Genomic DNA, 51,621 nt, shown 5'->3' with positions numbered 1-51,621 from the left:
GCTCAAACTTCTTCTCTGTTGCTTCTTTGTTGGTGGAAAAGGGCGTACGAGCCATCTGAGTGGGATTTGGCAGCGGCGTGAGCGGCCCGGAGTGTCGTGTGTGTGTGTGTGTGTGTGTGTGTGTGTGTGTGTGCTCAGGGAAGTGAAATAAAACACAGTGTCATCGGCTAATCGGCTGTAACGTAAGCCTGAGCTCTGAGGAACGAGGGAAATGCCTTTTAAATTGGATGGAGAGAGACAGAAGAAGAAGAGACCAGAAAAAAGAGAAGAAAGCTGGAAGTGGCTTGGGTGTGTGTGTGTGTGTGTGTGTGTGTGTGTGTGTGTGTGTGTGTGTGTGTGTGTGTGTGTGTGTGTGCTGCTGAAGGGATTATTGCCGTTGCCGGGAAAGATAATTAAAAAGCTGAATGATGGAGGTTATTAGTTTTAATAAAAGTTTGTCAGGAGTCAAAACGTCTCGGCTCGGAGCGACTTCACTTTTTCCTTTTTCTGTCTTTTTTTCTTTTTGTCTTCTTGTTTTCAGTTTCCTGACTCTTCTGTTCCTCTCTGTCCTTTCTGGATTTCATCATCAAGGCCGAGTGAAACAGAATAAAGGAGACGGCTCTTCAACATTATTTGGAGTTGATGTGAGGTTGTAGTTCTTGGGTGGATTTTTAAACACAATAATAATATTAATAATAATAAAAACCACCAGCTCACATGCGGAGATGCTGCTTCCAAAATGCAAAAACTGATGCAAAGAAAATCAAAAGCCAATCAGCTTCAAGTGAAATACAGATGCCACAGCTGTGAAAATCATATTTACTGTATCCGCAGGTTCAGAGTCACGTGAACGCACCCTCGGTTATGACATTTCATGACAATAACAAGCAGAAAGTCTTTGTTTGTTTGCTTGTTCTGCACATCACCAGTTTCTTGGTTCCAGATCAGGAACCAGGAACGTTTTGGGGGTAAAGTCGTCCCTGAGGTGATTTATCGCCCGTCGTCTTTTTGAGGAATAAAGTCGCCAGCTCGGTGCGTCGGAGCATGTCCAGGTGGTTCCCGTCGCCATGGCAACAGCCGTAAAGGTCCAGCTGACGTCACGGCGTCGGCAGAGGAGTGAGTTCATCACAGGAGAGCTGATGTCACGTCACGACGCCGTCCTGCTTTCACGAGAAAATGAATGAAACTGTGGAAATCTGCTCGTGGCGTTTTAATATTTCAAATAAAACCTGGTGGGTTTTGGGAGTCGAGCCTCAGCCGGGCTGCTGGTGGCTTTGGCAGAACATTATCTAAGAACTTTATTAACAACAACACAGTTAATTAGGATTAACTTAGCCCACATCCAATCAGCTGTGATATTAACGTTAGCTATGAATGAGCCTCCAGTCGTTTTGAAATAACTTCATGAGCCGCTGATGATTTCAACTTTAACTTCCTCCTTCGTTGTTGCTGAGGTCCACCCAGTTTCAATAAAGTTATTATTCAAACAAACTCTTCTGCCGACGCCGTGACATCAGCGAATGCTATAGTTGTTGTCATGGTAACAGGAACCAATCCAGAAATACTTTGTTTTGCTGTGAACCGAAGGCCCACGACGCTTCGAGCTGCTCAGCTCCTGCGTGTGAAAAGCAGCTCACTCATCATGAAGCTGCACAGCAGGTGCTCGTGTGTGTGTGTGTGTGTGTGTGTGTGTGTGTGTGCGTGCGTGTGTGTGTGTGTAAACTGACACTAACCTCAGTCTCTCTCCCCTGCAGTCGTGGCAGCTGAGCCGCTGAGCCGAGGCCTGAAGAAACTCCCAGACGACATCGACTGGTCCTACTCAGGTCAGGACGCTCTTCCTCTTCCTCTTCCTCTTCCTCTTCCTCTTCCTCTCTTCCTCTCTTCCTCTTCCTCTTCCTCTTCCTCTCTTCCTCTCTTCCTCTTCCTCTTCCTCTTCCTCTCTTCCTCTTCCTCTCTTCCTCTCTTCCTCTGTCCCTCTCTTTCTTCTTCTGTTAGTCTGTTTCTGTCTCAGAGGCTGTTTGACTCTCGTTTGAGTCTCTATTTCAACATGAAGCCCCATCGAGGTCAGAGCTTCACACACTGACCTGTGAAGCTCAGGAAGGTTCACTTGTTTACTTTGGTCATTGTTTTTGACGTTTTTTGGTTGTTGTTTTTTTTAAGTTTCTTGCTCCAGGTGATATCTGGCTAATCTGCTGTTTCAGAGTTTCAGAGACTTGGAGAATCTAAACCAAGGAGCTTTGAAGCTGCTCAACACCTGAACAACACATCTGGTTATTATCATTATTATTCCTTTTTTTTTTTTGTCACCCATCTGGATATAAAATAAAATAAATCCAGTGAGGTGAGCTTTCACACACAGGATTTCCCATTTCTCCCTGATCTCAGACCACAGTGACTGAGTCCTGACTGCAAAACACTAAAATCCTCCCAACATTCACCACTAAATTGTCTCGGTTTTTCACTACACAAGCCCACAGTTTGAACCAAACACACACACATTATGCACCAAAATGTTCAGCGTTTTCTGCCGAATCGGACGATGCCAGGCTCGAGGCAGTCTGACCTCTCTGTTTGACGCTGCGACCTTTGGAAGCTGGAGACGTCATTCATGTTCAGCACTGGTTTGGCCAGCAGATCCTCACAGAAACGCCTTGAGCTTCCAGATCTTCATGTGTCTTTGTTTCCACGTCATTAAATACAGACATGTTAAAGATCACAAATGTCCAAACAGCTGCAAAAACAGCTGGCAGAGAATGTAATGTGTCACGGTCAGCCTGCATTTTTCACACGGACACGGTTTTTTTATTTTATTTTGAAAGGTATCTGACAGTCAGTACATATGTTATATAACACCAGTGCCATCCTTGTGTTTTGGTGGTGGTGGTGGTGGTGGTGTGTGTGTGTGTGTGTGTGTGTGTGTGTGTGTGTGTGTCTCTGCAGCACATGGTCTCATTAGCTGAGGCAGCTCTGAGCCTCAGTCCCACACAAACAGCCCTGACGGTCCTGCAGAGGCAGATCAGCTGTTTGGGTCCAGCAGGGCGTCAACAAGCTGAACCATCTTCAGGTTTTACACTTTAGTGACGCCTGACGCCGCGACACTGCAGCCAAACACGCCGCCGGTGACGGGACCACCTGACACCAAGAGGCTAAACACACTCACACAGCGCTCAATGGGACTTCACCAGAAACTCACCTCTGTCAATCATAATCATGTCATTATTCTCCTCCTGTGTGTCGGTGGAAACAAGCAGCTCTGAGGCGGAGCTAAGGCTGGTGGGCGGGGTTTTCCTGGCTGTGTGCGGGGCTTACCTGGTCATGGGCGGGTCTTACCTGGCTGTGGGCGGGGCGACGGTGCAGCTGATCAGTCCAGATGTCAGCGCAGCAGCTGCTTTGTAGCAGAAACATAACAGAGAGAAGAAAAACGGAGGACAAGCAGCCGTCCTGGTCAGACGAGGACGTCAGGGCTCTGCTCACCGTCTGGACAGAGGACAACGTCCAACGCCAAATCCACGCTGTCTGACCAAATGAGGACGTTATGACATATATAATGAGAGAGCTGGCAGCGATTGGGATCCAACTCACAACAGGACACGGCTGCCAGAAACTGAAAAAAAAAATGGAAAAACGGTTTTGGAAAATGCCACTCAGCTCTCTTTACCTTTGACTTGGACCTTTATAACCTGAAAACTCTGTCCAGTTTTCAAATCTAATGTCGGTTTCATGTCGGTTCATTAAAACTAACAATCCACCAGACAATCTCAGTCTTAAGTACTTTCCATCTCTAGATTTTTCCACCACACTAAAGCACACAGAGTGGCGATGAAAGGAAATAAAGTCCTGTTCTACGTAGTTCTGCAGGAGTCGGTCTGCAGACTTTAACCCCTCGCCTCCTGCTGCAGTGGAACGACGGCGATTTCAGAACCTGCAGACTCGCCTGGCAGAGATCGGCGCTCCACTCGCTGGAGCTTTCTGGCTGCAGTTTTTCTCCTCAAAATAAACTTTGAACACAGTTTTTAAAATAGCAGCTCATTCATGAGTCATGTTCTTAATGGAGTTTGTATTTATGAAAGAAGTGGAGCCACATTGAAGCGCTCGCGGGCCGTCACCGTGCAGCGGGCGGCCCGTCACCGTGCAGCGGGCGGCCCGTCACCGTGCAGCGGGCGGCCGCGACACGCCCCTCACTCCTCTGCTTTCTCCTCCTGTTTGTCTCTCAATGGATGATTTGTTTTCTTCTTGCAGATTTTTTTTTTTAGCCCTTTCTTCCAAATCTGTTAAATCTATTCCAGCACACACACACACACACACACACACACACACACAGTTCCTGAGACTGTGAGAGTTTTATTTTTTCATACACAGCTTCATGATGATGAATGATGAAAAGCGCGTCTTCAAAGGAAATGAAACAGTGACTCGCTTTCTCTCTCTCCGACGCTCCCTCCCTCGTTCTTGTTTGGTCTCAGCTCTTTTTCTTCTTCTGTCTTTTATCGCATTTCCTCTCTGTGCCTTCAGAGCCGCGGGGCCACCAGGGGCCACAGCACCAACAGGACCCCAGCCTCCTCATGTCGGGCCCTCCATGCCTCCTCAATGCGTCTCTGGCGAAATTAAAAGTCTTATTGTACAATTACACACACACACACACACACACACACACACACACACACACGCACACACATATATATATCTGATGATCATCAGTCAACACTGATCTATTCATAGTAAAACACTGGGGCCCCAAATTATTTTTTTGCACAGGGCCCCCGAATGTCTAGGAACGGCACTGCTGGCCTTTCTTTCTTTCTTTCTTTCTGTCATTCTGTCATTCTTTCTTTCTTTCTTTCTTTCTTTCTTTCTTTCTTTCTTTCTTTCTTTCTTTCTTTTGTCTGTCCAGTAGCTATGAGAGTGAGGCTTCTCATTTTCCTCTCTGTTGGTTTTGGAAGTTCAGCGTCTTGAAGGCGACTCAGTGGCAGTTCACTTATATTGAGTGTAACTGTAGCCATCCCTACTGTGTGTGTGTGTGTGTGTGTGTGTGTGTGTGTGCGTGCGTGCTTGTTTTTCTGAGTGTGTGTGTGCCGCTCGGAGCACTGGGCCGTGAGTAAAAGCATTAACATGTGAAAGGAACACACTTCATTGTGAGGCACGGTGCACAGCTTTTTAGTTTTGGACACAAGTAGAGAAGAAAATGAGGGGAAATGAAAGAAAAGAGAGGAGGGGCAGAGAAATGAGAGAGAGTTGGGAAAAAGAAAGAGTAGAGCTCAATTGAAATGACAGCAGAGGGGGGCTGAGAGAAGTCATTTAAAACGAGGCTCCGTCACAGTCACAACACGGCATGTGAAGCCACTTTTATCAAAAGTGCTGCAGCTGTTCGGCTCATGAACGTGAAGGAAAAACATGAAAAACGACTGTGGCTTGGCAGCTTCCCCGCTCGCCATCACAGAGTGAAGGCACACAGGCGAGCCATGTTCAGCTGAACGCCAGTCAACGTTATGAATGAGTGTAAAGAGAAAAAAATCCACCGCAAACACTTTAACTCAAACACGGCTGCTAGAGATGCATCCACTGCATTTTTTAAGACAGTTTATTGGACCTTTCCATTCCCCAGGGACTATTTCCCCATTAACCCCCCCCCACCCCCCCACCCCCCCCACCCCCACCCCCACCACCACCACCACCAAAAAAAAAAAAAAAAAAAAAAAAAAAAAACTCACTGCATCTCCCACAATAACATGAAGGCAGAGTGTTGTCCTGCAGACTCTGGTGTACCACAAGGCTCTGTTCTGGAGCCTCTCATGTTTCCTACAGAGCTGCTGAAACACAGTGAAATCATCTGTAACGTCACCACTGATCTATAATACACTCTGCATGGATAACATGATAACAGCCTGGACATTAAAGGAGCATTCCACTGATTCATTTTTCCACTTCTATGTCAACAAACCGTTTATCAAATCCAGCAGGGAGCTACAGATTTCACAGCACAGAGTCAAACTGTGAGTTTGTGGTTGAAGCAGCCGCCTTATAATGTTCTGCTTGTGCGGTGAACAAAGTCCTCAACATTCAGAAACCACACAGCTGATGATTGGCTGTGGAAGGCAAAACGTTTCCTCACTTAGGGACTATTTTCCCTGGCGGAGGAGGAGGAGGAGGAGGAGGAGGGAGCGTTTCAGTGTGAAAAAGTCCTGAAAAGCCAACAGTGCTGCTGCTTTTAGGAAAACTCATGTGGAGGACTTTATTGGGCTGATGGAAAACTGGAGTGAAGAAAGTGTGAAGGCTCTGAAAGTTCATTTTTCATTTTGTGAAAAACTAAACTGACTTGCTGGGCCTGCATCGCTACCCAGCATGCCACACGGGAAGACTCGCCCCTACTCTGCCTCTGATTGGCTGATTGGCTCACCCTAACCCTTTACATAACCAACCTAGTCAACGGAGGCAGTGACTACTGGCCAATCACAGGCAGATGAGGGCAGGTATGCAAGTGAGCATGAGGGTAGGAGGGGCTTAGAGGACGGACTGACTCTCAGGTGGGAGGGGCTTAGAAGACGGGCTGACTCAGGTGGGAGGGGCTTAGAGGACAGACAGAATCACAGGTGGGAGGGGCTTAGAGTACAGACTGACTCAGGTGGGAGGGGCTTAGAGTACAAACTGACTATTAGGTGGGAGGGCTTAGAGGACAGACTGACTCAGGTGGGAGGGGCTTGGAGGTGGGAGGTGCTGAGAGGAAGGACAGTATCCCAGGTGGCGGGAGTTTAGAGAGGGGTTGAATCTCAGGTGGGAGGAGCTTAGAGGACAGACTGACTCTCAGGTGGGAGGGGCTTAGAGGACAGACAGAATCACAGGTGGGAGGGGCTTAGTGGAAGGACAGTGTCCCAGGTGGAGGGAGTTTAGAGAGAGGTTAAATCTCAGGTGGGAGGGGCTTTGGGGGCGGGGGGCATGTAGGAGGAGGTGAATCTCAGGTGGGAGGGGCTTGAACGAGGCATGGCTCGGAGTGGGAGGGGCATGTAGGAGGAGGTGAATCTCAGGTGGGAGGGGCTTAGAGGAAGGGCCACTTTTTAAACCCCACATCCGTTCTTTATATTAGCTTTAAAACGTTCCTGGGTCCTGTGTGCTGAAGCTGGCAGGTTTATTCTGCAGAGTTTTGGGTTCAGAAAAGACGATTAGCGCAGGTCACAGTTTGCTGCACAGCGAGCCGGCCTGTGTGAGCGGTGCTGTTTAATGAGAGCACTGAAAATTAGAGATCACTGAGGCACAGACGAGGTTTTCATCACAAAAAAAATGAACTGGATAATGAAGGAGGAACCAAGAGAAGTTCAATCAATATTTGTGAACGGGAGTCAGAGCTGCTGCAGAAACTAGAAGAAGAAAAAAAAACACACAAGACTTTAATGTTTGACTTGTCATTAAACATGTGCAGCTGCTCGGCTAACGAGGAAACACACACACACACACACACACACACATATCTGCTCATTATGGGCTTTTCTTTTCAGGACGGTCAGCACACGTCTGTTTTGGTTTTGGTTTTGGTTTCTTGCCTTCGTTCAAATCCATAGTGCTTTCTTTCTTTCTTTCTTTCTTTCTTTCTTTCTTTCCTTCTTCCTACAAAGTCTTTTGTAATTCATTTTCAAAACACATTACATCCTTTTAGAAAAAAAAATCCTTACCTTGGTAACTATTAATTCTGAAGGATATGACGGCGTATTAGGGCCATTGTAGAGAAAATAAAAAATATGGAGGCGGTGGAAGAATGGGTTGATATTATGAGAAAAATTCCAAGATAAAGGTCATAAATTACGAAAAAAAAAAAAAAATTGAGAAAAAAAAAAACAAACAAAATCACAAACTTATGAGGAAAAAAATTAATACTTAAAAACATTTTTTTTCCTCTCCTTTTTGGCCGAGGAACCACATGGCTTGACTTTGCAAAGTTTGATTCTAGTTTTGTTTTTGTTTTGTGTTTTTCTCATGAATTCACCACTTTAATCTCAGAGATTATCTGAGTTTTTTTCTCCTAAATTTATTGAATTTAATCTTGGTAATTCAGAGGGTTTTTTTCTGGGAATATCGCCCCCTCTTCCCTGGCTCTGTTTTGTTTTTCTCCCCTGATGTGCCGCCGTAGCAGGATCCAGTTTACACCTTCAGCCACTTTGTAGGAGCGACTGTGACATACTCCAGCTGGGAATATTCTCTGTGTGTGTGTGTGTGTGTGTGTGTGTAGACTGGATGATGTGATGCATGCGGTGGCGGCTGCTGGACCAAAACACATTGAAAGGCGTTTTGCATTTGTGCAAAGAGAAAAAAAAACAAAAAAAAACAGGAGAATCGACGCTTTCCAACAAAAAAAAATTATCTTTTTGGTCAAAATATTTTTGAAAATATATCAGTGGATTTTTTTTTCTTTGCACCATATCTAGGTTTAGGGTTTAAAGTCCGTCAGTGGCCTTGTGGGTTTCAGAGGATTTAAACAAACAGAAAACACACATGAGGCTCTTTCCATGTGTGTTTTCTTTCTATTATTATCATTATTTATGGGAAAAACTGCACCAGCTAAATGCTCTGAGCTGATTAACGCTCCGGAAGATCTTAAACAGTCTTAAACAGATTTGGGTTCTGATGCCTGCAGGTACGCTGTGCAGTCACACACACACACACACACACACACTCTTACACACACACTTACCTTCATCCCTCAGGGCTCACTTGAATCCTTCAGCCTGGAAAACACCCCCAGGACCCCATCTGTTACGTGTGTGTGTGTGTGTGTGTGTGTGTTGTGTAATCGCTGTGCTCTGATAACCCTGAATCTCCTCCTCCAGTCAGATGTTATCTGGGAGCACTGGGACACTTTTTTTTTTTTATGAAGGATCCAACAAATATCACAGCAAAATGAACATATATGTGTGTGTGTGTGTGTGTGTGTGTGTGTGTGTGTGTGTGTGTGTGTGTGCAGAACCATCCATGTAAGGCTTAATCACACACATGCATTAGAACCATACAAACACATTTTACATGTTTACACCTCATATCATGTTAAAGTGCTTTTTTTTTTCCTTTTTCATCCAGATACAGATTCACATTTTCAAGTCGAGTCAGAAGCAACACGACCAGGATGATTCTGGTTTATTTTGTTTTTGTTTTTGTTTTTGTTTTTTTCGTGGCATTGTTGTTCTTCACTTTCCTGTGTGGATGTCTGTTAGGACGCAGAGTAGAGCTGCAGAGCGACGGCGAATCGGTGCAGAGAAACTCCCGACGTTTAAATTTTTAAAGGACGGGAGCAGATCTGAGATCATCGAGACCGCCGCTAACCCTCCCTCTCTCTCCCTCTCTCTCTCTCTCTCTATCTCTCTCTCTCTCTCTCTCACTCGTTCTTCATGTCGGCCCGTCCCGACGGCGCCGGCTGACATCGGCTGACGAGCACGAGAAGATTCTGACTGAATAATCTGACAGGCCTTAATGTCAGACACGGTGTGTGTGTGTGTGTGTGTGCGTGTGCGTGTGTGTGTGTACGTGTGTGACAGTCCATCATTAACATACGCTCGAACCTGCTGGATGAGTGGCAGGTGTGTGTGTGTGTCTGTGTGTGTGTGTGTGTCTATGCCATACATAATAGATTCATTTTGTATCTTAGATCTTGTCAGCTCCCAGGTTCACTCCTTTGTGTGTGTGTGTGTGTGTGTGTGTGTGCATTCAGACGTTCATTCAGTTGAATAAAAACGCTCTAACAAAAGAATAATATCTGTTCTTTCTTTTCCTTTTTTTTTTTTTTTCCTATGACAGCCATAGAAATCCGTCTCAGTTTGTTTCTGGCTCTTTGTTCTAAAAATGAAAAACTGATTTTTAAAAACGACACCAAGTCTGAGGAAAATGTTTGCTGGCATTAAAATAAAATAAAATTCACCATTTAAAACATCCAGTTTTAGTGGATGTTTAATGGATAAAAAATGTGGAGCAGTGCATGATTTAAAAAAAAAAAAAAAAAAATCAGTGTAACTACTCTAAATAAAACATGACGTGAAGTCACTTTTATCTTTGCAGTTCATTTAAAAACAACAGGAGTCGACCCAAAGCACCAATATAAATACACAAGACTAAAACCTAAAAGCCAAGACACTTTGGAGAAATAAAAGTAAAATCAAATATTAAAGTAAGAAATGAACAAGAGGAAATGTTTAAAAGCAGTAAAGTCTGAATAAAACCACCAACAACCTAACAAGAGGGCGTTAAAGATAAATGAAGAAAGGACCTGACAAAATAAAAGCTCCAGGTGTGTTGGAAAAGTAAAACTGTTTGCAGACGATGCAGTGATTTCTCTTCAGATGTGATGATCAAACTCACGTGGCAGTTTTCACCTCCAGCGTTTTAATTGCGTTTTGAAAATAAAACTCTAATCATTTCCAAAGTCAAACGTCATGACAAACTGATTTTAATGGGAAAAAACTTCTAATGAATGTGGAACTGAACCACAGAGAGAGATGATCCGGGGCTCCAGACACACAAGGAATTTATTGATCACGTTATTGGACAAATCACTGTCACTCTGCTGGCACCGAGCCAAGGTGATGGCTGCTGTTCTCATGAGAAATGACACATGAAACACATCAGGCAGCAGATTTAACGCACAAACACACAAACACACACCTGACACCTTCAGGAAACCCTGGAACTTTAATTTACACTTTTATTGAATTTACTATCATTCATTATTTACTGTAATATCAATATTTTAGGAATTATGCATGACTGATATTTTGTAAATTAACACCCTGCAGTACTCCAGCGTACCCCTAGGGGGACACGTACCCACATTTGAGAACCGCTGATCTAAAGCAGAACGTGAGATCCCACCTGCCGGCAAACTGTGGAGAACACAGAAGAACGTATAGAAGCAGGGAATAATCCGTCTAATCTGCTGGAAATATTAATCTAATCCAGGCTAAGCCGTCCAGCGGTGGCGCCCCCTTCAGGCTGTCCATCAGACTGTACAAAATAAAAGCTGGCTGCTGGTTTGGGCTTTTATTCTTGTAACAGGAAGACGTCTCCAGCTTCAGACGTCTCCAGCAGCTTTTTGATTTGCCGGATTACGGCTTGGATTACGGCCATGTTTCTGTCCCTCCTGGAGACTCGTCCCGTCGCCTGATGTTCCCCCCAAACACGAGCAGAAAGAACAGATTTAATCCAACCATTGAGAGACCAGCAGATTAACAGATTACATGTTGATTAGCTGCTGATATTTTCCTATTGATCAGATTATCAGACGTTCACAGCAGCGATCATTCAGTCTCTTCTGATCGACGTCGCTATGTGAGGCGTTTTTAATTCTGATTCGGCTTTGATTCTGATTGGATTATGGATTATGAGCGTCCATGTAATGCAGCTACTGCTTTGTTTGTCTGCTTTGTTTACAGAGATTAGATTAGATTAGATTAGCGCCTCTGCTTTGGCGTAAAAACGCTTTGTCGATGTTGAAATGTGAAACCGGCTGCACGCTCCGAGCTAAACCAGCAGCCGGGCTTTTGTGGTTAATATTTGATACACACTCAGCTATTTTAGTCATGCAGGAGGCAAACAGCAGCACACACACACACACACACACACACACACACACACACACACACACACAAAGAAAAAGAAAGAAAAAAAGTCAATTTACTGCAATAATCCTGCGTGTTTTTCTGAATGGTTAGCAGCAGAGCCTCTTCATCAGCTCTGTGTGTGTGTGTGTGTGTGTGTGTGTGTGTGTGTGTGTGTGTGTGTGTGTGTGTGAATTGAAAGACAGCAGCAGTGTGTGTGAAACGGCAGTGTGTATTGGGGAAGTGAGCAAATATCTTCAGACTCGAGGTTGCAGTGTTTGTGCAGCTGCCACTGATTTGTAGTTTTTTTTTTATGACACTACACGTCTGATTTCTTATAATTTTTTTCCCTTTAAGTTATTTTTTTAAGTTATCCATATATATCTATATATGTATCTGTATCTGTATCTGTATCTGTAACTCCAACAGCATTTCCACTGTTTAATGTCTCTTTTTGTTGATTTTATTTCTCACTTTGTTTGTTTCTCATGTCAGTAAAACTCCTTTAAACTGAATTCAGTTACCAGACAGAGAGAGAGACAGATTACTCAGCTGACTTCATGGAGGCAGTGTGACTGATTGTGTTTGATTAATTATTGATGATTGATTTTCCTGTAAATGTTTTAACTGGACGGTGAAGCTGGAAAGTTTAAAGCCTCACAGCCGAACCCGGTCCGGACCGGCAGACCTTCGATGAAGGTTCTTCAGGAGAACCTGGATGAAGATCAGATCACTAAGACTGGGACCGGGACCGGGACCGGGACCAAGACCGGGACCGGGATCAGGACTGGGACCGGGACTGAGACCGAGACCAAGACCGGGAACGGGACCAAGACCGGGACCGGGACCGGGACCGAGACCGGGATCGGGACCGGGACCGGGACCAGGACCGGGACCGGGATCGGGATCGGGACCGGGACCGGGACTGAGACCAAGACCGGGAACGGGACCGAGACCGGGACCGACACCGGGACCGGGACCGGGACCGGGATCGGAACCGGGACCGGGACCGGGACCGGGACTGGGACCGGGGCCAAGACCAAGACCAAGACCGGGACCGGGACCGGGACCGGGACTGGGACCGGGGCCAAGACCAACACCAAGACCAAGACCGGGTCCGGGACCAGGACCAGGACCAGGACCAGGGCTCACCTCACTGCCAAAAACAGGAAAACACGGCATCAAACAAGGAAACGTCAGAAAAGCAGAAACACAAACTGGATCAGCAGGATGACGTTTCAATACCAACGAGCTTCATGCTGATTTTACCTCCAACAACGAATTCATCTGATTTTCCATTTTAATCACAGAGAGACAGAGAGAGAGAGAGAGGGAGAGAGAGAGAGAGAGAGAGAGAGAGAGAAAGAGGGAGAGATCACAGAGCTCTGGCAGCATCAGCAGACAGGCCTGACTGTAACTCAGAGATATGAAACACAATTTACATATTTAATGATCTCAATTATGGCTCACTCTGTGTGTGTGTGTGTGTGTGTGTGTGTGTGTGTGTGTGTGTGTGTGTGTAAAAGAAGACAGGAGATTCTTGCTTCTAGCGATTTTTTTTTTTTTTTTGACTCCCTTTCTCCAAACTGTCAGCTGCTTGTTGCCATGGCAGCGTCTTGTCAGGAGAGTAACTCTGTGTGTGTGTGTGTGTGTGTGTGCGTGTGTGTGTGTGTGTGTGTGTGTGTCAGTTATGATGCTGGCAGAGGAGGCCTCAGGGGTCACATGTGGTGACCATTACACTCTTACACACACACACACACACACACACACACACACACACACACACACACACATTATTTGATTCATTTGAAAACTCTGTTCTGCCACAAAGGAGCTGTGTGTGTGTGTGTGTGTGTGTGTGTGTGGACCAAACAGACGATGCAGTCCTCCTCTGGTCCAATCAGCAGCCAGGATTAGACCACCTTGTTTTGACCTGACGCTGTAGCGCCCCCCTGTGGTCCGGTCAGGTCCTGTTCACCTCTTTGTTCTCAAACTGCAGCTCAGCTGCCAGAAAGACAAACAACAAAAAAAAAAACTTGTATGTTTCGTGGTGACGTGTAAAGTGCGTACTAACCACCAGGTGGCGTCATGGGTCGCACATTCGAGCAGCACCTCCTCCTAACCTGAACCAAGCAGCTTTGGTTGCTGATGATGAAAATGAAAGCAAAACTAGCTGCCTTATTTTGGAATATAGAGGTAAACAGCTGTTGTTTTTGTTTGTTTGTTTGTTTGTTTGTTTTTTGTTTTGTTTTTTGTTTTTGTTTTTTTTTATGTTTTTTTTTTTATTTTTGTTGGGTTTTTGTTGTTGTTGTTGTTGTTGTTGTTGTTGTTTTTTGGCTGCATTTCCATTTTATTTAACCAGAGGCCTGTATCATGAAGCTCGATTAAGGGGTTAGCGAGATAACTTCAGGCTCAACTCCGGATTTTCTGTATCACAAAGCTGGTTCACCTCTGATCGGGATAGAAAACCTGTCCTAATCCTATCCTGAAAGTTAGCCTGCCCCGGAGCAGGCTAACTTTCAGGATAGGATTGAATCCTACATAAAGCACCGCCCCCTGGCCAATCAGCTGTTTGCCAAACCGTGGTCTGTCCAATCATTGAGGATCCCGGAGAGCATCACGGCGTGAAAGGATTTTCCTTGACCGATCAAACCCGTTAGATTTTGCCAACGACTCTCTGTATGAGAGAGAGGATGTAATGTAATGTATGTAATGTGAAGCAGCTTCAGCCTGGCTAACAGCTGCTGCTGTACACAGCTGACACTCTGGAGGAGAGGAACACACACGAGAGATCATTAAAGGAAATTTGATAATCAAAAGTATTTTTAGAGGCGTTTCACAACATTTTAGGGACATTTGAAATGACACAATTAATTAGCTCTAAATATTTTTGGGGGGCAAATTATTCCTGTGCTGAGGGGTTACACGTGGGGGATTTCAATTATACCTGTCATACATGCAGCACATCTGTGCAGTGCAGTGCATGGGTTTCAGCGTCAGATGTGGACTTGATTTGACTTGACTTGTGGACTGATGTGTAATTTGCGCATTTATGCAGTCGGCAATTCGTTGCCAATCATTCTGCCTTCTCTTCGCGGCAGCCACGGTGCTCGATTTACTATGTAAATTTTGTTTTTCCACCTCATACTTTTCCAGTATAATACGCTGCACCTCCCCCGTGACATAAGCTGTGCGTTTTTCCTTGTGGCTCATGTTTGTGATTGGTCTGCTGCCTCAGACTCCGCCCCTTATACGTGCGCGTTCACGGCTCCTGATGAGGCAAACCTGGATCGAGTGAGCGAGTTGATAACCAGCGTCGTGATACCGGTTATCCCTGATCACCATGATCTCGATTAGTGTATCCTGATAGGTCTGGCTAATCCAGCGAAATCTAAGCTTGCTTCGTGATACAGGCCTCTGCTTGACTCTAAATGTTGATGTTTTTGGTTTTGAAACACTTTGAAACATTTGTATATATTTGCTGGTTTGCAGAAATCTAAAATTCCAACATTTTATTCTTTCGACTGGGTCGCAGAGTCGCCAAAATAAAATCATAAAATAAAATTTTAAAAAATGATAAAATCAGAATAAAAATGCATAGTGGCCAGAATGCTCATCAGCTCTAACCCATTATTATATTTTATTATTTATTTATTTATTTACTTACTTACTTACTTACTTATTTATTGTCCAGCTTTGTTTTCTGCACAGTTCTGGCCTTAATATGAACATTTTTTTCTTTTTGTTTATTTATCTAGTTTTTTTTTTTTTTTTTTTTTTTTTAACATATATCATTTATTATGGCATGTTATCTTTTTAAATATCCAGATATTTTTTGCATTCATGACTCAGTGGTGTCATCAAACTGCCTCGTTCCCTCCTCGGCTTCTTCTCTCCGTTCACATAGAGAAGTGTTTTAGGCTTCTCAGTGTCAAGTTATTATTAATTAAGGTGCTAATATTTTTGTTCTGGTCACAATATATCCAGTTGGTCAAGTACAGTATGCATGTTATCATTTATTGTGATGAAGCAGGAGCTTTTATTTGTCTTTTATTGTGAAGGCGCAGGCCCTCATGTAGAACTTTAAAAGGCTTTTTGTTGTCGAGGAAGTTCACGCTCAAGTCGATGGATATTGTCAAAAACATCACCAACTTTTAAATCAGATTATACAGGTGCTTTAAAACAATTCATAAATCTTTTTAATAACCTTTAATAACTTTAGAGAATCAACATCAGCTGAGAATAAATTCATGATGATTTTACAGCGTTAAGACTGACGGAAAAACTCAGAGGGTAAAATGTGATGTTTTCTGTTGCTTCCCCACAGAGTCAATGAAACATGGGTAAAACAAGGTCACACACACACACACACACACATACACACATACACACACCCCACCAGGAATGTGAGGACTACCTGTTTAGTCATGTGTGACCAGCTACAGTTAAACCATCTGCTCCCATCGCCCCTCATTAGCCCCTTTATCTCCACCGTACATTTTCAATCACACACAAACACACACGCGCACACACACACACACACACAGACACACACACACACACACAGATAAGCAGCGTCAGATGAAGTGCTCACCGTGATTCACCGATGCGGTTTGAGTCTTAACTCTCCTCTTTGCTTCTTGTGGGAAAAAAACAAAAAAACAAAAACCTGCTGTGAGGCGTTTGAGTCCCAGTTAAAACGTCCGTCTTTTCATCGCTGGACACAGTAAGTCTCTGGTGAAGCTTTGCTGTGTTTGATTTTGCAGCCCTGGCTTACGAAGCAGCAACACTTTCATTTATTGATGAGGAATCAGTTAGAAATTCTTTAATAATCTAATAGAATGATTTGCTTTGACTTGTGAAAAGGCCTGAGCTGGTAGAAAAGCAGGCAGAACGTACAGATTCCTTTACACAAGCTGATCATGAAGCCCTGTGAGATCCTTGCTGAGAGACTCGGAGCGTGCAGAGCGAGTTTTAAAGCCGGAAGCTGCGTCGCTCTGCCAAGGCGACTCCATCAGACAGAAAACAGGAAAGTAACGGCAACAATAAAACACACGTGTGTCATATCAGGATGTACCGGGATGCAAATTCACTCCCAGCTTTGTAGCGATTCAGGCGGCTTGACTCTCAAACCCACATCTTCATCCTACTGTCCCTACCTTACATACTTTATATATACTACATACACACAGTACAATACCTACTGTATATACACTAAAAACACATGATATATACAGTGTAAGGTGCCAAGAGGCTGTAAATAATCAGTAGTTTGATGATTCAGGTGAAAGGTAGGTGAAAAAAAGGTGAAAGGTAGTTTGGAAAATGCCATATAATATCATTTTTACAGTTGTAATAGTTCAGTGAAAACAAAGCCATGCTACTTTATTTCACTGTCAGTGCTTCGACTTTCCTCCAATGTCTGAGCTGCGTTTCAAACCAAAATCAAACCGAATCAAACTTTATAATTATTAATTATAACACGCTTCTCAGTTGCAGGACAAGCTGCTCATCAGTACAACGATGAGGAAATAATAATCCTGTAAGACATAACAAACGTGGCAGAAGAGAGAGACCAGTGGAGCGCGCCCGAAGAGGGGAGATTAAAAACAAAATCAACAATAAAATCAGTCAAATGAAGACGCAGACGCTCGTCCTGAGATCAGATCAGACGCCGCGCTGACCGCCCGTCAAACAAACACACACACTCAGGACTAATGAGGGCAGATGGGAAAAGGTTGACTGGCTGGCCTCTAATTATATTATCCTGAACTTCTGTGCTTGTGTGTGTGTGTGTGTGTGTGTGTGTGTGTGTGTGTGTGTGTGTGTGTGTGTGTGTGTGATGTTTTTTATTCATGAGTCTCATATTCTGTGTGTGAGCGTCCGTGTTTGGGAATTGCTTACACACGACTGCCTGGCATGTATTCTGCATTTGCATTTATTTATGAGTTGTGTGTGTGTGTGTGTGTGTGTGTGTGTGGGCTTGAATTTCTATTTAAAGGACCATTCCAGTGATTTTCAATGTTTGGCCCATTTATTGCCTCATTTTCTGTGTCAACAAGCCATTGAGCAAATCATGCTGATCGTGTTTCATCACACAGAGTCAAAATGTGAGTTTGTGGTTGAAGCAGCCGCCTTATAATGTTCTGCTTCTGCGGAGAACAAAGTCCTCAACATTCAGAAACCACACAGCTGATGATTGGCTGTGGAAAGCAAAACCTATTGTCCTCTCTTTTCCCCATGAAAAAAAAAAAAACACACACACACACACACACACCCTGCATCTTCCACAACAACATGAAGGCAGAGTGTTGTCCTGCAGACTCTGGTGTACCACAAGGCTCTGTTCTGGAGCCTCTCATGTTTCCTACAGAGCTGCTGAAACGCAGTGAAATCATCTGTAATGTCACCACTGATCTATAATACACTCTGCATGGATAACATGATAAGAGACTGGACATTAAAGGAGCATTCCACTGATTCATTTTTCCACTTTTATTTCAACAAACCGTTTCTCAAATCTTCCAGGACAATAAAGATTTCACCACACAGAGTCAAAATGTGAGTTCGTGGTTGAAGCAGCCGCCTTATAATGTTCTGCTTCTGCGGCGAACAAAGTCCTCAACATTCAGAAACCACACAGCTGATGATTGGCTGTGGAAAGCAAAACGTTTCCCCACTTAGGGACTATTTTCCCTGGCGGAGGAGGAGGAGGAGGAGGAGGAGGAGGAGGAGGAGGAGGGAGCGTTTCAGTGTGAAAAAGTCCTGAAAAGCCAACAGTGCTGCTGCTTTTAGGAAAACTCATGTGGAGGACTTTATTGGGCTGATGGAAAACTGGAGTGAAGAAAGTGTGAAGGCTCTGAAAGTTCATGTTCATATCGTAGTGGAATGAATGGAGGAAAGGGAGGAGGAGTGATGTGGCAGCTCTGAAACCCCACTGCTCGCTCTGGGAGGAGAGCAGAGGAACGCGATGCAGGAACGAAAAAACACAATAAAATAACTCAAGAAGGAAGAACCAAAGTGACAATTTGGTTTTCAGGAGCTGGAAACACAAATGTGTTCAGCATCAGACTGAACAAAGCTCCGCCTCTACATTCTGTCTGTGTGTGTGTGTGTGTGTGTGTGTGTGTGTGTGTGAGCTGTTTATTCATGACAGCATGTCACACCATTTGCAATTTTCGTTCACATATTTACTGACATGCACTGTGTGTGTGTGTGTGTGTGTGTGTGTGTGTGTGTGTGCGTATAGTTTATTCATGAATGCTCGTCACACACTCTGCATGCTCCTGACGTGCCGTGTGTGTGATTTTATTTATAAATATACAGCATGCTACACATTTATATTGGCATCCCCTCCATGTGTGTGTGTGTGTGTGTATGTGTGTGTGTATGTGTGTGTGTGTGTGTGTGTGTGTGTGTGTGTGTAAATTGTTCATTCATGAGTGTAAGTCACATGTTCACATATTGGAGTGCTGCGTGTGTGTGCAAGCACGAGGACATCGATTGTCACGCGTGAGGTTACTCTCTCTCTCTCTGTGTGTGTGTGTGTGTGTGTGTGTGTGTGTGTGTGTTAATTCACCATGTATCCACTCACCTGCTCCTACGTTAAACCAGTTCATCATCATCGTCCTCCAGCAGGATCAGGAAGTCTAAACTCAGCTCAACTTTTACAGGCTGATGCAAATCTTCCTCAAGCAAAATGTGATATAAATAACAACAACAACAACAACAACAATAATAATAATAATAATAGAGGTTTAACCCTGTTAACCCTGTTAGTCCATTTCAGTGGAGTCAGAGCATTCTTCTGACACATTCACACACACACACACACACACACACACACACACACACACACACACACTGGCGGTGTCCGTTTGGCGCTCCTCATTTCTCCTTCTTCTGTTTGGCGCTGTAGGAATATTCATATTTTTCTTTTTTTCTTTTTTTTCCCCTAGGATGGTGATGGAATGATTCAGGTTGTGTTGCTCGTTGTGCCTCATGGGTTCAGGTTCAGGTTGAGGTCATGGCTTAGAACGAATGTAAGACAATTAGTTTGTTCCGTCGCCGTCCTAGGAAAGGAAAACGTGCGTCCTCTGTGATTCGGTTAATTCAGCATCACGGTGCATTTTTAAGAGAGGGGGTCTTGGTGTTATTGTCATACTGGGATCTGTGACGGATGATTTGACCTCCGGGGGGCGTCCCTGATAAAAACTCCAGCTAAACATCCCGTCACCATGACAGCAGAAGCAGTGTGTTGTGTGTGTGTGTGTTGCTGTGATACACACTGTTTTGTCCTGGTTCTGTGTGTTTCATGTGTTGTTGAGCAGCGTTTCCCCACCGGGATGATAAAGTGCATCAGTCAATAAAGCGACTGTGGGGTGTTAAAAGGTTTTTCCTCGCACTCCGCTCACACAGGACAGGAACGTCCGCCGGGTCTCGGGGCGTCTCATCGTCTCTCTGTCGCCCCCTGCAGGGACGCTGAACCAGAGGAACTGGGGGAAGAGGTTCCCGTCCTGCAACAGCGCCCGGCAGTCTCCGGTGGACATCGACGAGACGTTCACGCAGGTGCGGCTGCAGTACCAGGACCTGCAGCTGGACGGGTTCCAGCGGGACACGGGGGGCGGCGGCACCGTGCACAACGACGGCAGGACGGGTACGAGCCCAAAACGCTTTAACCCTCTCAGGGCGTTAAAGACGCCCAGAGGGAGCCTGATGAGAGGCACGGGTGTTAAAAAATGATGCTTTCCAAGAAACATCAAAGATACATAACTATATACAAACACATAAGGCAGGTAAATAAATAAATAAATATAAATAATTAAAAAAAAAAAAAATAGGCCTACAATGAATTAAAAATAACAAAAAAATATACAAAAAAGAAAAAATGCCTTAAATATAATAAATGAATGGTGTGCCAGTCGCTCTCTCTCCTCTGTCACAGTCAAATAAAGCAGACATGCCAAAAAAAGAAAATCAGAAAAATAAATACTACTACTCCTACTAATGCTACTACTACAATGGATAATAATAATATAATAAATAAATAAAAAACAATAATAATAATCTATGCATTAAAATAAATTAATAAAATAAAATAAAAAAATACAAACATAAAAATAAAATTAAATTAAATTAAAATATTAAATTAAAATAACATAAAATAATATAAAATAAAAAATAGATAAAACGTAGTAGAAATAAAAAAAAAATAAACCAATAAATAAACTAATTAATTAATCAAATGCATTAAAAATAAGATACATAGAAATAAAAATTTAATTGTTTTTCTCCCACATCGTGTCATTTTCTCCATGTTCACAAACTTTTAACTCAAACATTTTTAAATAGCTCTAGTTTTCCCTTTATAGAAGAAGAAGTCGTTTTCTCTCAGGATCTACATGCAGGACTTGGTCTTTTTTTCCCCTCTCTCTTAAACCTGAGAGGGGAGGCGGGTGGCAGCCGAAGCCCAACATCTTAATCTGCACACGGCAGAAAGAAGCTTAACTTTTCCAGCTCAGAGGAAGAAGAGGGTTAATGAGGAAGGCAGGTGAGAGAGGAAAGAGCACGAGGAAGAAGGATGGAGAAAAGAGGAATAATTGAGAGAGACGGAAGCGCGTGGGGATTTCTGTTGAGAGCAAAAGAGAGAAGACGGGATGTCAAAGAGCAAGAAGGAGAGAAGAGACAAAAGAACAAAGAGACAGAATGAAGCGAGAGCTCACTTTCAGTCTGGAGAGGAGTCGCAGCCACGCAGCTATCATCTGCATGTGTGTGTGTGTGTGTGTGTGTGTATGTGTGTCATTAAAGTGAATCTCTTGGCTCCCGTGAAGTCAGAGAGGAAATTGGCTATTAAAAACAGACGAGCTCACTGGCAGTTATTAGTTTCTGTTATATGGATGAAGACGTAGATTATATATAAGGAGAGTGTGTGTGTGTGTGTGTGTGTGTGTCTGTGTGTGTGTGTGTGTGTGAGGTTCACGGCTCATCTTCTTCACTTCTGGATGTAATCATTTCAGAATTGCACTGCTGAACTCACACACACCGTAACAGTTACAAGCTGCACTGACAGAATGATGAATGTGTGTGTGTGTGTGTGTGTGTATGTGTGTGTGTGTGTGTGTGTGTGTGTGTGTGTGTGCGCTGCCTGAGCATGAAAAAAAAAAAAACAGTTTTTGAAGATGAAAGGTAAAGTACTAAAAACATTTGCTTTAAAAAAAAAAAACCTACACGCATGAAGTCTTCGATATTTAATGGTGCAGCCAAATTATGAGTGAAAAGTAAACAAATAACTAACAACAACAACAACAACAATAATAATAATAATAATAATAACAATAATAATAAAAATAAATAAACCTCTATACACCGAGTGAATGAGACAGCTGCTTCCTCCTGTCGGGTTTATCTTTCACTCGGCTCAGTCTGAATATATAGGGAGGTGTTTCCATTTTTTTGTCCTCCCCATTTAAATACAATGAGTGGGGACAGAATAGTGGAAACAGCTGTCAGTAAAGTGCAGCACTAACTATGAGCTCAATGCCAAACACAGAAGTGAATGAACACCTCTGTTACCGTGACAACAAGAGAAGCTGAGCATTACAGGCAGCAGGAGAGGAAACTTTAGGGCTCAACAGCTGGATTAGATTAGACTGGATTATCAGATTGGACAGGTCGCACACACACCGTTTTACAGATGTGACCGCTGTGTGTGTGTGTGTGTGTGTGTTGCAGTGACCATCGGCGTGGACGGCGACTTCTTCGTGAGCGGAGGAGGCCTGAGCTCCAGGTTCCGCGTCGGCACCATCAGCTTCCACTGGGGGCGCTGCAACGCCTCGTCCGAGGGCTCCGAGCACAGCCTGAACGGGATGAAGTTCCCTCTGGAGGTACGACCCCCCTCCCAACCCCCCCATCAAGCTGTCTGTCTGCTCATCTGTTCACCTGTCTCTCTGTTTTTTTGTTTGTTTGTTTGTTTGTTTCAACCAACAACCTCATGTCTTTATTCTAAATCAATTCAGGAATCAAAAAAATCAATTAAATCATTAAAAAATAAGATTCCCATTCCATTTTTCCCACCTTTAATTCCCGCCAATTATATTATGTGAATTATTCTGAAAAACATGCGACTGTCAGCTGTTACATAATCAAACAGATTTTAGATTTAGATTTTTTAGAAGACTTTTTTTTTTTTTTTTTAGAAATCTTCTGTTTGGTGCTTTCTCGGCAAACAAGCTCAAACAGACAAACAATAAATCAATAAAAGGACAAACAAGACAATAAAAGAATGAGTATAAAAATAAATATAAAAACAGCAGCTGTATAAGAACCTCAGATAAAGATCAGAAGATGGGGATTTTTTTCATGAAACGGGCTGGAAAGTGTTTCCTCAAACATTTCTGCAAAATTTAGGATTTTTCTGGTCAAATTTCCATGTTTTGCGCTCAATTTGTTGGAAACTCTATCGCTCTGCTGTCACATGGTGTACCCTCACTGGCCTCCGGGGGGCGCCACACAATGTTTGTTTACTTGTCTGTGCATCAGGCAGAATGTCTCGTCTCATGCTCATCAGACTTTGACTAAACTTTAGGAGCTTTAGGAGACGTCCTAACTTCAGTTTTGGGCTTTTTCACATGACAGCGGCCGGCCTGAGGGGGGCGCTGCAGAGCTCATTTAACTTCCTGCACAGGATCGCTCCTCTCATTCTGTTTTGTCTCGGCTGCCTGGAGCCCAGGAGCAGGAGGTTGTTGCCTCCTTCGTGGTGCTTGTTGTTGACTCCCATGATCCTCTGCTCAGATGCAGATGTTCTGCTACGACCCGGACGCCGTGCGGAGCGTGGAGGAGGCGGCGAGCCACGGCGCCAAGATGGCCGCCCTCGCCGTGCTGTTCGAGGTACGTCAGCCTGCGGAGCCTCGCCGGGTCGCAGCTGCCTCGTGTCTGTCAGGTCCTGACCCTCAGCGGGCGTGGACCTCTCCTCACCTCCTCTCCTCGCATCCTCTCCTTGCAGCCTCTCCTCATATCGTCTCCTTACCTCCTCTCCTCGCATCCTCCTCTCCTTGCCTCCTCTCCTCGCATCCTCTCCTCACATCCTCTCCTCACCTCCTATCCTTGCCTCCTCTCCTCGCATCCTCTCCTCGCATCCTCTCCTCACATCCTCTCCTCGCCTCCTCTCCTCACCTCCTCTCCTCACCTCCTCTCCTCGCATCCTCCTCTTGCCTCCTCTCCTCATATCCTCTCCTCACCTCCTCTCCTCGCATCCTCCTCTCCTTGCCTCCTCTCCTCATATCCTCTCCTTGCCTCCTCTCCTCGCCTCCTTTCCTCGCCTCCTTTCCTTGCCTCCTCTCCTCGCCTCCTAGCCCTGCCCACGGCAGATGGGAGCCGAGGAGGCGACACGACAGAAATTCTTAATGTCCTTTCCTCCCAGCTGCTTGTTTTATTTCCTCGTTGTTGTGAAGGAGCAGGTTGTTATGTTTTGTAGGTTTTTAGGTTGTTATGTTATGTTTTGTAGGTTTTTAGGTTGTTATGTTATGTTATGTAGGTTTTTAGGTTGTTATGTTATGTTTTGTAGGTTTTTAGGTTGTTATGTTATGTTATGTAGGTTTTTAGGTTGTTATGTTATGTTTTGTAGGTTTTTAGGTTGTTATGCTATGTTTTGTAGGTTTTTAGGTTGTTATGTTTTGTAGGTTTTTAGGTTGTTATGTTATGTTATGTAGGTTTTTAGGTTGTTATGTTATGGAGGTTTTTAGGTTGTTATGTTATGTTTTGTAGGTTTTTAGGTTATGTTATGTTTTGTAGGTTTTTAGGTTGTTATGTTATGTTATGTAGGTTTTTAGGTTGTTATGTTATGGTGGTTTTTAGGTTGTTATGTTATGTTTTGTAGGTTTTTAGGTTGTTATGTTATGTTATGTAGGTTTTTAGGTTGTTATGTTATGTTATGTAGGTTTTTAGGTTGTTATGTTATGGTGGTTTTTAGGTTGTTATGTTATGTTTTGTAGGTTTTTAGGTTGTTATGTTATGTTTTGTAGGTTTTTAGGTTGTTATGTTATGTTATGTAGGTTTTTAGGTTGTTATGTAGGTTTTTAGGTTGTTATGTTATGTTATGGAGGTTTTTAGGTTGTTATGTTATGTTATGGAGGTTTTTAGGTTGCTATGAGGCGCTGTGTGAATAAACGTCATGATGATGACGAGGCCTCGCTGTCTTAGAACTTTCACTCAGCTCACCTAATGTTCTGCTGTATTTTTCTCTGTATTGCTGCTAAACGGTTTCACATCATCACAGCGTCACGGAGGCAGCGAGTGCAGCGTCTTTTAGAGAGAAATTATGACGAGCAGACGATCGGAGTGAATTAATGAGCAGCCTCACTTTCATTTTGCGCTCAAATCACACAGCAAACGCTGAACTTCATCCTAAACACTCGTTCCATGAGAACAGAGAGGTGGTTAGTCAGGTTTGAGGCGGGATCTGGGGTGGGTGAACTGGGATGTGCCTGAAATGTGTAAAACCATTAAACGTCCAGCGACCGTCTGAACTGTTTTACCCGAAGCAGCTCACCTGGACTCGTCTCCTGCAGGTGAGCCTGGAGGACAACGACAACCTGAGCAGCATCGTGGAGGCCGTCGGGTCCGTCAGCCGCTTCGGTACATCGCACACACACACACACACACAACCAGAAACAAACAAACAAACAAACAAACAAACAAACAAACAAATAAACAAACAAACATGGCTGCTGTGCCTGTAAAGACGATGTGGCCAAATCACCAGAGGAGACCCTGAAGTGTTTCACTCCTGAGAGAAAATAATACTAATAATACAATATTTTAACAAAGAGAATAATTTAACCCTTTGAACACCCATTTTTTGTTAATTCCCTTAAAATATTTACATTTTATTTTATTTTATTTTTGCATTTTTATTTATTTTTTAAAATATTTATTTAATATTACGTAATATTTTTCATATGTAAAATATTTTCTAGACATTTTGTGTGTGTGTTGATGGAATGTATAGTCTAAAAAAATAACAGGAGTAAAAAAAAAATGTACAGGGCAAAAATAAGAAAAAACTCAAAGAAAATACAATAGAGAAATTATAAAAACATTTTTTTAAAAAATTTGATAATTTTTAAAAATTGTATATATTGTGTATATAAAACAAAAAATTAAATATTGAGTTTTTAATGTTTTTTTTTTTTTTTTTTTTTTTTTTTTTTTTTTTAAATGAGAATCTGCTTCCTAATCCCAAAAATAGCCTCTTCATCAACCACAATAAAAATGTTATTATTAATTTCTGGTTCAGGTTTCAGAGGGTTAAATGGTCTGATAATGTTGTGCTAATGAAGAAATAACTGCTGACTCTGTGTGTGTGTGTGTGTGTGTGTGTGTGTGTGTGTGAGCAGGTAAGCACGGCCCGGTCGAGGCCTTCAGGCTGCGCTCGCTGCTGCCCGACAACACGCAGAAATATTACATCTACAACGGTTCGCTGACGACACCGCCCTGCTCCGAGACGGTGGAGTGGCTCGTCTTCAAACACACTGTGGCCATATCTGAGGCCCAGGTCAGACACACACACACATACACATACACACACACACACACACACACACACACACACACACACACACACACTCACACACACACACACACACACGATTCCCACAAATAAAAAACTGAAGTGAAAACGTCCGTGAGCCTCTGAGTCACGACAACTGAGGATGAAATCAGCTGTTTAACACACGTTCATTATGTAGCAGAGCAACAGAGAGAGGATGAGGTCATGACTGTGTGTGTCTGTGTGTGTGTGTGTGTGCGGCAGGGCATGACATGGGCACATTTTAGCAAACCAAAAATAGAGCAGCGCCGTTTGTGCACGTGTCCTAAATCATGATCAGGCTTTTGAACACACACACACACACACACACACACACATACACACACATACACACACTCCAGTGCTGCATAGAATAGACAGTGCTGTGATTGTTTGACCTGCCAGCTCCTGCTTTCTGTTTATTCTCTCTCTCTCTCTCTCTCTCTCTCTCTCTCTCTCTCTCTCTCTCTCTCTCTCTCTCTCCCTCTCTCTCTCCCCCTCCCTCTCTCTCTCAGCTGGAGGTCTTCTGTGAGGTCATGACCATGGAGCAGGCTGGTTACGTCATGCTGACAGATTACCTGCAGAACAACTTCAGGGAGCAGCAGCAGCAGTTCATGGGTCAGGTGTTCGCCTCGTACACCGGCGTGGAGGAAGTCCCGGCACCCAGTACGGCGCAATGTTTTCATGTTTTAATCAAAATAGAATAGAATAGAATACCTTTATTGTCACTATACACATGTACAATGAGATTAAGAGCAGCTCCTTTTTAGTGCAAACATGTAATAGTAAAGAACAAAAAATAAAAAAGATAAATTACAATATAGATAAAAATAAGTAAAAATAAGTTATATATACATCAAGTAGTTCTATATACAGTAAGGATTTAGTGGTGATATTGCACATTTTAATAGTGTTCACAGTAGGTGATAGTGTTCACAGTAGGTGGTTGTGAGGTAGTCTGGGGGGATTGGGGAGGGTTGGGCTGTGATGTCAGTGCATGTGTGAGTTCAGAGTGGTGATGGCTTTTGGGAAGAAACTGTAAAAGACTAACACCAAATCAAAATCAGTTGTCAAAATCAGCAAAATCAGGTCGGAATGCTTCTCTTCCCTGCTGTTTTTTCATGAAAATGAAATGTGAAAGCCAGAAACACGAGGCAAGCGTTGAATCTCTGGTATTGATCAGCCCCTGCAGATACATGATGGTGTTGTGCTGCAGAACACACACACACACATCACCTCTGCAGGGATCAATGCAGCTCATTAGCACATGTTAAATAAACCCGTCGCTGTTTGTCGCCTCCTCCTCGAGGCTGGCCGAGCCGCGCTCATCAGAAGGTAAACTTTAGGAAGCGCTCGTCTTTACGGAGTCGACCCTGAAGTGGCGCGGGGCACCGGGTTGCCAGGGAACCCGACTTTGTAGTGCGGACCCCCGCCCCGCCGGCGGCACAGGCAATTTATTTTGGAGGTCTTTTTGAAATTGAAATAAAGTATTCAGAAATTCAGAGAGGGACCTTTCTGCCTTTAATGAATTCACACACACACACACACACACACAGTCATTACCACGCTCCCTTTTGATTTATTTCATTTCCCTCACTACATCACAGATCTTGATGTTAATCTGCCGTATGCCTCCATGACAGATTTCTCTGATTTGTTTTATTTATCATTTCAGTATTTTCCATGTGCCTCTAAGTTTTATCACTGTGCCTCCAAACTTAACCAAAAAAAAACAAAACAAAACAAAAAAATCAGGTAAAGAAGGGAGGAAAAGTGTTAACAGGAACAAATATTTCATCAGCAGCTGGTGATGAACACAACTCCAACATCTGAAAGGCTTTAGATGTTATAACAAATAACAAATAATTATTATAAACTCAGAAGACGATGCAGTTTTGTTTTCATCGCACGAAACTCACTTCCTGTTCAGTTCATTAAGCATCACTGGCATCAAGTACAGTTTTTCATCTTTAACAATAACAATAAGTCATAAGTGTCTTTATTTAAACAGCACCTTAAAACGCAACAAAACTGTCAGACATCAAAATAAAGTTAAAAACAAATTAACACATTAAAATTAAAACAAGCTGCACAACATCCTATAACAAAATGGAGCAAACCAAACCAAGTTTAAAAAAAAAAAAAAAAAATTGCGGCATTAATAAAATGAGTTTAAAAGCATCAGAATAACATGAATAATGCTAATAACGACGATGATACAAGAATAACAGTCATACTAACATCAGTAACAATTTATGAGAAATAAATTTAATTTAAATTAATTTATGTAACTTATAAAGAGATGAATGTAATTTTTTATCATGTAATAAAAATACATACATAAATAAATACATAAGTTAAGGTACTGATAAAGTGTGTTTGTCCATCGCAGCCTGCAGCTCGGAGCCGGAGAACGTCCAGGCCGACGCCCAGAACGACACGACCATCGTGGTGACGTGGGAGCGCCCCCGTGTGGTCTACGACACCACCATCGACTGGTACACCGTCACCTACCAGCGGCTGCAGGGCCGCACGCCGAGACACGAGTACCGCACCGACGGCGACCAGGACGTGGTACGAGGCCGCCGCACTCACCCTAACCCTAACCCAGCACAGCACAACCACAGAACCACAACCTGTAGCTGAGCATTATCAACGCAGTAACCATCACCTGCCTAGGGGGCGCCGGTGAGCGTCCACCTCAGGCATAATACCCTGTATCTACAGGCCGACCCTGAATCCTTTCAAATCACAGATGATTTTGTCTCATGGAATCAAAAATAACCAGATGAGTGATGTTTTGCTTAACCTTAACCTCTGCAGAGGTTAAGGTTAAGTTAAATATAAGTTTAATATTAAGTTTAATATTAAGTTAAATCTGTAAACGATTGTTGAACGTTGTTAGAAAAGACGAACAAAGCCTGAACCCACCGAAGCATCGAGCAAATCCAAAAGCTGCTGGGGAAGTCTGAGGGCTTCCTGTTACAAGAATAAAAGTCATGACTTAGCCTGGATTATATTTATATTATATTTGTATTTCCAGCAGTTTCCCAGCAGGTGGCGCCACTTTGTGCAGTTTTATTCTGATTAAAAGGTGTGTAAACACGCCTGATCAGATCACTTTATTCAGTCTCCATGGAAACAGTGAAGCTGGAATCTCCAATCAGGATGATTTCAATCTGGTTGAAGAACTGTAGTCGGTGTAAGTGCAGCTGCTGATGGTCGGCTGAGCAGGCACTGAGGTTAGCTCGCTAACACGCTAGCATCATCTAAACACAAAATCAATCAGATGGATCAGGGATGAAAACATCAGCTTTTCAGTCAGAAACAACAGAAATTTAAAAAGTCCAGTCACTTTTTTCCTGAAGCTGTTCGAGTAACATTTTCAAACACAGTCACATGGTCACATGTCGCCGCAGAGGACCTCCAACATGGCTGCCGGAGCGTGTGTATACACCTCCACCCGTCCACACTGCCGGCCCTGTAATCAATAAACCTCTCTGATCGGCCATAAGTGTCACTGTGAAAGCAGCTGAATGATTGATTGATATTGAAGATCGATCTGGGCCTCTGATGGGTCGCCTGACGTGACCGCACATATGTGTGTGTACGTTAAAACTGTGTGTATGTGGGCACGTGTTCAAGTGTGTGTGTGTGTGTGTGTGTGTGTGTGTGTGTGTATTTTTGAGTGTGTGCATGTGCCTGCCCCTGCATGTGTGTGTGGATCAATAGCGACACCAAGCTAACGTGGTGTTGCGATGACAGAACTATAATGGTGTGTTTATGCAGCATTACGATGAAGAACCACTGAAATAACACCTGAGAGCGAGTCATGAGAAATTAAAAATAAATAAAACAAAAAATATCTGTGAAAATAATTAAGACCAGGCAAAACAATTACACGTTTTCCAAAGAAACATGTCACCTCGTTATGTTTTATGTGCCCGACTGAAGCTGGTAGTTACTAATTTAATGTTGATTTAACTTTAATTCAACACACAGGTCATGATTTTTTTGTTTGTAAGATTTTTTAGTCAGTGAGGTAACTGATCGTCTGGCCTCGTCCCGCAGGGCGCCATCATCTCCAGCCTCCTGGCCAACAGCAGCTACGTGGTTCAGGTGGTGGCGGTTTGCACCAACGGACTCACGGGACGATGGAGCGACCAGATCATCGTGGACATGCCGCTGGAAGACCCTGGTACACACAAACACAAACACACACTGATGAGCCCATACTTTAATTTTTCTGTTCACTACAATCCAGAGTTTCTCTTTCTTCTCTACAGAAAGTGATTCGGATCCGGACGCCGACTCACCCGAGGCGGAGGTCAACCAGGAGGTCTGTATCTGCATCTCTACGTTTCGGCGTTTGTTCTCCTAAGTTATTCCACAGTGCTGCAGGATGCCCTGGATGTAATCATATCAGCGAAGCTAATAATCATGCAGATTGTTGTAGTTATGCCCAAAGAGGTTTGCCACAGAACATTTGGAGAGCGGTGCTAGAGGTTTCTAGGGACAAGCCATTGTGTTGGTGGAGGAATGACAACAACAACAAAAAAAGGCCATCATGTTTTCCTCCCTGACCAAACAAGCCTTCACTCTCCTAAAGGCGCATTCAGGACTATGACGAGGAATCAGATTGGTCAGTTTGTTGGGACGTGGAGGCTTGAAGTGAAGTCCTCACCTTTCTTGAGTTTGGCTCCTGAAGACCACAGGACTCTGCAGGCAACACCACGGCGAAGAGGAAACCACCTGTTTCTGTGCAGTGGTGGCATCTTCGGATCAGACTGGACGAGCTGTTTGGACGTAGATAAAAAATGTCTTCAGTCCAAGAAGCAAAGTTCACTGAATAGATTGAATTTGCTCCTGGATTTGCTCAGATTCTATGATTAAAGAGTTCAGGGAGGGAGAGGCAATAATATGAAAGTCTTTCTGTTTGGCTCTCATCACATTGTGCTCATCGTGATGTGAGCCAAATAAACAGGTGAAGTGTGTGAGTATTTTGACCTCCTTGACTTGAAAATTTTGGATGCGCTACCTTTTCATATTTTTTGAACATGCCCGTTGGATTTGGGGTTTAGCACTCCACCGAGAAACATATTGTTGAAGCGCAACCCTCCATTTTTCATGATAATCTTTCTGTTTGTTGTTGCTCCTGCAGCTGGCGGGTCTGGCAAACATCTCATGAACTCCTCACTGAACCGCTTTCATTTTCCACTGCAGGCTTCATCCAAGGCCGGATGGGCAAGGAGTCAGAACCAGGTGGATTTGGATCCAGAGGACCAGAGTCCAGTGGAGGAGATTCCACCAGAGCAGACCAGGGTTTACCAGAACCATCCCACAGACCATGAGAACCAGGCCAGAGACCAGACCCAACCAAACCAGAACCCGATGCTTTGGTTCAGCACCGGCTCTACCCCGAAGGCTTCCTCTGAGTTTGCCGTTGTGGCAGAAACCCGCCTCGAGCAGAACACGAGGAGGAAACCGGACCACAGCGGCTCCAAACCCGATGATCAGATCAGTTTGGACCAGAATTGGATCGATGAGAACCAGAGGATCCCGCCACACCGCCCGTTCACCAGCGCCGCCTCCGACGGCAACAGTGCGATCTGGGTCACCATGCCATCCGAGCAGCCGGGCTTCCTGTTTCCGGTTGCCCAAACAACCGGCCTGCCATCGAACCGCCGGCAAATCACAGAAGAGGCCTCGCTGTCGGTGCTGCCACACCAGGTAGTTGGTAAAACACATCGTCCTCTCTTTGTATTCATATTTATATTGTATATATATATCAGTATTTAGTATCCCATTTAGCCTAAATCACAATTAAATCACCTTAATTAAACACCTCAAATGACAGATTTACAGAAAGGAAGTTAAATGAAGGAGTGCTTGTCGTGTGTCCCAAAATGAAGAGTCAGGTCACGGTTTTTAAAAATAATTCCTGATCTGAACATGCTTTGTGTTGTTCAACTCATTTTTCACATTAATGGTAAAACACCAGCATGTCACAATAACTAGGCCTATTAGATCAGTGCCAATGCCAGGTTGTTTTCCTTATATTTTTTGTGATCTCGCCCTGAAAAGCCTGGATTTTTTTTTCTTAAAGATGAAAGTCAGTTTACAGTGCATTGGTCAAGCTATGAACACTGTCCTGACAAGACCATCCTGGTTTGGTGGACACAGCAGGAAGCCGAAAGTCCTGACAAATCTAGCTCAGCAGAGAAACCACAGCCTCCACTTTACCTCCTGCTGAGATACAGGAGGATGAGGAGGTGGGGAAAGAAATGATCTCAAGCTGATGGCAGAGTGATGAGGGTTAAGATCCATCAGAGGACCATCAGAGGAGCTTGACCCAGAGCACTTGAGACTTGGCTTACCTCGTTATTTAGCAGACGTGTGTTGCCTTTTCTCCATCCAGACGAGGGGTGACGGCTCGCCTGACGAAGCTGCTGAGATCGACCTCCCCGCTCCGCCGTCAGACCTCCTCACGCCTCCTCTGGACGACTTCCAGGTCACGGATGTCTTCTATGAGGACGTGGGCAGCAATGCTCTGCAGGAAACCTCCACCGCTGTGACCGCTGCTGCTGCACCAGGTCAGATTTGATTTAAAAGACTTGTTTCTGAAGCTACACTAAACAAATGTGAAACAGATAAAGTTACTGCTGCTGCTGTTAGCGCTAATGTGCCAGGGCAGAATTTAAGTTCAGAAATGTTCAAATAAGTGCTGCCACTAAATATTCTTCCATTATCATGAAGGTGTCACCCTTTCAGATCAGGCGTTCACAGTGAATTCTTGCTGATTCTTGTCCCAGAGAGGAAGATCATGTCTCATCCAATCATCTGATGTTTTCACATCACGTTACATCCGGTCACATTACTGTGTGTCATGTTACATCACATCCTTATTGGCATTTCGTCCCTCAGGTAAAGAAATGGATGAAGAGTCCCTTCTGTCCACGGCCGAGGCCCCGGTGACCAAACCCCTCCTCATGTCCGTCTCCTCCATCCCCTGGATCAGGGAGAGAACCGCAACTTCCAGCAACACCCTCGCTGAGGCTGCCTACAAGTCAACCACCAGCGCCTCCCTCGTCAGGCTGCTGATGCACACCACCCAGCCGATGTTCAGCGGTAGGAGCAAAACCTCAAACCACACAAACAGCACCTTTTCCCTTTTTCAGGTACAGGATGCATCAGGGAGGCTTTGATTGTAGTGCGATTGATAACTGGACCAGGGGTTTTCAAAGTCTGAGGCTGTGGGCCTTATCTGGAACAAAGCTTAGAAAATCTCTTAAATCTCTTCAAACGCCTGACCTGAGCAAATTCACTTGATTTTTTTTTTCCAAAAACATAGAAAAAAAGTTGATTGGCAAATTAGCAAGAAATGGCCCAGAAATCAGTGAGAAATCACAAAATCATTAGTTTAAAAAAAAAAAAAAAAAAAAAAAAAAAAAACGGAAAATTAGCCAAAAGTAATGAGAAAAAATAATGAGAAAACTTTTAAAAATAAAATTAAGAAAAATAAACAAAATACAACAATGTATACATATATATATATATATATATATATAATTGTAAACACTTCTTTAAACAGATAGCTATATTTCTAATTATTATAATTACATATCCTATTTAAAATTAAGAAAAGAAAAAAAAGAAAAACATAATACTTTTTTTTTAATTACATCTCAAAATTATTCTGTCAGTGTTTTACTCCCTGATGTGTCGTGTACTTACACAGCAGGGCTGCACAATTTATAGAAAACGTATGGAAATTATAATATGGATAAGTGCAATAACCCAATCACAGCAGCTGCCATTTGTATGATAAAGGTTAAATGTGACAGTACAGCATTATGAATGAAGTATTGTGGAGCTGCAGAGTCGCCCTGGCCTAAAAACCGTATTCTCCATGATGGTTTGGTGTAGACAAAATCACATCAGACTCATTTTACTAGTTTTTTTTTTTTCAGTCACAGTGACAATTATAATGCAATATCCATCAAAATAATCACAATAACATTTTTTTAGCATATCGTGCAGCCCTAGTGACCATCACTGACTGTCATGCATCGTTAATCCTCCAGTGGGTGTTTTGGACGACGTGTATTGCCTCTAAGGTCTATTAACCTGCAGCATGTACGGTAAATATCCAGTTCCAGTTGTAAAATGGACGGGTATTTACAAGATGATGGTTTCAACACAACAGAAACATGGCAGAAATGGGTTCTGGTGGTGGGAACGCAGCTGGGATTTAATGGTAGTGGATGGTTGCCTCTCTGCTCTAATTGCCCACTTCTCCTCGGCTAATCATCGCTGTTCTCTGTAATTATGGTGGCGTGTTGCCTGATGGCATCGGGCTGATAATTCCAGCGGTGGTGGCTGAGATGGCGACGGTGAGGGAAAGATTTAGGTGGCTTTGATGCTCGGTGGTCATGATTGGATCGACGGAGGGGTTCCTGCTCTCGTGGCTCAGGCTAATTTGCACTTCAGAGGTGAAGCTTGCTTGACTTTTCTTCATCATCCAGCAGCTCTACATGAGGGCACATTTTTTTTCTTACCTTTCTATCAATCTTCCACTTGTATCCATGTGTGATTTTGCATCTTCTTCTGGGCCTCCCCTACCTTACTGATTCTGCATTCTCATTTGCAGCTCAACATTGCTCTCTGGTGGTTGTTTTGTATATTTTCTCCTGCTTCCACTTCTTCTCAACCTGAGGACTCTGCATCCTTGTGTTGTCAGGTAGCGAGCTTGATTTCAACTCATGTGCTTCCCAATAAAAACCCAATAGATACACCCTCTCTTCTTGTATCCTCTCTTTCTTCTGGTGTGGGGACCGGGTTAGATAACTTTATCTTTGCAGAGGCCGGTTCTTCTGTCCATTTTCTGTCGTCATTAACTAAACTCAAAATAATTTGGGACAAGTAGAGGCCCGAAATTGACAAAGTATGGAAAAAACAAAGTAATAGAAGTATGTCGTGTTCACTTAGAAACATTCGTCTTCCATTCAGGTACACGCTTCTATCACAATGAGCCTGGACCCTCGAGCAGGTCTGCCTCAGGCTGTGTAAAGAACTAGAATGTGCCAAAAAAAAAAAAAAAAAAAAACTATAACCCTCTGATCACCACACCCCTCATTAAGGAGAAAGTATTTACAGGGTTTTTGGCACATTGCAACTCTTTACCCTGCCTGAGGTAGATCTGTAAAAGGGGCAAAAGTTTGTACCTGAATTCTACGTGGCTTCTTGAAGATGTATCTCAGCCAGCTGTTTCTAAATGAACAGAACACGCTTCCATTGAATTGAAGTTTTTTTTTGTTTTGTTTTGTTTTGTTTTCTTCACATACTAGGAGGCTCTGCCCTTGTTTTGTTGCATATCATTAAGGAATATTTCAATGTTTTGGGCAAAATCCTCTTTCCCCAACTTCCCCAGCTGAAACCAGATGTCGGACACCATTTTCTCCTCGGTATGTCCAGTGGCTCAGTTCCTATGGGTAGCATTTCCAATTAGCTTAGCATAAAGACTTGAGTCATTAGCTTCATTAGCCTTTATTTCAAATCCACGATCCACTGTGTAAATCAGACAGCTTCAGGGCTATTTTTTTCCACTTTGAAAGAGCCAGGCTAACAACTCCCATACCCTTAAAGCCTTTATGCTATGATAGGAACTGAACCACTGGACTTACAGAGGTGGAAATGGTATCAAACATCTATGTAAAAGGGGGATTTTTCCCAGAACATTGGAGTATTCCCTTAACTAACGTAATTTGAGGACAGCATCCAGCATCTGAAGAGTTAGAGTAAAATTTTAAAAGTTACACATCACATAGTCTGTTGTCCCGGACAACACTCACCGAAAGTTAGAAAACAGCTCGTCCTTTGGAGGATGTGAACAGTTTGTTTCAGTTTGTTGCTGTGGCTTTTCTTCCAGACAAATCACTCTCACTCAGGTTCGAGAAGTCCACCAAATACCGCTCCTCTGACTTAACCGAGACAACAGTCAGCCACGCAAACCCTGCCGTCTCGATCCCAGAGGGAGGATTCTCTGCCAAAGGACATTTATTCAGCGGCACATCGCCATCAGTCACTGCCTTTAATGACTATACCAGCAGGCTTCATCCTTCAGCCACCTTCCCTGAAGACGGGAGAGGTGGTGCCACCGAGTCCACTGAGGATCACTCAACCGCCCATCTCCAAACTGTTTTTAAAGACATGAAAGGACACCCTCAAATCTCAAAACCTTTTGATCCTGAGGTCGACGGAAGCACCGAGGACCCTCCTTCCCCCGTGTCTGATTATGTCCTCGGAGCTGTAAAGTTCTCAAAAAGAAACTCTGGTGCAACAAATACCACAAACGCTCCTCTAACTCAAAAGCATGGCAGTTCTCAAGATGGTCCGACCATCTTGTCAAACTCCTGTAGTGCCGGTACAGAAGAGGAACCCACCTCAGTCCAATCTTTCTCCACCCTTAGGAGTTTTTTAAATCCCCTAGACCTCCCTCTTACCCATAATTCAGAGGAAACCAGTGAAGACAAACCAATAGACGGCAGCGGGTCGGGCTCTGGACTTTACAGCTTTGGTCAGGACGAAGTCATCACCGTGACAATCAGTACTGACCTTTCTGCTATCACAAGTTCAGCTGTTGTCTCAGAACTGGGTAAAACAGAGCAAAGAAGAAGAGAGACAGAAAGTGATATGAGTGAAGCAGGAACAGATGGCACAGGATGCAAAGTGGGTGGCGAGAAAGAGTCCAAAATGGAGATGGACAGCAAGACAGAGGGGATTGCGAGCAAGTCAGGTAGCAAGGAGGAACAAACAGGTGGTACCGGGAATAAGACTTTAGGGCCAGTAGAAGATGAGATGGATAACGTTGCCAGACAAGATGACAGAAAGAAGGAAGTGGAGAGAGAAACCAGGACTGAGACTGAATCAAACACGAAGACGTACACCGAGACTGGAAGACGGTCCGAAATCGAATCAAGCAGCGACTCTCAAGAACTTTCCGCCAGTGATCATGTTGAGAGGAAAACCTCGAAATCTCCCTCCACTGATGAGACCAGGAATCTCATCCTCCTCAAGGCAGAGAGAGTCGAGAGCGTCGGCGGGCTTTTCAGCTGGCAGGAGGACGCCAGCGGCTCTGGAGACGGCGGTGAGGACGGGAAGAACGGCGGGGAAGGAAACTTAAAGAGAGCTCACAATGGGATCTTTGATGGTCTGCGAAAGGGAAACACAGAGATAGCTGGTGAGGGTGAAGAGGACATGGGAGCTGTCGGTGAAAAGGGAAGCGGTGATAGAATTGAAGGAGATAACAAAGATGGAGTCATCGGTATGGGTTTATCAATGGTAGAGCTGGATGTCCCAGTAGATTTTGGGCGCAGCGAAGAAGATAGCGATGGAGGAGGTGACGGAAACGATGAAGAAGAGCAAGATGGATCTAAAGAAAGTCTTGACAGTCTAGTTATCGCAGGTAGTTTTACCATAATGCCAAGTGCCCCGCCTCTCAAAGACAAAAGCACAGGAGGCGGCAATGGTGAAGAAATCGGAGGCTGTAAGAGTGAAGAAGATGACGAAGGAGACGCTAACGAGGATCGAGAGCGAGGCGGCGACGAGGGTTTGCCGCAGCTTTCCGAAGCGGCCGGGAGGTTTGACAGGGGAAGTCCGGCGTTGGGGCGTCTTGACCCTCTGCTCAGACTGACGGACGCCAACAACAACACTGAGGGGCCAAAGGAAGGTAACGTTTTCAGCAACGCAGATACTCTCAGATTTACCAGGCGTGTGACTCCATATTCAGTCCCAAAGTTTTCCTCTAAAGTTCAGAGTTTGAGCTTTTTCTCAACTGTGACAAAATCAGACTAGAAGATTTGAGTTCCTCTGATATGTTGTCATGAATACAGATGAACTATCACAGTTAATCAGACTGGTAAGACTTTCAGACTGAATGCGTTGGGTTATTCCTTTAAAAGGTGACATGTTGCTTGTAGCTACATAGTAACATCCATGCAACAGGGTTCATGGGAAATGCAAAACTGATGAACATCAAATGCTGCTCAAAGAACCTTTAAAACCCCGCTCTCTTTTTTTTCCTCTGCCAGATTTTTCTTCACTTAATTTTTCATCTCTGTTGCTAAGCGCTCGTCACTGTGCTGCTGCTGCTCCGCCCCTCCTAGAGATCACCTGTCAATCACAGAAGTGGGCGTGGATTTCCTGTCGGTGGAGTTTGAGTTCCTCTCTTTTCTTTGTCTGTCCAGCCAAGCTGCTACCATGCTAACCACCCAGTCCTCCTCCTTCTTCTTCTTCTTCTTCTTCTTCTTCTTCTTCTTCTTCTTCTTCAATGTTAATTGCAAACAAACTGGAAAGAGCCACCAGACACCACAGAGCGTTTATTGATATCGGCTTACATATCAGCCAAATAGAGCTGAACAGATATTTATAGGAGAATGTTACACTTTTTTTGACATTTCTCTTTCTCTCTCTCTCTCTCTCTCTCCCTCTCTCTCTCTCTCTCTCTCTCTCTCCCTCAGATGGAGGTAACAGCAGTCATGAGTCTCGGGTCGGGATGGTCGGAGGTGTGGAGAGAGAGAAGAGGACGGTCGTCCCTCTGGCCGTCGTCTCGTCCCTCACCATCCTCTGTCTGCTCGTACTGGTGGGCATACTCATCTACTGGAGGTACACACACACACACACACACACACACACACACACACACACACACACACACAGTTATGGTCTGTGCTGTTTTGGTTGGACTTGTGATGTCGGTGCGTTACAGAAACTGTTTCCAGACGGCGAATTTCTACCCAGAGGACACCGTGTCGCCTAAAGTCATATCAGCTCCGTCTACGCCGCTGCTGCTCGCCACAGGTAACACACACACACACACACACACACACACACACACACACACATACCTAAAAAACATAGGAAAAGTGGCTCTCTAAGACTTTTTGGTCTAGGACAGCAAACGTTTTCCAACTTACCTGCCAATGTCCAGAGCCGAAGTTTTGCCCTCTAATAGTGGGGAAAAAAAAAAAAAAAAAAAAAAATTGATTGATTGATTTCTCCTCTTGGTGAACTGTGTTTTTTTTTTTGTTTGTTTGTTTTTTTTTTTGAGGAAAAAATAAGTTCTGCAACTGATCATGAAATAATGTTTGAATACTGCAGTTTGTCAAAAAGCTCACCACGGTGTTGTAAAAATGATCCCAAGTGGCTAAATGACAAATTACTTCAAAAATATAACAACCATTCATGCAATAAATGATCAAATAATATCAAAATGTCTTCAGACAAATACTGTAACGGTTAAACAAGTAAACAACTGTGAATGTGTTTCATTGAAAATAATAATTTATTACATTATAAAGACACAAATATTAGTATTATTTTTTTTTTATTGTTTAAAGATGACAAGATGAGGTTAGCAGAAGCCTTTTACAGTTTCTTCTTTCATCTCTTTGTTCTCCATTTCTGATTTTAATTTCCAGTACTTTTTATCTTTTTCTTTTTTTATTCTCTTAATTTTATTTACCTTGACCCTAACTTGTTTTTTTCTCATACCGTGAAGATTTTGTAGCATCCCGTCTTGATCATTAGCTCAGGTTTTACTGTGTCTCTGACTCGGTGGGATGTTTTGTGGCATTTCGACGGTCAGTGTTACAGCAGCAGGTGTGACTCAGCCTCGTGCAGCAGGTGTTTGTTTCAGTTTAAAGTGTAAAGTGACTCTGGCCTCCTGTCACTGTGCTGCAGACGGCCACGACCCGCTGACGCTCAAGCAGTTTGTGAAGCACGTCATGGAGCTGCACGCCACCAACACCTTCTGCAAGGAGTTCGAGGTACGAGGCCGCAGACGCCACACCCCCGAAACCACCAGGCTCCAGAGTCTGCAGGTTTCCAACAGCCAAACAAACAAACAAACAAACAAACAAACTGCAACTGCTCTTTTTCACTTGTCAGCAACAAGAAATTAGATTAAAAAATAAAATAAAAGAAAGAAAGAAATCAGCAGCTGTGTCGTCTGGTCTCCTGGGTGTGATGTGAGACACTGATGTGGAGACTTCACCCCCATGTGGACTCAGATCACACCCAGGGAGCTACACAGCACACACACACACACACACACACACACACTCAGGTCTGGGCTGAACAGAGGCCAGCAGACTGCAGCAGGCTGGGTTCAGTGTGATCCGTGTGGCTGAACCCGGTACGTGCTGTGCAGCTTTTCATTTGGGCTCAGCCTCTGTGGCAGCTTGTCTCTGCTCGCTCTGGTTGGAGGAACTTAATGAGTGCGTTTATTCGCTCATCAGCATTCAGGGAGCGAGCCTCGACGTGGCTGCACGAGGCATTTACATGCAATAATTAGAAACTGTTTTGTGTTTTTTTTTTTCATGTACTTGGATACGCAGACATGGTGCAGTTTCCACCTCTGGTGCTGTGGACGTGCAGGTGGTCTCCTTCATTCCCCTGCACTCAAACACATGCAACTCCATGGAAACAGCACCATCCAAACCCATTAATAACAGAAATATGGGAGCAGCTTCCCAGACAGGGATTAGGACTCATCACAGATATGAGTGCCTGTAATTTACTCTGGAATAACTCTTGTTCACTCTCCAGATTATTTCTGGGATTGAAGAACGTTCTTTATTTATCTTTAATCTGGACTGAAAAGAGCTGAGAGCTGAGACCACCAAATGAAAATCCTTTAACCGAGTGCAGCTGCTGTGTTTTAGAGATAAACAGTAAGCAAACTCACTCGATTTCTACCAAAAACACCGGAGAAAAGAGTGATAATCAAATGTTGTGTTTTTGTTTGTTTGTTCTTTTTTGTTTTGATTTGTTTTTTGAATTACAAAAAATATATATACATTATTACTGTAGACTGAAATGCTCTTTTACTCTTTTACTCTGTTAATGTAGATGGAGATGATGTGATTTCCAGGGCAGAGTTTAGTTTTGGAGTAAAAGGTTTAAATCAGAAACCAGCATATCTGAGCTGTGCATGTTCATGATATCAGTGTGTATCTGGTATTTACATGCACCAGCTCACACCAGGACGATGTGAATATCCCAAATATGAGCAGCATATTGATGTGCAGGTAAACGCACTCACTGAGAAACGCTCCCTCCAGACGGTTTAACCTGTGCAGACCTCACCTGGTTTACACGCTGCAGCTGTGTGGCCGGCAGTGAAAGAATCATTTATTTTTAGTTCCTGTGTAGATCGAGCTGCAGGGTCCCATCTGTCACAGCTCCTTAACGCTCCTCCATGCCTGTTAACATCACGAGCTTCAGAGCAGCCGAGACGTTAACATCCACACACGACCAGGACGGCAGCAGGAGGTTCACTGAGCAGCGCCGAGTCACCTGGCTGCCACGTTCACCTGGCAGCTCCGCAGACTAACACCTAAAACCTAAAACCTAAAACCTTCCCCAAACCTGTGCCGAACCTGGGAATACTGAAAACTACGAGTCACAAGGCTCCCAAGGTTGTTAAAAATCGGTCTCTACTCGTAATGAAATGTCAAATAAATGTCTTATGGCTAGCAGAGGCCAGCATGAACCTCCTGGGCTGCCGTACCTGCACAGTTAAAAACACCAAAAAACAAAAAAAAAAGATTGAGATGATGGTGTTTTCATTTAAGACGAGTGGATAGAAGAAATGGGCGTGGCCATGTGTCACCATGGAGGGAAAAAATGAAGTGGGTGTGGCCTTGGGGTGGAGTGGGTGTGGCCTAACCAGTGTGAAAGGTTAAAATGTTGTTGTTTCTGAGGGCGGGGTAAACCTTGTGTCAAATGTGGTGTGAAGCTGAACCACCGGAAAGTTCTGTGGCTTTTTGTGGAAGGCCACGCCCACCGCCACGCCCCCTTGTGCCACGCCCGGCCTCCTCACCAAATTTGCATCCATTTGGAAGTCAGACAGTCTGAAAGCTTAGATGATTTAGACGGGAAATGTGTGTATTTCCCCACGTGGCGCCACCTCTCTGTGTGTGTATCTGAACCCCATGAGTCCTGTACCTGCACTGACTCCTCTGTCTGTCTGTCTGTCTGTCTGTCTGTCTGTCTGTCATCCTGAACCCCCCCACCCCCCTTCATCTCCTCCACCTCCACCACCATCGCCGTGCTTTCTGCATCCTCACCTCCCTCCATTAGATTGTCAAAGAGTCCTACGAGGTAAGACACCTAACACCCCCCACCCCCGCCTCCGGTTTCGGGCTGCAGCTGCAGAGGTGTTTGTTTATTTCTTAAGAGAGTTTTGTTTTGTTTTGTTTTGTTTTGTTTTGTTTATTCAAATCAGAATCAGAAATCCGTCATTATTGATCCCCGAGTGGGAAACTGGATCAGTTGCAGTTGCTCAGATTCTCAAGAGAAGAATTAAATGATAAGATTTAAGATCACTGAGTGCATGCCGTCATGCAGTACCATTAAAATCCATAAATACACAAAAAATGAGTAATGAGGAAACAAACAAACAACAGAACTCCAATATAAAACAGTTACATTCAAAATGGGAGCAGTTTGTAATCGTAGTTTTCTATGAACGTGTAGGTACAGATGTGTTTTAACGCATTTAAAACTGAATTACAGCCCAGTGAAACAGTTTTTAAGCCTTTTTTCCATCGTAGTTTTTCTTTAATTTTTTTTACATGTTTTGTCAGAAAGGCATGCGAGCCCCTCTGCAGCTGCTCTGGCCCGGTGGTATCGATGCTCCCTTGTTGCATGATGAAGTGTTTAAGGTGGACAAACTTGTGATTTTACATCTGCAGAGTCGCCTCTCCTCCCCACATCTGTTTAAAACCTGACGCTTGTCGGTTTCCTGACAACAACAAACACAGTTTCACTTTTTATTTCCTGACATGTGAAGGCGACCTCAGAGATTTGTGTGAACTTTAGACTCAGTCAGACCAAACCGATCCAGCGAAGAGGCTGTGTGAGGTGTCGGGGGGGAGAACAGAGAAATGTTGTTGTTGCATTGCAAGGTTTGTATCTATTGTTTATTGATGGGAAAGCCCCTTGAGATGAATCATCTTGTTTTCGAGGGGGTCCCCCAAGTTTGTGTGTGTGTGTGTCTAAATTTGGGTGTGTGCACGTGCTGACGGTGCCTTGTGTTGCAGGAGGTTCAGGCGTGCACGGTGGACATGGGCATCACCACCGACAGCTCCAACCACCCCGACAACAAGAGCAAGAACCGCTACATCAACATCCTGGCCTGTACGTCCACACTCACACCCAGACCCTCCCCCACACACACACACCCCCCAGGCACCCCCGTCTCAGACCAGCCTGTCCTACCCAGACACCCCCTCAGACCACCCTACCCATCCTGAAAGTCTCTGTTCCAGCTCTACTTGCACACCTGATCCAGTTAAGGGCTTCAAGCTGATTGGCTGATACAGATCTACCTGGGCGGGGCTTGCAGAGATGGGAAGGAAGGAAGACAGTTCACTCACAATATTGCAGCACCAAAACTTAAATTTGGTTGATTGTATTTTTTTTCCCACCAATCAGAGTCCATGAGTTTTATTTGTTTGAGCAACAGATATAAATTTATATATATATACAAGATACAAGATATTATATATACAAGATATAAATAAAAATAAAAAAAAAATGAAAAGATTATAAAAAACATAAAATAACAGAAGTAGTTGGTAATAATAAGTTAATTAAACAGAAGTAAAATAATACAAATACACCATGCTCACAACTTCCTGCATGAGCCCTCACCTGGATCAGGTGTTTGGAAAGAGCAGGGCAGGAACACAGACCTGCAGGACAGGAAGTCGCTGAGGGCTGGTGGGGCTGACATTTCCTGTTTTACAAACTGATTTAAGAAAAGTGCAGACGCTCATGAGCCTCGTTCCTCCGCAGACGACCACAGCCGAGTGAAGCTGTGCCACAGCCTGGACCGGGACGGCGCCGCCGCCGACTACATCAACGCCAACTTTGTAGACGTAAGTGACGCTTGTAGTTCTACTTCTACTGCAGTCAGATACCAGCAGAGGACCAGTACTTCTACTTCTACTGCAGTCAGATACCAGCAGAGGAACAGTACTTCTACTTCTACTGCAGTCACATACCAGCAGAGGAACAGTACTTCTACTTCTACTGCAGTCACATACCAGCAGTAGTACTTCTGCAGTGTTACTGTGTTTGTTGGCTCATGGTTTGCCTCTCGGCTCCTCTGCAGGGCTACGAGCGAACGAGGGCGTACATCGCAGCTCAGGGTCCGCTGCGAGCCGGGCGGGAAGACTTCTGGAGGATGATCTGGCAGCAGAACGTCGGCGTCATCATCATGATCACCAACCTGAAGGAGAAAGGACGGGTAGGCGGTCGCACTCGTACTTTTTAGAGGCCAAGAGCTGCCCTCCAGTGTGAAGGTTGGAAATGTGATTTGGGGTTTATGAAAAAATACCTCTGGATTATTAAATATCAAAATCTCAAGTTATAAAAAAAAAAAAAAAAAAAAAAAAACGAAAAAAAAAAAAAACAAGCGATTTATTCTGGAAAGTGTGTTCTAACATCATTCTGTTATAGAGAGACAGCTGCTGGCTTTGGGTTTTCAAATACAGATGTGGTAAAACAGTTCAGTATAACTTCCTACCAAGCATTTTCAACAATGACATCAAAGTCTACAGAGATGTTAATTTGAACCACGACCTCAGAGTGCTGTTCAGTGTTTTGGGCAAGGAGGAGAAATTGGCAGTAAATAACCAGATTTTTTTTTTTTAACTATAAATGCAAATAAAATATCCCCAAAAAAACTGACAAAAATGACTGAAAATTCGCCCATAATTAAAATAATAATAATAATTAAAAAATCAAGAAAACTGTATTCTCATTATAAAAATTACATTAAATATGTAATATATTTTGAATATTTATATTTGTTTCTTCCTATTACTGGAAGCCCTGGCCCACAGGGGTCCTGGATATAACCAGAGGAGAACAAATCATTTGGTTCCTAAATGTTCCACATTTCCTTCGTCTGAGCTCAGAGAAATGTGGATCTTCTGAAGCAGCGGCTGCTCGTTTCAACCAACGCACAGGAGAAAAAAAAAAAATTCTGGAAAAGTCCCATTGACCGCTGCCCATTTGACTCTATTTAGCAAAGTCTGAGCCTGTACGGCGCCCCCTGGAGGTGGAAACACAGGTTCTTGGGGGTTGAATCTCTCCCTGTATGCAGACGACAAACCCTTTTAGCTCAGCAACGCAAGCAAATCTCTGCCTCTGGACATTTTCTTCAAACTGAAATCTGACAAGAGGATGAAACTCTGAATTTTCCCAAGTTAAAACGCAGAGGAGGTGCGGTGAAAAAAAACGGGGCGTGGACAGCAGGTGTGTGTGATCGACCCGATGGGGTTTGGTTTTAGTTTTAGTTTTGTTTTGTTTGGGTCCTGCAGACGAAGTGCGAGCAGTACTGGCCGGAGGAGAACCAGGAGGAGTACGGGCCGTACCAGGTGACCCTGAGGAGCAGCAAGACGCTCGCCTACTACACACTGAGGACGCTCACACTCAGAGACACCAGCAACAAGGTGCACACACACACACACACACACACACACACACACACACAGTTTTTAGTAGTTTCAGTATTAGTTTTAGTTTGATTTTTTTTATTATAACATGGGCAATGTTTGTCAGAACAAGTTTTCTGTATATAAAAGAGATTCTAGTTTGCTGACCATGTTTTTTCCCCACAGCTTTTATATATTTATTTATTTATTTATGTATTTATTTTCTAGCTTTCTTTTCACAAATTTCTATTATTATTCATATGACTATTAAAATCAATTTTACAAATCTATTAAAATCTATTATTAGCTACATTATTATATAGCTATTAAAACATAATGCATTTGAAATTAAAATAAAAACACATTATTCACTGACTTTCTTTCTTTTGCCCTGGAATTAAAAACATTTCCCCCTTTCTCTTTCCTTTTGTATTTATATATTTTTGTAAACTAACCTCTGTTCTTATCAACTCAGTGATAATTACATCTTCATAGGTCAAAGTATTTTTATATATTTGTTTTTGTGAAAGAATTTTGTTCAGAGTTTTAAACAAACCCAGAATTGTGAAACAGTTGCGAAGGGGAGGTCAGGTCAGGTCCCTCCCCTCACAGGTGGGCGGGACTGCATCACGCATCACTCAGTTGAGTCTAAATGGTCCTCACTTACACCACCCCTCAGACATTTTGATTTTTTTTTAGCTTTAAAAGAGAGATCAGTGGAAAAACGTGCTGAGTTTGGAGGATTTTTCTTTACTTTGAAATCCATGTGTGGACATTGAGACCTGACAACACACACACACACACACACACACACACACACACACACACAGTGACGTGCGGCCTCGTCCCGCAGGCGTCCCAGAGGCGCGCTGAACGCCCCGTGCTGCATTACCACTACACCCAGTGGCCCGACATGGGCGTCCCAGAATACACCCTGCCTGTCCTGTCCTTCATCAAGACGTCCTCGCAGGCCCGGACGCAGGACATGGGACCTGTCCTGGTGCACTGCAGGTGGGGCTGCATGTGTGTGTGTGTGTGTGTGTGTGTGTGTGTGTGTGTGGGCAAAGTGTTGGTGTAGGTGTTATAAATCCATTTTTTATTTTTGACACTATACTGCAACAGACCCACTGAACACCATACATGCTGTGTATTTTTATATGTGTGTGTGTGTGTGTGTGTGTGTGGACAGTGCCGGTGTGGGCAGGACAGGGACCTACATCGTGATTGACAGCATGCTGCAGCAGATCCAGGATCAGGGGACGGTCAATGTTCTGGGTTTCCTAAAACACGTCCGAACTCAGAGGAACTTCCTGGTCCAGACGGAGGTGAGCACACACACACACACACACACACACACACACACACACTCGTCCCGTCCTCAGCGCTCTGGAGTGTGTCCTCGTCCTGTCTCTGCCTGCAGGAGCAGTACGTCTTCATCCACGACGTTCTGGTGGAGGCCATCCTGAGCCGGGACACCCTGGTGACCTCTGACCTCCTGCACGCCTACGTGTCCGACCTGCTGACGCCCGCCGCCGCCGGACGGACGCGCATGGACAAGCAGTTCAAGGTCAGCGACGGTGATTTTTAACGCTGCGCTGCAACAGCTCAGCGAACTTTTACCCGTTCATCTGCCTTTGTGTTTATTTTTCTGCAGTTCTCTTCTTGTACACTAGGTGGCAGCTTCCCGTGTTGGGAAATGGCTTTTCTTTTACTTGTTGGTCAAAGAGCCACATGGCTGGACTTTGTATGAGACAGTATAAGAAAAACTATTTTCCCAATTTTTTTTCCTAAATTTGTGAGTTTTTCTTCATAAATTTACAATTTTAATCTAAGAATTTGGTTTTTTTTTCCTTGCAAATTTGTGACTTTATAATCTCAGTATTTTCAAGTTTTATCCTCATAAATTTGTGTTTTTTTCTAATAAATTTACAACTTTAATCTCAGAAAGTCTGAGGTTTTACTTGGAATATTACCCAGCTACGTATTTTTTCCTCCCCTGATACACCGTCATAAGAAACTGTGTAAATAGTTGGGATTAATAAATAAATGCAGCAGCAAAAGCGAAGGTGAACATTTGGACGCTGTAATTTCTTTACACACACGTCGATCAATTTCACCGCCGTCGCAGCACCAAGTGTTTTACTGAAAAGCCACTTTATTTACATTTAAATAAAACTTTATGTTCAGTCCGTCTGCTGCAGACCTGGAGTGTCCTGGATTACTGCGTTAATCAGATTATGAGGATGATGTCAGCGTGTAATTTGAGTGTTTTTGTTGTTTCAGCTGATCAGCCAGCGACAGGCCAAGCACGCCGACTACAGCACCGCCCTGAGAGAGGGCAACGCCGAGAGGAACCGAGCCAGAGCCCTGATGCCGGGTCAGACACACACACCTGATCAATCAGCATCTCCAGTGTCCAGACCTGATCAGACCCGATCAGCCTGATCAGACCGGATCAGCCTGATCAGGCCCAATCAACCTGATCAGACTGGATCAGACCCGATCAGCCTGATCAGACCCAATCAGACCGGATCAGACCTGATCAGACCCGATCAGACTGGATCCGACCTGATCAGACCCAATCAGACCGGATCCGACCTGATCAGACCCGATCAGACCCGATCAGACCCGATCAACCTGATCAGACCTGATCAGACCTGATCAGACCGATCAGCCTGATCAGACCCGATCAACCTGATCAGACCCGATCAGACTGCATCAGACCCGATCAGACCGGATCAGACCTGATCAGCCTGATCAACCTGATCAGACCCGATCAGACTGCATCAGACCCGATCAGACCGGATCAGACCTGATCAGCCTGATCAAACCGGATCAGATCTGATCAAACTGGATCAGACCTGGTTTTAACGTGCTGCTCACAGGTTTTGTGTCTCTGTGTTTTTTCTGTCCAGTGGAGCGATCCAGAGTCTGCCTGTCGTCCTCGGAGACGAACTCCTCGGGCTTCATCAACGCCTCCTACGTCACGGTGAGACTCCGGGCGAGGTGGACCCTCTCTGACACTCAGAGGCAGAAAATCTCTTGAAAAACTTCTCTGATTTCTTTCAAAAACATGTTAACAAAGGCAATTAACAAATTAGAAAAGACCAAAAAATTACAGATTTTTTTGATGGCGGGGGGCATTTTATTATTAGTAATATTATTATTTTGTTATTATTGTTGTTATTGTTGTTGTTGCTGTTGTTGTTGCTGTATATATTGTGATTTACTCAGATGTGTTTTAACTGGTGAAGCTGAAGGTAAATTTCCATCTGTGACAATAAAGATGATCTCATCTAATCTCAAATGACCAGGAAAGTAATAAAGAATTACTGGAAAATTATCCCCCGAAAACTGTAAAGACTAATTACAGGGGAAGTATTTTTAATTATTATTATTATCATATATTTATAAATTAAATTACAAAAAGTTACACAGAAACCAGAATTCCCAGTCAAAGAAAATTTACAACCAAAATTTTTAACATGAAAAGCTGTTAAATGTGTGTGTGTGTGTGTGTGTGTGTGTGTGTGTGTGTGTGTGTGTGTGTGTGTGTGTGTGTGTGTGTGTGTGTGTGTGTGTGCAGGGCCGGCACTACAGTAAGCAGTTCATCGTCAGTCAGACTCCGCTCAGCAGCACGGTGGCAGATTTCTGGAGGATGATCTGGGAGCACAACACACACACCGTCGTCCGGCTGGCCGACACACACAGCCAGGTACAACACACACACACACACACACACACACACACACACACACACAAACAGACATAAGGAAAAAAAAAAAAAAAAAACACGAAATTAGTAAAAAAAAAAAAAAAAAATCAGCAAAACGATTTCACAAAAATTAGCAAAAAAAAAAAAGAAAGAAAGAAAACTGTATTTTTAATTATTAACATATTAAACTGATTTATGTGAAAGTCAGATCAGAGTTCCTGTGTTTGAATGCTGAGGGCCCCCAGCAGACCCTCAAGGGCCCCTGCTGGCCCCCAGACCTCATTTTGAAAACCACTGATTTATACTCTGTGTATCTGCAAATGGACTCACACACACACACACACACACACACACACACACCTGTCCTCGCTCTGCCCACAGGGTGAGGGGGAGGAGTCTTGTGTCTACTGGCCCAGTAAAGAGCAGCCAATCAGCTTTGAGGGTTTGACGGTGTCGTACGTGGGGGAGGAGCATGTCCATCTGTCCAATGACGAGAGACTTCTGGTCCAGGACTTCAAACTGGAGTTCACACAGGTAAAACTCACACACACACACACACACACACACACACTCAGCACTGCCCCCGCTGGACACGACGCTGAGCTGCACTTTGCTGATGTTCGTTCACACGTTCACGTTTCCTCTCTCTCGCTGTTTGTCAGAGCGACGGCGTGCTGGAGGTGCGTCAGTACAGCGCCCCCTGCTGGCCCAACCCGGACAGTCCCATCAGGAACAGCTTCGAGCTGGTCGACGCCGTCCGGGAGCGCAGCCGCCACGCCGACGGCCCCACCGTGGTGCACGACCCGTGAGCCGCCGCCGCCGCCGCCATGCACCGCACCGTTCTTTACTTCATTTAGGGGGGAGGTTTCACACCCTGACTGCCTTGTTATACCGTGTGTGTGTGTGTGTGCGTGTGCAGGCTGGGCGGAGCCACGTCGGGCCTCTTCTGTGCCCTCGCCACCCTGTCCAGTCAGCTGGAGGACGAGGGAGCCGTGGACGTTTACCAGGTGGCTCGCATGACCAACCTGATGAGGCCCGGAGTGTTCAATGATGTCGTGAGTGCTGACACACACACACACACACACACACACACGTGCGCCTTAACAACAGATGTGTCCACTCCATCACAACAGTCTGCATTAAACATCTTGAATTAGGACAATTTCACTGATTTCTGTCAAAAACATGGACAGAAAGGTGATGAGCAAATTAGCAAGAAATGACCTGAAAATAAGAAAGAAACAAGTAAAAAGTGAATAGAAAATTACTAGAACATTTTGAAAAAAAAATTGTGAAAAATCACAAGGATTTGACCAAAAAAAAAAAAACAAACAGAAAATATGCCAAAAAAAAAAAAAAAAGATCAGAGAAAAATGAGCAAAAAAGCAAATGGCCAGAAAATTTGCCAAAAAAAAAAAATATTACCAGAAGATTAGAAAAAAATCTGTGAAAATATATGACATGGGATATGACAAGAAAATGAGCAAAAAAATTAGTGAGATGTATATATATATATATATATATATATATATATATAAATCACCAGAAAAACCTTTCCCCCAAAAAACATATGATCATATACATGATCACAACATATGATCAGAAAAGTAGCAAAAAAAATTACTAGAAAATTTGAACAAAAAAAAAAGTGAAAACTTGCAAAAATTTGCAAAAAACTCAGTGAAGATTTACATGGATATGACCAGAAAAATTAGAGAAAAATCACGAGCAAATCCTGTAATACCTTAATGATGTGCCAGCAGAATTCAGGGTGTGTCTGTCGGGACGCTCTCAGCCCCGCCGTGTGAGGCGCCAGCTGTGTGTGTGTGTGTGTGTGGTTACACAGAGAGCTGTGTGGTGTCGCCCCCTGCAGGAGCAGTACCAGTACCTGTACCACGCCGTGCTGAGCCTGGTGAGCAGCCAGCAGGACCAGAGGGCGCTGCAGAGCCCCGAGACCAACGGCTCCGTGCCGCTGGGACAGAACCACATCGCCGAGAGCCTGGAGTCTCTCATGTAGACACACACACACACACACACACACACACACACACACACACATTCACATATATACACATTAGGTTATAAGGGAACACACACGCCTAAAGGAAAACACACGCATAAACTCGAAAGCTTGCACATACTGTCCATCCATGTGCCCATTACACACACACACACACACACACAAACAAAGGCACATGTACACACACACTAACAGTGTGCATGCTGAGGCTTCAGCCTGCAGTGTGTTATGTAACTGCCAGTTGGTTT

The 51,621-nt window shown here is 43.9% G+C and overlaps 1 protein-coding gene across 1 annotated transcript; it reads left to right on the top strand.

Moving 5' to 3' along the window:
• Window positions 1-19,783: 19,783 nt before the first annotated feature.
• Window positions 19,784-51,387, top strand: ptprz1b (protein tyrosine phosphatase receptor type Z1b). The gene is made up of 31 exons (XM_030046493.1): window positions 19,784-19,798; window positions 19,965-20,202; window positions 22,278-22,429; window positions 23,337-23,432; window positions 25,112-25,178; window positions 25,940-26,097; window positions 26,646-26,796; window positions 28,523-28,704; window positions 30,202-30,328; window positions 30,417-30,469; window positions 31,354-31,860; window positions 32,549-32,723; window positions 33,055-33,258; window positions 38,649-38,793; window positions 38,897-38,988; window positions 39,871-39,956; window positions 42,274-42,294; window positions 43,236-43,332; window positions 43,993-44,075; window positions 44,312-44,446; window positions 45,525-45,656; window positions 46,492-46,649; window positions 46,828-46,963; window positions 47,059-47,205; window positions 47,922-48,015; window positions 48,554-48,627; window positions 49,225-49,353; window positions 49,735-49,887; window positions 50,016-50,158; window positions 50,273-50,408; window positions 51,227-51,387. The coding sequence occupies exons 1-31, from the start codon at window positions 19,784-19,786 to the stop codon at window positions 51,368-51,370; spliced, it is 4,230 nt and encodes a 1,409-aa protein (XP_029902353.1). The 3' UTR covers window positions 51,371-51,387.
• Window positions 51,388-51,621: the final 234 nt, after the last annotated feature.

This window comes from Myripristis murdjan, chromosome 23 (assembly GCF_902150065.1).
Source record: "Myripristis murdjan chromosome 23, fMyrMur1.1, whole genome shotgun sequence".
NCBI lineage: Eukaryota > Metazoa > Chordata > Actinopteri > Holocentriformes > Holocentridae > Myripristis > Myripristis murdjan.
Note: the sequence above shows the minus strand (reverse complement) of the source record. Positions and strands in the feature narration are given on the sequence as shown.

Coding starts and splice junctions, on each gene's coding strand:
- ptprz1b (XM_030046493.1), top strand. Junction 22,430..23,336: donor GGATGAAGTTCCCTCTGGAG/GTACGACCCCCC, acceptor TCCTCTGCTCAG/ATGCAGATGTTCTGCTACGA. Junction 26,797..28,522: donor GGAGGAAGTCCCGGCACCCA/GTACGGCGCAAT, acceptor TGTCCATCGCAG/CCTGCAGCTCGGAGCCGGAG.